A 70,289-nucleotide genomic window follows, 5' to 3' on the forward strand; every position below is an offset into this window, starting at 1 on the left:
TACAAGAGGTGGGCATAAGCCTGCTTCCCCTGGGATTCAGGCCTAATTTAGTGCTTTGCAAGCTTTAATGTGCAAATGAATCACCTGGAAATCTACTTAAAAAGCCAATGCTAATTTAGTAGCTTTGTGCTGTCTGCATTTCTAACAAGCTCCGAGGGGCTGCTACAGGTTAGGATCACAATTTGAGTAGCAAGGGTCTAAAACACAAAAGTCATAGGCCCCCAGCACAAACCAATTCATAAATGTGTCAATGAAGTGATTCACTTGATGTGAGCACTAATTCTATGTTTGTGTTCAGAAGACCCGGCCAGAAGTTGGGGTACTTGGGGCTCCAGAGCAGAGAAGCCTTGTGGGTGCAGATCTGTCTCTGGGGATCTGAGTGAGTCTCTGGAGGGACAAGATCTCGGAAGATGATATTGAAGTTACTTCCGTACGTGGAAGGAGGAGTTGACACAGCATAGGGGGGTAGGGATTTATACTGCTGGAGAAAGGGGCAGTACGGTCTGGTGGAAGCAACCTGGTTTTGCATGTCAAGGGACCTGATGGTCACTTACTGGCTTTATTGTTGTTAGGTGCCCTCAAGTTGGTTCCAACTCATAGCAACTGTACGTGCAAAAGAACGAAACACTGCTCACCTGTGCGATCATCATAATCGTTGTTATACATGAGCTCATTGTTGCAGCCACTGCATGGATCCATCTCCTTGAGGTTCTTCCTCTTTTCCATTGACCCTCTACCAAGCATGATGTCCTTCTCCAGGGACTGGTCCGTCCTGGTAACATGTCCAAAGTATATGAGACGCAGTCTTGGCATTCTTGCTTGTAAGGAGCATTCTGGCTGTACTTTTTCCAAGACAGATTTGTTTATTCTTTTGGCAGTCCATGGTATACTCAATAATCTTCACCAACACCACAACTTAGAGGCGATTGAAAACACCATGGCTTTGGTCGGGCACACCTTAGTCCTCAAAGTGACATTTTTGCTTTTTAACACTTTAAAGAGGTCTTTTGCAACAAATTTGTCCAGTGCAGTATATCGTTTGACTCCTACTTCCATGGGCATTGATTGTGTATCCAACTAAAATGAAATCCTTGACAACTTCAATCTTTTCTCCATTTATCATGATGTTGCTTACTGGTCCAGTTGCGAGGATTTTTGTTTTCTTTATGTCGAGATGTAATCCATACTGAAGGCTGTGGCCTTTGATCTTCATCAGTAGGTACTTCAAGTCCTCTTCATTTTCAGCAGGGCAAGGTTGTGTCATCTGTGTATCATAGGTTGTTAATGAGTCTTTCTTCAAATCCTGATGCCATGTTCTTCTTCATATAGTCCAGCTTCTTGGATTATTTGCTTAGCATACAGATTAAATAGATATAGTGAAAGGATACAACCCTGATGAACACTTTTCCTGACTTTAAACCATGCAGTATCCCCTGTTCTGTTCAAACAACTGCCTCTTGATCCATGTGCAGATTCCTCAGGAGCACATTTAAGTGTTCTGGAATTCCCATTCTTTGAAATGTTATCTGTAATTAGTTATGATCCATACAGTCGAATGCCTTTGCATAGTCAATAAAACACAGGTAAACATCTTTTTGGTGTTCTTTGCTTTCAGCCAGGATCCATCTGATATCAGCAATGATATCCCTCTTTCCACATCTGCTTCTGAATCCGGCTTGAATTTCTGGCAGTTCCCTGTTGATGTACTACTGTAACTGCTATTGAATGATCTTCAGCAAAATTTCACTTGTGTGTGATTTTAACGATAAAACCAAAAAAAAAAAAAAAAAACCCATTGTTGTTGAGTCGATTCTGACTCATAGCAACCCTGATCGATAATTTCCACATTCTGTTAGATCACCCTTCTTTGGAACAGGCATAAATACGGATCTCTTCCAGTCGGTTGGCCAGGTAGCTGTCTTCCAAATTTCTTGGCATAGAAGAGTGAGCACTTCCAGTGCTCCATCCGTTTGTTGAAACACCTCAGTTGGTAGTCCGTCAGTTACTGGAGTCTAATATTTGCCAGTGCCTTTTTTTAGTGCAGCTTGGACTTCTTGCTTCAGTATCTTTGGTCCATAATCATATGCTACCTCCTGAAATGGTTGAAATGTCGACTGATTCTTTTTGGTACAGTGACTCCGTATTCCTTCAATCTTCTTTTGATGCTTCTTGAGTCGTTCAGTATTTTCTCCATAGAGTCTTTCAGTATTGCAACTGAAGGCTTGAATTTTTCTTCAGTTCTTTCAGCTTGAGAAATGCCGAGCGTGTTCTTCCCTTTGGTTTTCTAACTCCAGGTTCTTTTCACATGTCATTATAATACTTTGTCTTCTCGAGCTGCCCTTTGAGATCTTTTGTTCAACTCTATGACTTCATCATTTCTTCCTTTTGCTTTAGCTACTCGACGTTCAAGAGCAATTTTCAGAGTCACTTCTAACATCCATTTTGGTCTTTTCTTTCTTTCCAATCTTTTTAATGACCTCTTGCTCTTCATGGATCATGGATGATGTTCTTGATGTCATTCCACAACTCGTCTGGTCTTCAGTCATTAGTGTTCAATGCATCAAATCTGTTTCTTGAGATGGTCTCTAAATTCAGGTAGCGTATACTCAAGGTCTTACTTTGGCTTTTGTGGACTTTTTCTAATTTTCTTCAGCTTCAACTTGAACTTGCATATGAGCAATTGATGGTCTGTTCTGAAGTTGGCCCCTGGCCTTGTTCTGACTGATAATATTGAGTTTCCTCATCATCTCTTTCCGCAGATATAGCCGATTTGATTCTTGCGTATTTCATTTGGCGAAGTCCATGTGTATACTCACTGGTTATGTTGTTGAAAAAAAGGTATTTGCTATGAAGAAGCTCTTAGTCTTGAAAAATAGTATCATGTGATCTCTGGCATCATTTCTGTCACCAGGGCCATATTTTCCAACTACTGATCCTTCTTCTTTGTTTCCAGCTTTTGCAGTCCAATCACCAGTAATTATCAATGCATCTTGATTGCATGTTTGATCAATTTCAGACTGCATAAGTTGGTAAAAATCTTCAGTTTCTTCATCTTTGGCCTTAGTGGTTGGTGCATAAATTTGAATAATAGTCCTATTAACTGGTTATCCTTATAGGCATATGGATATTATCCTATCACTGACAGTGTTGTACTTCAGGCTAGATCTCGAAATGTGCTTTTTGACAATGGATGCAATGCCATTCCCCTTCAAGTTGTCATTCCTGGCATAATAGATCATATGATTGTCAGATTCAAAATGGCCAATACCAGTCCACTTCAGTTCCCTAATGCCTAGGATATTGATGTTTATGTGTTCTATTTCATTTTTGACTCCTTGCAATTTTCCTAGAGTCGTACTTTGTACATTCCACATTCCTAGTGTTAATGAATGTATGCAGCTGTTTCTTCTCATTTTCAGTTGTGCCACATCAGCAAACGAAGGTCCCGAAAGCTTTCCTCCATCCACATCATTAAGGTCGACTCTACATTGAGGAGGCAGCTCTTCCCCGGTCATATTTTGAGTGCCTTCCAACCCGAAGGGCTCATCTTCTGGCACTATATCAGACAATGTTCCACTGTTACTTATAAGGTTTTCACTAGCTAATGCTTTTCGGAAGTAGACCACTAGGTCCTTCTTCCTAGTCTGCCTTAGTCTAGAAGCTCAGCTGAAACCTGTCTACCTTGGGTGACCCTGCTGGCATTTGAAATACCGGTGGCAGAGCTTCCAGCATCACAGCAACACGCAAGCCCCCACAGCATGACAAACTGAAAGACAGGATGGCATACTGGCTTTAGGGCTTCAGGTAAATGACTTAACTAGAATCTCTAAGCTTGATTTTCTTGGTCTGTAGAAATGAGAATACAATATCTACTTTATGGGGTACTTGTGAAGTGTAAAGGAGATAATTTATGTGAAAATCTCACCTGTTCATTAGGTTCAAAGTCAAAGTCCGCTTCCCTTGAAGTCCGAGAGTATGTGCAGTTGGGGTTTTGGCTTGGGCTCCAGCACTCATCACTATGTGACCTGGCCACATCACCACTTCTTGGCCCACAGTTACTCCCGTTGTAAAATGGTGGCGAAGAGGATCATTAGATTAGACTGTGGTTTTCAAAACTGCACCTCCATTGCCCCCCTCATCCACGCCACCCAAAATAAAAGAGCAGTCCCATTTTTATGCATTCTGTGTGAAGTCAGAGCAGCTAAGAGCATGAGCTGTGGAGTCGGAGATAATGAGGGTCTGAGTATTGGATCTACCACCAGGGCACTGTGTAACATTAGGAAAGCTACTTAACTGTCTGAGTCTCAGTTTGTGTCTGTAAAATGGGGCTGTGATAAGGAGCGAATGAATTAATGTTATTAAAGTGCTTTAAGCAGAGCCTGGAACATAGTATTTGCTTGATAAAATTTGTTATCATTATATTAAATTTTGAGTAATATTTAATTTGGAAAAAAAAAGATTGCTTCAAAGCGAGCTTCTCAGGCACCAGCATTATGCCCTGTATGATGGTAATACCACGGAATGTGAGGGTGGCCAGCATGGGTTTGGGAGCCAGATTACCTAGGTTTGACTCCCAGCTCCACCACTTACCACCTGTGTGACCTATAGCAAGTTACTCATCCTTTCTGTACCTCAGTATTCTCATCTATAAAAAGGAATGTTGATAAATCAGTCAATATACGTAATAGATTTATATATACTATATTGTGTATATTGACTCATTTATCAACATTCCCTTTTACAGATGAGAAGACTGAGGCATAGAAGGGAGGAGTCAATATATGTAGTATATTTACATATACTGTATTGTATATACTGACTGATTTATGCTTAGAACTGTGCTTATATATATATTTACACACATGACTGATAAATGCTTAGAATAGTGTGTAGCACGCGTTGTGACGAGGTGCTGTCAAGTCAATTCTGACTCATTGCAGCCCCATGTGACACGGTAGAACTACCCCACAGGGTTTTCTAGGCTGTAATCTTTACCAGAGCAGATCACCTAGTCTTTCTCCCGCTGAGCTACTGGGTGGATTTGAACCACCAACCTTTCAATTACCAGCTGAGTGCTTAATCACTATTGCCATCAGGGCTCCTGCTTGGCACATAGTAGGTACTGTTAGCTACTCTATGTTAGCCCTTAGCTGGTAATATAATTAGTTTTTTTTTTTAAATGCTTGTTTTAGAGGGAGAGGAGTCTTCACTAACTAGATTTAAAAAAAAAGAATTATTTTAGGTGAAGGGAAGGACAGCACACAATACAGGGGAAGTCAGCACCACTGGACTAAAGCAAAAGCTGAGAAGTTTCTTGAATGCAACCAAACACTTCAAGGGACAGTGTAGCAGGGGCGGGGGCCTGGGGACCATGGTGTCAGAGGACATCTAGGTCAATTGGCATAACAAAGTTTATTAAGAAAATGTTCTGCATCCCACTTTGGTAAGTGGTGTCCGGGGTCTTAAGAGCTAGCAAGTGGCCATCTAAGATGCATCAGTTGGTCCCAAACCACCTGGAGCAAATGAAAATGAAGAACACCAAAGACACAAGGAAAATATGAGCCCAAGAGACAGAAAGGGCCACATAAACTAGAGACTCCCATCAGCTTGAGACCAGAAGAATTAGATGGTGCCCAGCTACCACCAATGACTCGTCTGAGAGGGAACACAACAGAGAGTCCCTGATGGAGCAGGAGAAAAGTGGGGTATAGCACTCAGATTCTAGTAAAAAGACCAGATTTAATGGTCTAAGACTGGAGGGACCCCAGAAGACATGGCCCCCGGAATTTCTGTTAGCCCAAAACTAAAACTGTTCCCGAAGCCAACTCTTCAGACAAAGATTAGACTAGACTACAAGGCATAAAATGATATTGGTGCGGAGTGTGCTTCTTAGCTGAAGTAGATACATGAGACTATGTGGGCAGCTCCTGTCTAGAGACAAGATGAGAAGGCAGAGGGGAACAGGAGGTGGTTGAATGGACAGGAGAAATACAGGGTGGAGAGGAGGAGTGTGCTATCACATTATAGAGAGAGCAACTAGGGTCACATAACAATGTGTGTGTAAGTTTTTGTATGAGAAACTAACAAGAATTGTAAATTTTTACTTAAAGCACAATTAAAAAAAAATGCTTGTTTTATAGCTCTTGTGTATGTATACTATCCTTGACAATAAAAAGGTTGTTTTTAAAAGAGAGAATTCCTCTGCTTATAAAAAATAAGTGAAAATCATTGGATTCAGTCTCTAAGGCTGCGCTATTCCAATAGATGTGGCTACTGAAATTTAAATTGATTAAAATTAAATATTCGGCTCCTCAGTTATACTAGGCACATTTGAAGTGCACAATAACCTCATGTGGCCCGTGGCGACTGTACTGGACAGTGCAGACATGGACCATTTCCATTATCCCAGGAAGTCCTATTGGACAGTGCTGCTCCAAGGCAATGGCCTTCAACTTGAGCACATTAGTCGTCACTGAAGTATTTGAGAAATACTCATGCCAGAACCCCACTCCCTTGAGTTTGCATTTAATTGGTCAACAGTGGGAGCCATTAAAGAGTTTGGGCAGGAGGGAAGCGTGAGTAGAGCTGAGCTTTTAGAAGCTTCCTCCGGCAGCAGCAGGGAGGTGGATCCAGGAACCTGGAATTGCCAGGCCCAGGGAGAGGGTCTAGCAGTGGTCCCAGCTTAGGGGAATGTTTGTGCATGCCTCCGTGTGGAAGAGACGACAAAGTTCCTGGGGAGCTGGAGTCCTGGGTTTTCTTCTCAGCTTTTTCCAAGAATTGTGGAAGGGGTCAAAGCACCTCAAGATCTGACAAGTTCCAGTTTACCACTAAGAAAATTCAGTTTAATTTCTTGCGTAGGTAATGTGTGCACACAGTGCAAAATTTAGGAGACAGAGAAGATAATTTAGTGAAAATTTCTCCATGTCACCCCTGCCCCTCAGCCATCCCAATTTTCCTCCTAGAGGCAAAAAATTACAATTTTTTAAAAATTAATTCTTTTAGTTTTTTAAAATTGTATTCTAGATGAAAGTTTACAGTGCGAGCTAGCTTCTCATTAAACAATTAATATACATATTATTTTGTGACATTGGTTGCCAACCCCATGACATATCAACACTCTCCCCTTCTTGACTTTGGGTTCCCCATTATCAGCTTTCCTGTTCCCTTCTGCCTTCTAGTCCTTGCCCCTGGGCAGGTGTCCCCCTTTAGTCTCGTTTTGTTTTATGGGCCTGTGTAATTTTTGGCTGAAGGGTGAACCTCAGGAGTAACTTTAGTACTGAGCTAAAACAGTATCCCAGGGCCATACTCTTGGGGATTCTCCAGTCTCTGTTAGGCCAGTAAGTCTGGTCTTTTTTTTTGTGAGTTAGAATTTTGTTCTACATTTTTCTCCAGTTTTGTCCGGGACCCTCTACTGTGATCCCTGTCAGAGCAGACAGTGGTAGTACAATTTCTTATATTTTCTTCCAGTAATATGCTCTCTCTATAATTTTGAAGCAAATGCAGAGCTATTTATTTTACACAAATTGTAGCATACTATAAACACTGCTCTGCACTTTGCTTTTTTTAATATATAATTTATTTTATTTTTGTTATTGAGAATATACACGGCAGAACATACACCAATTCAACAGTTTCTACATGCTCAATTCAGTAACATTGATTACATTCTTCGAGTTGTGCAACCATTCTCACCCTCCTTTTCCGAGTTGTTCCTCCCCCATTAACATAAACTCACTGCCTCCTAAGGTTCCTGTCTAATCTTTTGAGTTGCTGTTGTCAGTTTGATCCCATAGAGATAGATCTTAAAAGAGCACAATGTTCAAGGCAGACACTTTTTTACTAGGTAAGCTAAACTTTTGTTTGGCTTTAGGAAGACAAGAGATACTTTTGGTTTAAGGTTTAAAGATTATCTCAGGGCAATGGTTTCAGAAAGTCTGGGTTCCATTAGAATGTGAAATTCTGATCTGCATTTTCCCTTTTTTGATCAGGATTTTTTGAGAGAATCTTTAATCAAAATGTTCAGTAATGGTAGCCAGGCATGCAATTTGCTTTCTCCCCTTAAGAATATATCTTGGAATTCCTTCCCTATTCGGTACATGAAAGTCTGCCCCATTCATTGTAATGGTTGCATAATAGTTCACTATATCTCTGTGTCATCAATTATTTATCCAGTCTCCAGTTGACAGGCAGTTAGGTTGTTTCTTTCCTTTTGCTAACACAAGCAGTGCTGCATTGAGTAACACCGTACACATGTCATCTTATTCAGGGGTGAGGATCTATCACCATTTTCCCCTCCAGTTTGCAAAATGACAACGGCACAAGGGCATTCACAGCGACACTGTTTGCAGAAGTTTGCTGATAAGCAATGCTGCAAGTAACAGACAGGGGTGCCAAGGTTGGATAAAAAACCCCACTGTTCTGTATTGCCACAAACCCCAGGCTCTTTCTGCTTTCCCCTTGGTCCCTGGGGCTTAAAGTAAGGAAGCCCAGAGCCAGCGTCAGGCAGACAGAAGTGCCATGACTATGATCATGTCAGGCCACACTCTTCAGCCCTCTCCCACTGAGAATATTGCCTCTGAGACACCAGGGACAGAGGCCTGGGGAGGAGAGGGCCTGAACTGATAAGACTGAGTCCTAGTGGGCTCTCTGCCTGTCCCTCTTAGGAGAGATAGCCCTCTCTCCCCCATGGCAGGCATCAGGTCTGGCCCTGCTGGAGGAGGCTGATTGTGGCTTTTGCAGATGGCAGCGTGAGTACCCAAAGGTCATTTCTGCTACATGTTGTCTGTGGGCTCAGAGCTTCATTCATTCACCTGGTCATTTATTCCTTCATTCATTTACCCCCCTCCTAGGTGCTGTGCCAGGCTCTGGGTGATTGTTGGGGGATAGGAGTGGGCCCAAAGATGAGTAAGACAGGTGATCAGCCAGGACTTTAAAGACACTTATCCACAAGTGCTCTGGTATCCAGCCCCGGGTCCTGCCAGTCCACACCCTGATCCTGCTCCTACTCCAGGATTCCAGTTTGGAAGCTTCTATTTTTCTCATCTCAAATTCCACCCTTCCCTACTCTCTCCCCTTTATTTTTTTTCTCCCAACATAGACCATGATTACTTTCCTCTTCTGCACAACATTTTGTTTCCTCGAAGTCGTTAACTTTTTTTTTTTTAATTAGTTTTCTAGGTTCTTATTCACTAATTCAGCCAGAAATTCTCTACCAACTATTTCAATGTTTTTTCAAAATATTTAGACACATCAGATGATTTATCCATTTCAAGTTCTTGGTGACATCTCAGGAGCCATGGTGGTATAGTGGTTAAGCACTTGGCTGCTAACCAAAAGGTTGGTGGTTTGATCCCATGAGCCGGTTTGAACCCATGAGCTGCTCCGTAGGAGAAAGATATGGCAGTCTGCTTCCGTAAAGATTACAGCCTTGGAAACCCTGTGGGGCAGTTCTACTCTATCCTATAGGGTCACTATCAGTTGGAATTCATGCAAAAGCAGTGTTTTGTTTTTTTTTTTTTTTGGTGCCATCTCTCCCAACACCATCTAAATTTGGTCCGGATCCAGTCTAACCCAGTCTGACTGGTGGCCCTCTACTTCCAAGCACAGCTGACCTCCTGGAATCTCCCTTCTCCATCATCCTGTGGATTCCCTTCCCCTCTCTCCTAGGTTGGAGTCTGTGTTTTCTATGTCCTAGGTGTCCCTCTTTCATGGTTTAATCCCTTTTTTTGTTGGCATACATCCTCTGATAGCTTTCTGAGAAAGAGTGCTTAGAACATAAAAATTTTCTGACATTAGATGTTTGAAAGTGTCTTTATTTTACTCTCACGATTGATGGTTTGGTTTGGCTTCTAGGTTAGAACTAATTTTCCTTCAGATATTGAAACCCTTGCCTCAATTGTCATTTGGCTTCCAGTGTGCTGTTAAGCCTGAGGTCACTTTGTCTTAATTCGTTTTGAGTGATCTTTTCTTCTCTTTGAACTCTTGTGGGATCTTCTCTTTGTTTTCAGTATTATGAAATGTTGCAATGGTGAGGGACAATTTTATCTATTATGCTGGGCCCTCTATGGATCTTTTCGATCTGAAAAACTCTTGTCCTTCTGTTCTGGAAAGGTGTCTATAATTATTCTTTTGACGATTTCCTCCTTCTGTTTTTTTCTGGAACTCTTATTATTCAGATATTGGACTTTCTGGGCTGGTTCTAATTTTCTTAACTTTTCTAATACTTCTAATGAGAATTTTGTTTATGTTCTTGTATTTTTCTTTCCCAAGAGCTCAGTTTTGTTCTCTGCATGTTATATTTTTATGACAGTCTGTTCTTGTTCATGTATACAATATTTTCTTTTGTTTTTCTGGGGAAATTATCGATGAGTATTTTTCTCTCTGAACTGTCTCTATTTTCATATGTTTATTGGTTGGCTTTGTCTCTATCACTCATGTGAGAGCCTTTCACTGGTGCCTGCTCATGTTTAATAGTTAAAGGCTATAAAGGCATCTTGTACCCCTAGACCCGTGGCTGGCTTTGACAACAGAGAATTTCATGTCAGGATTATCTGGTTGGAAACTTTGTTGGGGGAATCCCTGATGTCAGTCCCTATAGGTCTTCCCTCTTGGGCTGAACGTATTTTCCAGCGGAGATTTAATAGTCTCCTGCCTGGAAGCTAAAGGTCCAGTGGCCCATGTTGTGGGGAAAATAGGGCCGGAGGATCTCAGTGTTCCAAGTGCAGAAATTGCCTTAATTCTCCTGGTTTCTGTACAGTATGCCTCCCCTCAACTGCGCCTGTTTTTCCCCACAGTAGAAACTCTGATTTATTCCCTCTTGAGAAAAACCCTTCTTTATTTCTTCGGGGGTTGGGGAGAGGCAGACTCACACTAGCATGAAGTGGGGGAGGGTGTACAGAGATATGTCTCTTAAACAGCTTTTATCCAGTCCGCATTTCTGTTTCCCTCCTTTCTCATTCACTTCCAGAAGAACTTGGTGCCGTCTCTCCAGAGCTTTTCAAGGCTTCTACGGATAGATCAGATTGATTCTCACCATTCCCCGAGGCCAGCTTGCTTCTCAGCTCTCTTGGGTCAGCCAAGTCAGTTGCCTTTAGTCTATCTGCTTTCCAGCTTTCAAAACTTTGTTGCTTTTGTGTCTTCTTGATCACTCCATCCTTGTTGATTTAAGTCTTCTCCAAAAAAAAAAAATTTTTTTTAAACATTTTATTGTTGTTTAGGTGAAAGTTTACAGAGCAAATTAGTTTCCCATTCAACAATTTATACACAGCTCAATTCGTAATATCGGTTCAAAAATTCTTTTAAATGCCTATGCAAAAAAAAAAAATCCCTTTATTGAAGTTGTAGTAGGGTTTCAGGAGGGAGGGAGAGTAGCTATGACTATAAATTCAATATCTTTTACTGGAAAACATTTTTTAGTATTATTGTTAGGTGATACATGCACTGGTTACAGATTTCTAAAGGTAGAAAAGGGTACACAGTCCCAAAACAAGTCCCCTGCCTACCCTTGTCCTGCAGTTTCTATTAATTTCTTATATGAAGACCATCTTTTTTTGTATTTTATTTATTTTGTTGAGAATATACACAGCAAAACATATACCAATTAAAAAAAAATTCACCAGTTTTTGCATGTACAATTCAGTGATATTAATTGCACTCTTTGAGTTGTGCAACCATTCTCACCCTCCTTTTCTGCATTGTTCCTCCCCCATTAACATAAACTCACTGCCCCCTAATGTTCCTATCTAATCTTTCGAGTTGCTGTTGTCAGTTTGATCCCATAGAGGTAGATCTTAAAAGAGCACAATGCTCAAGGCAGACATTCTTTACTAGGCAAGCTAAACTATTGTTTGGTTTTAAGAAGACTTCAGGGGTATTTTTGGTTTAAGGTTTAAAGATTATCTCAGGGCAGTAGTTTTAGGGGTTCATCCAGCCTCTATGGCTCTGGAAAGTCTAGAGCCCATGAGAATTTTAAATTCTGTTCTCCATTTCCCCCCTTTTGATCAGGATTCTTCTATAGAACCTTTGATTAAAACATTCAGTAATGATAGCCGTACACCATCCAGCTCTTCTGGTCTCATGGCAAAGGAGGCAGTTGTTTATGCAGGCAATTAGCCACATATTCCATTTCCTCCTCCTATTCCTGACTCACCTTCTTCCTCTGTTGCTCCAGGTGAATAGAGATCAATTGTTGTCCTTTGAATGGCTGCTCGCAAGCTTTTAGGACCCCAGGTACTACAACAACAAACTAGGAGGTAGAACAGAAGCACTAAACAGTTATTTGGCCAATTAACTGTGATGGTCCATGAAACCATGACCCTAAACCTCCAAACCAAGGAACCAAATCCCACGAGGTATTTGGTTGTACATAAGCAGCCTCAGCAGCTACTTTTTGTTGTTGTAAATATGTCTATCACACAACTTTTGCCAGTTCAACTTTTCACAAATGTACAGTTTATTGACGTAAGATAATCTACTTTGTAACCCTACCCTTAATTGATGTGATTTTTCCATCACTATAAACAGAAACTCAGTTCTCCATAAGCAATAACCCCATTTTTCCCCCTCTTTCCTGGCCCTGGTAATCACTAATAACTTTGGTCTCTATATATTTCCCTTTTCTTTTTATGTAAGTGAGGTCATGTAATATTTGTCCTTTTGTGATTGACTTATTTCACTCAGCATAATGTCTTCAAGTTCCATCATATCGTTCCATCCATATGTATCAGGATTTCATTTCTCTTACCGGCTGAATAGTATTCCATTGTATGTATGTACCACATGAGGACAACCTTTTCTGACGGCAGAGGATGTATCTGCCTTAGTCATCTAATGCTGCCATAACAGAAATACCACAAGTGGATGGCTTTAACCTAGAGAAATTTATTTTCTCACAGTCTAGTAGGTTACAAGTCCAAATTCAGGGCGTCAGCTTCAGGGGAAAGCTTCCCCTCTCTGTTGGTTCTGGAAGAAGGTCCTTGTCCTCAATCTTCTCCTGGTCAAGGAGCTTCTCAAGTGCAGGGACCCTGGGTCCAAAGGACTGCCCTGTTCTGGTGCTGCTTTCTTGCTTCCCTTTGCCTTTTTCTCTTAAGAGATAAAGGTGATGCAGGCCACACCCCAGGGTAACTCTCTTTACATTAGTTCTGGGATGTGACCTGGTAATGGTGTTACAATCCTATCCTAACCCTTTTAACATAAGATTACAATCCCAAAATGGAGGACAACCACAGAATACTGGGAATCATGGCCTAACCAAGTTGATACATATATTTTTGGGGGGGACATAATTCAATCCATGACGATAACTAATAAGGTGAATCATTAATTTTTACAATGAGAGGACTCAGCTTAGAAAATATTTGTTAAACAAAGACCGGTCCCTGCCCATAAGGGGGTTCTCTCCTCTGCTGGGCAGCAAGATATGTTTACCAGTAACAAAGACAGGCACTTCCCATTCTCACTGGTTTCTAAAATACTTTCACTATGTGTTAATTTCAGGGGTTTCTCACAGAAGTAGGACAGAACTTCTTAATGTTCTATCCATTTTTCAAAGGAGGCACGTTGAGACTCAGAGAAGTGATTGCCCAAAGTCACCAGACTAGGTTGGTGTCATGGATTGAATTATGTCTCCCAAAAATGTGTGTCACTTGGCTAGTCCATGATTCCCAGTATTGTGTGACTGTCCACCATTTTGTCATCTGATATGATTTTCCTTTGTGTTGTAAATCCTACCTCTATGATGTTGATGTGATAGGATTAGCAGCAGTTATGTTAATAAGCAGGACTCAATCTACAATATTAGATTGTGTCTTGAGCCAATCTCTTTTGAGATATAAAAGACAGAAGCAAGCAGAGACATGGAGATCTCATACCATCAAGAAAGAAGCACCATAACACATCCTTTGGATCCGGGCTCCCTGTGCAAAGAAGCTCCTCTACCAGAGAAGGTTGATGACAAGGACCTTCCCCCAGAGCCAACAGAGAGAGAAAGCCTTCCCCTTGAGCTGGCACCCTGAATTCGGACTTCTAGCCTCCTAGACTGTGAGAGAATACATTTCTCTTTGTGAAAGTCATCTACTTTGGTATTTCTGTTATAGCAGCACTAGATGACTAAGACAGTTGGGGACTCTAGATTAGAAAGCAAGTTTTAGAAGTCAAGCATACCACCTGCGAGGTAGGACTTGAAGGTCTGGTTTCTCAGAGTGGTTCTCAGTTCTCTTGCTTTGCAATCAACTGAGGTGTTTTTTAAAAACTGACTCCCCACCTCCACACTGCACCTATTGAAGAGTAATCTCTTAGGCTGGAAATTTAGGAATTAGCATTTTTTAACAATCATTCCCAGTAATGTTTATGCACATTAAAGTTTGAGAACTGGTACGCAGAAAAACTGCTCCGGGCATCTATCCAGTACCCAACCCAGTGCATCTATAACAGGGAGCAAATACATTTGAGGAGGCTTCATGGAGAAGGTGCATTATGAGCTTGGCTATGAAGGCAGGGTGGGATTAGACACAGAAGAGGGTGGCGAGGAGAGGGGGCACAGCAGGCTTGTCTGGGGGAGGAGTTGAGCTTAGGCCTTTCCCTGTCCCTCTTCATTGTTGTCATCCTTATCATCCTTTCCATCTTCCTTTTAGCCTCCTCTCAAAACTTCAACGGTCTTTTCATGGATTGAGCTTAGTAGAATTTTCTGCTCTACGGGAGCAGGGAAGTGGGATCCACACAGATGTGAATTATTAGCATGTAAAGAACACAGACAAGGTTGAAAAGTAGACTGCACCCAGTCACAGGCAGGGAGGGGCAAAGATGGATAAACAAGAAAGGACACAAAATTACAGGCGAATAGGGAAGGACAGGTGCACAGCACATCATCACAGGCAGAGGTAAATGAGCTGGAAAAGGACGTAAATTACAAACCTGGATGGAGGCAGATGTAATGAGGTCACACACAATCAAAGGCATAGCAAACACCTCGCACAGACGTAGGAGGATGAAAAGGACACATGCAGGTGGATGGATAGGTGGAAAGGCAGATAAGGATGGACTCAGGTGATTGCTCAGAACTGTGATGGGGTCTGAGCAGAACCTATTCCTTGACCACACTGAGTTGGGAAGGGATTAATCTAAAGTACCAGGCCCTGGCTTCTACGTTCCTGCTCATCTTTCGTCTCACTTGTTGCTGCAGAACGAGACCAGGCCCCTGGCTGGCAGGTCGAAATGTATTCCTGGATGTGCTTCCTGGTCATGGCCAGCGAGGTCGCCTCCGCCCCCTTATGTCACATTTATTTCAGCTCTCAAAGGTTTATTATTAGGCCTGCAGCCTCGATTCTTCCTGGCTTGCAGCCCAATTTCGCACAGATTCCTGGGGCACTGGCTTTTTTGGGGGGTATTTTATTCTAATCTCAACCAACTCGGGAGCTTCATTAGTTCACTCCAAGATCACTTCCCCTTTAAGTCATTTTCTTCAGTCCGTCACCTTCCCAGATTCCCTCTCATTCCCGACATCACTTGCAGTTTCTAAGAGCACCACATCTCCCATAAGTCTTAGCGCCCAAGCTGCTACTCTAGGGAACTTCAAGTACCGAAATGCTCTCCTCCCAGTCTCCGTGACTACCGCGGTGCCCTATGGGGCTTGTAGTCTCCTAGGAATTGTCAGGTGACCCAAAAAACTACTTATCCCAGGAGCCCTCGCGTCAGAGGCGGGTTTCCCCCCGCCCGTCTTTTTGCGCCCACCTTAATCCTTTCTCGGACTCCACCTCCCGCTGTGCTTTGCGTTGAGCTCCCTGCGGTGGAGAATGGGGCTGTGGCCAAAGTGTTCTCTGGGAGTTGTAGTTCCTGTGTTAGTGAGGCGAGGAGGAGGCGGAGTGACTCGGCGGCCATTAGCTGTGTGTAGTTGCCCGGGACTAGGAGCTTAAGTGAAGAGGGAGCCCTAATTCGTTGGAAATCGACCGTAGCCATGGTCTCCTACCGGGGCTAGTCTAGAGTACGGAGCAGGCGGGCTCTTCGGTTTCCCGCCCCGCCGAGTGGCGGGGCCCAGTAGGCCTCCGGGCATCCCCGGTCTCAAGTAGGCCTCATCTGCCGGCAAGGGCGCCCCAAAGGCGGGAGGCGCCATGTCGCTGGTTGCTTACGCCAGCAGCGATGAGAGTGAGCCGGATGAGGCTGAGCCGGAGCCGGAGGAGGAGGAGGCGGCGGCCCCTACATCTGGGCCCACCTTAGGGGGCTTGTTCGCTTCTCTCCCCGCACCCAAGGGTCCGGCCTTGCTGCCCCCGCCTCCCCAGATGCTGGCCCCAGCCTTTCCCCCGCAGCTGTTGCTGCCCCCACCCACAGGAGACCCCCGGCTTCAGCCTCCTCCCCCTTTGCCCTTCGGCCTGGGAGGCTTTCCCCCACCTCCAGGCGTGAGCCCGGCTGAGGCGGCGGGAGTTGGGGAGGGGCTGGGATTGGGGCTGCCCTCGCCCCGAGGCCCTGGCCTCAGTCTGCCCCCCACTATTGGCGGCGCCGGACCCCCCGTGGGGCTTCCCAAGCCAAAGAAGAGGACAGAGCCCGTGAAGATTGCGGCGCCGGAGCTGCACAAGGGGGATGTGAGTATTCCGGGAGGGCACCCCCAAACTGTCCATCGGGTTTGGACATGGGCTCAGCTGTAGGAGAGACTTGAGGAGATTATGGGACTCCCTATCTTTCGTGCGGGTAATTGAACCGAAGTTTGTCAACTTTGGGGATTTAGGGTACTTGTCCATTCGGGTTTCCAGAAGCTGAGCTGCCTGCAGAAGGGCCACACATCCTCATCACCGGGCACTGACAGGCCCAGGCCCAAGGGCACTTCTGCTTTCGGCATCTTCACCTCAGGCCGGCCTTCTTCCCTCTAACCATAATGAGAACAGGGTGAAATCTTACACCCGAAAAAGTGACAGAAGACAGGACTCCTGAGCCTTTGCTGAACATTCAGGACCAACCTTTTCTGTTACGTCTGAGCTAAAATCCTTTTATAGCAAAATAGAGATAAATAATGACATTATTTAGAAGCATCAAAGTCTGAAGAGAAAGAATTAGGAATCCTGGATTCTATTCTTGAGGGAGGTTAGGGAAGAAACTGAATGTTCTTTGGGTGCAGATCATTCGGCAGACATTGGCCCTTTACTTCAGTTATTACGGAACAGGGGGAGATAGCATACTAATTTTACAGATGAGCAACAGGGTTCCAGCAGGCAAGGTCTCACCTGGCGAAGGACATAGAGCAACGATTAAGATCTGGCTCTGGTTGAACTCCAGACCTATGCCTCAGTTTCACCATTTCGGTATCATCAAGCCTAGCTGAATTAGTCAGCTTGGGTACTATTTCTAGAGAAAGTAGCCAAGCTTATGATGTTGTTTCCTATACTCTGAAGGCAGAAAAATACCACTAGGCCTCACTAGGGCTAAAGGGGACATTAAGTCGAGGGGCAGGTAGCGTTTTAGAGTTACCCAGGAGTTCTTTCCTTTCCCTCTCCTCTGTGAAATTAGTTGATCATTCGCTGGCTCACCTTTGATAACCCTCTGGGAGGAGCTTATTCTCCCTCTTGCATTTCTTCAGATTGCCAACTCTGCCTATGGACCATATCTGTTTTTTGTACTTGCTGTTCCCTCAGCTTCTTCCCCCAGACATCCTAATGTTCTCCCTCACCTCATTTAATTCTTGGCTTAAAATCTTTGCTCTCACTGAGCATTCTCTAGTCTACCTATTTAAATTGCAATCTCCTGTCACCCACTGCTCTTCATTGTCCATCTTCGTTTTATTTTTATCCATAGGCCTTAGCAGCATCTAACATGCTGTTCATCTCCCTTCTTCCACTAGTATGCAGGGTACATGAAGGCAGGGACTGTTGTTTATTTTATTTGATGCTATATTTGTAGTGGTTAAGACATGGCTGGCACATAATAAGTACCCGATAAATATTTTCTGACTGAATGAATTTGAATAGATAAGGATTCTTCATGGAAGGAGGTTCCAGGTTTGCCCTCACTATCTTATTCCAGACTTTTTTTCATGTAATTTCTCTCTTTCTCACCTGAGCCTGTCATTTCTAAGTCTAGGATCCAAAAAAAAAAAAAAAAAGAAAGAAAGAAAGAAAAAACTTGCTATTGCTTCATCAAAACTTAGCTTGGTCTTAGTTTAAGCTGGGGCAAAGAAAGATCCCTGAGTGAGACAAAGGAAAATAGGCTGATTTCCTTGACATTCTCTTTTTTCTCCCCAGACCTTATTCAGCCTAATTGTGATGTGTGGGTGAGGAGGGGGGAAGATGACACTTTAAGCCAGTCTGACTCCCTCCACAGTGAAAGGTGGCAAGGCTCATTTTTAGTCTTGGTATTAGAAAAAATTGCTGGTAAAGGTTGTAGAATCTTCCATGTAGGCTGGCTGAAGTAGTGGAAAACTGAGAACTCCTACCTCTATCTCACCTTTTTAAGTACAACTCACTAAATTTCTGAGGTGAATGGTGACGTAAAAAAACCCAATCCATTGCCGTTGAGTCGATTCTGACTTGTAGCAACCCTGTAGGACAGAGTAGAACTGCCCATAGGGTTTCCAAGGAACAGCTGGTAGATTCAAACTGCTGGCCTTTAGGTTAGCAGCCAAGCTGTTAACCACTGCACCACCAGGGCTCCAAACAGTGATGCGGATAATATAAATAAAGCAAAATCCTAGCTCTCAGCTGGCTCAGTTTCCCAGTTTTGTTCTCTTCAAGTTGGTATCTTTGTTTTCTGAGTACACAATTTCTGGGGAAAGGTAGTGTGAACATGTTCAGGATGGTTAGGTGAGGGTGATTTTGGTCTTTAAAGTTATGTCCCCTCCGGTTTTAAACCACTCTGCTTCCAAGCTCCATGTCTTCCACTAAATAGGCTGTCAGTACATGTTTGAAGGAATGAATTAGGTTTCCTTAAATAATTTCCCATTGAAATTTGGTGCTGAAGTAGAAGATAATGAACTCCGACCTTTTTTTTTTTTAAATAATTCAGTATTGAGCTTCTCTGTGTCAGGAGCTGAGAGTACAGTAGTGAACATGATAGGTAGGCCTTGGTCAAAAGGAGCTTATGGTCTCTTGCGGGGGACAGACAAGGAAACACTTCAGGCAAAGTCAGAGAGGAACCATGATAGAGCTGGTGCCATGGGAGCACACTGAGCGGACACTAATCCAGCCTTGGGAGGTGGGGGAGGCTTCCACCCAAACCAAACCAAACCCATTGCTGTTGAGTTGATTCCAACTCACAGTGGCCCTATAGGACAAAGTAGAACTGTCCCACAGGGTTTCCAAGGAGTGGCGGTAGATTCGAACTGCTGATCTTTTGGTTAGCAGCTGAATGGTTAACCAGTGCCCCACCAGGGCTCCAGAGCGGCTTCTAGGAGGGGGATATGTCTAAGCAGAGAGAAGATAGATGAGTAGGAGGTAGTCTGAGAAAGGGAGGTGGCATGGGGAGGAGCTTATCAGGCAGAGAGAACAGCATGTACCAGTGCCTGGAGGTGAGAGAGAGTGAAAATGCTTTTGAGGACCCTCAAGTGAGTAAGTGAGAGTAGCTGGAGTATATGGGGGGCAGAGATGAGAGATGGGGCTAGAGAGAGGCCAAAGCTAGATGATAACAGGCCTTGGGTGGCAAGCTAAGGCCTTTGTTCCTAGTTGTAGGGTAGGGAAGAGCTCTTAAAGGTTAAGCAAGAACTCTCTGATCATAGATTATTGGAAGACTTGAAGGGAGCAAGCCTGGCAGAGTCACTAGGTGAGAGATGATGTCAGCCTGGATGAGGGAGTAGCAGGGAAATGGAGAAAACTGGAGGTTCAAGGTATATTTAGAGGTAGAAGTGATAAGACTAGGAGACTGGATGCTGTGGATGAAGGAGAGGATTCAAGGATGACCCCTGTCTTTTGGCTCAGGCAGCTGGGAGGGTTATTGTTATTGTTGTGTGCTGTTGAGTTGATTCCAATGTATAGTGACCCTATATGACAGAGTAGAACTGCCCCATAGGGTTTCCTAGGGTGTAATCTTTACAAGAAGGAGCCTGGTGACAATGTGGCTAAGTGTTCAGTTAACTGAAAGGTTGGTGGTTTGAACCCACCAGCTGCTCCGAGGGAGACAGATGTGGCAGTCTGCTTTCCTAAAGATTACAGCCTTGGAAACTCTCTAGGGTGGTTCCACTCTGTCCATAGGGTCTCTGAGTGGGAATTGACTCGACAGAAATCTTTATGGGAGCAGATCATCAGGTCTTTTCTCCCACAGAGCCGCTGGTGTGTTTGGACCACTGAGCTTTTGGTTAGCAACCTTTTAGGTTAATGCTGAGCGCTTAACCATTGCACCACCAGGGCTCCTTGTTGGGAGGGTAGTGGTGCCATTTACTTAGGAAATACATGAAGCAGAGCAGATTGGGGATGAGTTAGGTTTAATTGGTTGCAATTAGAAGCCAAGTCAAGCTAGCTTGAATGGTAGTGTGTCATAAACAGTCAGGAGTACCTCAGGAGGGTCTGGAATCACCAGCTGGAGATCCGCTGGGGACCCATATGGCTTCTTTTTGCACATTTGACTCATCTTTCTCTGCAGACCAGTGTCCTCAGCTGTTTAACGGTTGTTGCAGGTAGAAGATAACTACCCACAGCTTCTTGGATTTTATTTCCTTCCTTCTAGTCCCCAGGTGGTGTCATGGTTAACGTGCTGGGCTAACTGAGAGGTTGGAGGTTTGAGTCCACCCAGAGGCACCTCAGAATAAAGTCCTGGCCGTCTACTTCAAAAAAACCAGCCACTGAAACCCGATGGAGCAGTTCTGCCCCGATGCACTGGGGTTGCCATGAGTGGACAACAGCTGGGTTAGAGATCACCCCAGACTGAACTGCAACCCTAGCCCCAGGTCCAGTTTTCCAGGCCTCAGGAGTGTAACTGGGGCAGGTCATCCAATCAGCCGCCCTGAGGGAGGACAGGACAGTACCAGTTTCTCTTTCCAGGTTGTCTTAGTCATCTAGTGCTGCTGTAACAGAAATACTGCAAGTGGATGGCTTTAACAAAGAGAAGTTTATTTCCGCACAGTAGAGTAGGCTAAAAGTCCAAATTCAGTGCATCAGTTCCAGGGAAAGACATTCTCTATCGGCCTTCTCATCAACGTTCTCCCGGGCTAGGAGCTTCTGCACACAGGGACCCTGAGTCCAAAGGACAAGCTCTGCTCCCAGTGCTGCTTTCTTGGTGGTAGGAGGTCCCCAACTCTCTGCTTGCTTCTCTTTCCTTTTATCTTTTGAGAGAGAAAAGGTGGTGCAGGCACCAGCCCAGGGAAACTCCCTTTACATTGGGTCAGGGAGGTGACCTGAGTAAGGGTGGTGTTACACTCCCACCCTAATCCTCTTTAGCATAAAATTACAATCACAAAATGGAGGACAATCACACAATACTGGGAATCCTGGCCTAACCAAGTTGACAAATACTTTGGGGGGGGACACAGTTCAATCCATGACACAGGTGCATTTCAAAACCAAATTCAGTCAGCTTTTGATTTATGTGAAGAATTAGAAATGATCCATAAAATGGATAGTCATCCCCTCCGTTTATTCTTTTTGCCCTGTTACTCCAGCCCAAGTTACCTCCAAACATCAGTTGATTTCATGGGCTCGGGATACAGGCTTCTGAAATTAGGATATGAAAAACCAGAATTAGAAGAGTATGTTTACTGTGAGAGTTTTCTGTCATATGATGTGTATTCCAAAGCAAATAGAAATTTTGGAGTTACCTGGATTAGGATTATCACTATTTTCAGATTGTTTATGCAGATAGTAGAAAATTTGAAGCTGTTACATTGAAATTTCACTGGTTGTGATGGTTTCTATTAACCGAGTAGGAGCCGACTGCAGTGGACTTAGTGGATTTAGCCTGAGGATGAAAGGGAAGGGGGAGAGCACTAATGCTTGTGGGATACCTACCTAATGTCTGACACCGTGCTGGGTACTTATAGCCCTGGAAGCCAAGTATTATCCCCAGTTGATTTTCCTAAAATCACAGCTTTAGAAGTTTTAGAGGTTGTATCTGAACACAGATGTGGTTTGTCCTATTAGAGTGCCTACTGAAAAGATAGAAGGAAGAGCCATGGGCAACCAGAATAAGCGAGCAATACAATGAGGAGTGCAAAAATGGGAGAGAAAATGATACCCTAACTGAAGGAGAGATGTAAGAAGATATTTGAGACCAAAAAGGAAAAAAAAAGTTGATGAATTAGTTAATTGGGATAATAGCAGAGAGGAGTGTGGTAGTGATTAGAGCTTAGAGCGCTGCGGGGGGTGGGGGGGTAGTCTGTTCTTGGGCCTTTATTTCCTCCTTGGCTCCTGGCCCTGGCAACTACATTGTGATTGCTTTTTGGAAAGGGAGACTCTCAGAGCCAGAGCCTGGGAAGATAAGAGGAAGGCTGCCATGGGGAATGAGACGCTGATAGATGAGCAGATCCCACTGGACTTGGCTTAATGGAAAATGTCTGTTTCCGTTCTTGCTCAGCAGTCTTGGGGTGTGTGTGTCTTGTCAGTCTTGGCAGCTGGAGCAGAGGAGACAGTGGTGGCCGCTGAGGCTCGGCTTCTTATGAGGCTGAGAAGAAATATATTTTCCAGCCCAACATACTGTCTCGCAGCCCCGTGTGCTATGGGGTTTCCACGTCACCTGTCTCTCTGGGTCTCATGGCACAGACCCACTCAGATCGCCATTTACTGGTCTCTAGGACTTTCCAGGAGTTGACTCTACACCCTCCTTTTAATATGCTTCCGCACCTCTCACCATCAAGAAAGTTCTCCCAACTGTCTAGATGAAATCCTGTGTGCTGGTGACTAAGCCTGTTGCCTCTAGCATGGTCCTTTTTTTTTTTTTATGAACATATACACAACAAAACATACATCCATTGAACAATTTCTGCAGGTACTTTATTGGCATTGGTTACATGGTTCACATTGTGTCACCATTGTCACTGTCTCTACCCCTGTTGTTTTCACCACCATTAACTTAGATTCTCTCTCAAAGTTCTCATCTGTGTTTTAGAGCTACTGTTGTCAGTTTGATCTCATATAGATAATTTAGAAGAGAGCAGTGCTAAAGGCAAACATTCTTCATGAATTGAGCTAAAATGTTTAGTTTAAAGATGAGTTCCTGGGATAGTTTTGGTTCAAGGTTTAAAGATGATTGCTAGACAGTAGATTCAGAGGTTCCCCCAGTCTCAGTGGACCCAGTAAATTTGGTTTCTGTAAAATTTGAAGTTCTGTTCCATGTTTTTCCTCCTTTTGACCAGGATCCATCTACTGGGTCCTTGATCAAACCAGGGTTGGTAGCCAGGCACTATCCATTTCTTCTGGTCTCATGGCAACGGAGGTAGTAGATCATGTATCTAGCCCAGTTCTTGACAGAAGCAGCATTGATTTTCCTTTTTAAATGCTCCAAGACAGTTGTACCTCCCCCAACCCCGCGGGGGCGGGAGACCACTGGTAAAGGATAACTTGGGAGATACATCACACATCTTTTAGCATTTGGATTATCTCTCTCTGCTTGCTGGTATTCTGAACTGAAATTTATTTTTTTTGTGTGTTAAGCGTTAGGTTAATTCTTTGCTGCGCTTTCCATCTGTTTCCTTTTAGTTTTCAGTCAGGTCCTCATATGGCTGAAAGTGCTTTGAGTGGCATCTAACCCTTTCCATAGTGAACCAGTGAATTCCGTGTTTCTAACCTCTTCTGGGATGGAGTTGGCTGAAGGTAGTGCAAGAGGCAAGGGGTAGGTCCTTGTTCTATTTCCCCACCCTCCCAATCCCCCTTGACTTCCTCTGTGACCTTGGATGGATTATTGGTTGCCTTGGAGCCTTGTTTATCAGTTTTAGAAGAGAGAGATTTATTTCTACCTCTCCCTCAAAGATGAGTAGCCTTGGTTTAACAAGGTCTTAGGGGCTTAGCACATTTTTTTTTCTGTGGTAACAAAGCACTTTAAACAGCCCCAATGTCCACCAACAGGAGCAAGGAGGATAAATGGGTGTTACGTCCACACAGAGGAATACTATACAACAGTGAAAATAAATAGTAACTATGGGCATTAGCATGGATGAATCCTACATAACAATGAGAAGGAGAAAACTTATAAAATATATGATATAGTTGTATTTATATACAGGGCTTCGTGAGCACATTTTTGAGGTTCTTATTTTAGTTTCCTATTTCAGGGGGTTGTCATATCTAGCAGAGTCCCTGCGTGGCTCAAATGATTAAGTGCTGGATTACTAACTGAAAGTTGGCAGTTCAAATCCACCCAGAGGCACTTCAGGAAAAAGGCCTGGCAATCTGTTTCCAAAAGATCACAGCCATGAAAACCCTGTAGAGGGCAATTCTATTCTGAAACACATGGGGTTGCGGTGAGTCAAAATGGACTTGACAACAACTGGTTTGGGTGTTTTGGTGTGGTTGTATCTAGCATGCTATCAAAAGTTGATTCTGACTCATAGCGACCCAGTAGGACAGAGTAGAATTGCCCCATAGGGTTTCCAAGGAGTGGCTGGTGGATTCAAACTGCTGGCCTTTTGGTTAGTAGCCATAGCTCTTAACAACTGTGTCACCATGGTAGTGGTTACAAGCTACAGCTGCTAACCAGAAGATGGCAGTTCGAATCCACCAGCTGCTCTTTGGAAACCCTATGGGGCAGTTCTGTTCTGACCTATAGGGTCACTATGAGTAGGAACCGACTCGACGGCAGTGGGTTTTTGGTGAGCACGCTGTCATGAAGTGATTTATAATGGGATTCAGTAGAGGACTGGTATGATGGGAAAAGAGAAAAGGATGACTGTGAGTAGCCATAGCAGTCCTCTAAATTGAGAAATAATAGGGTGTTCTGGAGTCTCCCTACAGGTTTTTCCATGCTTTTAAACTTAGGTTGTCAGTATAATGGAAACAATCTGTGACATTTAAAGAGAAATTAGGTTTTTTTTCCACAGCTGATGTGGCTTTCAATTCTATTAGCCACAGGACAGCTTGCGTACGTTTTCACAGTAGCCACTTTTTGTTTGTCACCAAACCAAAAACCAAACCCACTGCCGTCGAGTCATTCCGACTCATAGTGACCCTAGAGGACAGAGTAAAACTGCTCCATAGAGTTTCCAAGGAGTGCCTGGCGGATTTGAACTGCTGACTTCTTGGTTAGCAGCCATAGCACTTAACCACTACGCCAACAGGGTTTCCTTTTTTGTCACAGAATCTGAAAAATAAGAATATGCTTGTACAGTTTCATAAGTGTAATTGTCTTAAAGTTGGATCAAATTTATTTTCAGATTATTTTCATTGAACCTGTTGCCTAAGATGTTAAAGTTTAAACGTGCCTGGGGATTTCATGAACACCTTGTATACTCCATAGTGATGGGTTCTGCGTGGGCTGTTAGAAAGGACTTTAGTTTTCATGGTCAAAAGACAAGGGAGGTGGTCAGGAGCCCCTGAGAGGTGATGGGAGTTTGGAACAGGTAGAAAACGTGTGGCTGTTTGGGGCTAGAGAGCTTTTCTTTGGTTGAGTCGATGTCTTGGCAAGCCAGAGGACCATAATCCTTGAATTGTGTTTAGAGTTTTAGTTTATATACAGTTTCGTGCATAGTAACTTGGCTTCAAACAAGGACTGTTGTAACATATGCATGGATAAGCATTGTTTCCCCCTGAGGCTTGGGGAAGTTGGATGGCTTGTTAGGGATCCAGTTTGTGTTGAGCTGAGCCTCCTGCTCTCTTGGCTGTGTTACGTGGGACCAACGGTGGTATCCTCAGTGTGGGCCTCAGCACCATGTCACTGCAAAAGCGCAGGAGCCAGGACAGGTTCCGGTCCAGTTTCTGCTGTGTACTAGCCATGTGACCATAGTGTAGTCTCTCTGAGCCTTACCCTCCTTACTCGTACAATTCAGGTAGCAATGTCTGCCTTGAAATGTTGTTGTAAGGATTAAATGAAAAGTTGTGAGTAAATTGCCTAATACATAGTAGGTACTCAGTAGGCGGTTGTCTTTTCCTTTGGTGCCCTTGCCCTTATCCTCCACGTTTAGTTATCAAGACAGATTTCCCTTATGGGTTTTAAAAAATACATTTGGCAGTGGTTATCAAATAATGTATACTGAGTACTGTGAGGACAGATTGAACCATAAGATGTGGCCTTTGCTGTCAGAGTAAAGGTGAGAATGCATACGTGAAAATATGCTGTTTACACTGCAGGCACAAATGAACCAGAGCGAATATGGTGCCGTGCAAAACAGATGTGTGATATAGGGACACAGAGTGAAAAAAGAGTAAGGTGAGACTCATCAGGAAGATGTCTCAGGAGTTTTGAGTCAGAAGTACAGAATATAGGTTGATAAGCAGAGCAAGAGGTGGCAGCAAGACAGGAACAGGGAGGGAGGAGTGACATGAAAAAAAAAAAAAAGACATGAAGGAAGGCACAAATGCAGGAACGGCAGATTCTTGTGGGCATGCTTAAACCACACTTGATGCCCTTATCATATACTGCGTTATATTCCAGTGACTATTTGAGTACTTGTTATTATTTTTTACTGGACTGTAAGTTCCTCATGGCCAAGGACTTTTTTTATGTCATGACACACACAGGAAATATTTGAAGTGCACTGGGGTAAGTGGTCCACGGTGCGCCTCTAGAGACCAGTGGCCCAGGACTCTAGCTGCCCCAAGTCCTGCCTGGTGCTCTGTGGGCTGAGTGGGTCAGTATCGTCATACCTGTAACCAACCACTGGACACAGGTTGGGAAATACTGTGTGTGGTATCTAGCACAGTGTCTTGCACATAGTAGGTTCTCAGTAATTATGACTGAAATATCTTTTAACAGACAAATCCAGAAAGGAACTTGTGAGATGTAAGGGTTCGTTGAAAAAGGCAGGCAGAGGACTTGAGTTCACGTAGAATCTTGGAGATGAACGGGATCTTAGAGTCCTGCTTATAGGTGCCCAAAATGAGGCCTTGGAACAAATGGAAAGCTTTAAGGTTCTTGGTTTGGGGAGTAACTCCTTTTTTTTTTTTTTTTTTAAATAAAATGTTAAAGTTTGCCGTTCACATGCCTTGCATTTTCCCTGTAGTTGAAGAAGACACTGAGAAACTGGTACTGCACTAGAAGTGTAGTTATTTTCCAGTGAGAGAACCTGTGTTGGAGACAGTCCTGATGAGTCAGAGGGCCAGTACAGATGACCTCCTGTCTTGCTGCCAGTCCTCATAGTTCATCATTTGCCTGCCTTCTTTCTGGACATGAGCAACTCTCTCTGGCAGACAATAGATCATACTTGGAGAAGGAATGGATTTACTCCAATGGCTTTGACCTGTAATGCCTCATAGAAGAGTAGTTAACATACCACTTAATCCCGCTGGAATTCCCCAGCCCTGTGGTTATGTAGTCTGTATAAAGTGGTTTTAGAAGTGATGCTGAGATTGGGTGAGATTGTGGGCCAAATCCCATTCATCTTCTGGTGGACAGATTTATAGGAAGAAGATTGGGTAAAGCTGTTTCTTCTACCAAGGACCAAATGGGAGGAAATAGTCTTAATTAAAGAAAACAGGTGACCAAGGGAGGTGGAGGCATACCCTGTTCTCTGTGGATGAGGGCAGGAAGGAAGCTCCGCTGTTGGGCTGGGCTGGGTGGTGCACCTCTGCAGAGAGGTGGGGCACGGACAAGACGGCCTCTGTTGTCCACCCTTTACATGTGCTTCATTTAATGTGAACGCTTCCTCCACTGTCCTAAACAGCGAGATCTTATTTCATTTCTTTTTCTCTTAGTCAGATTCTGAGGAAGATGAACCCACGAAGAAGAAAACTGTCCTTCAGGTAAGCTTTGTGACATAAAATAAGCCATTTCTTGTCATCCCATATTGTTTCCTGTAGAAGGACTTCCAAACCAGGCTTATAGCACATGCAAGTACTTGAGGACTGATGATTTAGGTTTGGTTGTTTTCTTCTATAACTTAAGACCTCGTGCTTCTCCACCCTCTCCCCATTGTGCCCTGACTTTTAGCATGGTGGGTGCTGCTGCCTCTCCTAGAGGCCAGGCAGTGGCAGGAAAATGAGTTATAACTCAATTCAATTCATTACGCCTCAGGTAAAAGGATTACTCAGGGAGGGCGCAGTGAATGGATTGATCAAAATGTTGTTAGGGATCATCTGTATTTTTAGATTATCCATCTTCTCCCTGCCTTGTTTTTACCCTAGAAAATAAGGACTGAAACATACTTACTGTGCATCAGGCAGCGTTCTAAGTGCTTTACCAGCATTCAGTCCTCTTAACAGCGCCTAAGATGTAGTGTCATATTATCATCCCCGTTTTATATACGAGGAAACTGAGGAACAGAGAGGTGAAGGACCGTGTCCCAGGTCAGACAGTTAGTGGGGGCAGAACTGAGATTCAGACCCAGGCAGTCGGACTATAGAGTCCAAGCTCTTAATCATTGCCCGTGGCTGCTTCTCCACAATTCAGGACCGGAAGTCCTCAGATAAGTGGTGCTCAGAGACAGTCTCTCTGTTGCTTGCTACCGTTTCCCCTCATCCCAGTGCCTTTATTCTGGCTCCTAGGAGTTTCTTCCCGTTCTCCTTCACACAGCGATCTGTACTCTCTGACCTCATGTTGAGCATATGTCTCAGGGAAAAGCGGAAGTGGTGCTGCATCTTTGTGGTGGTTGTCTTGTGATTCAGGCATGCTGTGCTCAAGCCTGCCTTCCCCTGACTCTGTAGGGCATCGCTTCCACCGCTCGAAATCCTTTCTTTACAGTTTTATTAAGAGTTTTTCTGTATATGGCACTGACCACCTAGGACGTGGTTCTCACTGAATTAGAGCTGTGCCCGCTAGGTGGTCTCAGCAGTGTGTGACTGTGGAAGTTAGAAATATAACTGGTCAGAGTGAAGTCTTGTCCATATTTATAGTGGGTAATGAAGGAGGACTCGCAGAAGAAGCTGGCATGCTAAGACTGAAGGAGGCCAGTCTTGCTCCTTCCTGGAGGAAGTGGGCTTGCAACAAAAATACTGGAGGGTCACAGGCTCAGAAGGCACCCCAGGTGTAAAAAGCAGTCTGTCTTCCAGATGGGAGGGAGAGAGAGTAGGTAGAGGAGCTTGGGGCTGTTAAGGCAGAGTGGAGACCCAGCACTGCAGAGGGATCTAGCCATGACCCCAGATTGTTGTCTGAGAAGTAGAACACTTCAGAGGAAGCCTGAGACTGTGCTCTACTGACACCTCAGCCTGGTTCCTATGAGTCTGAGCCTCTGGAGACTGCTAGGCTGGAAAGACCCCAGTCTGTGAACACAGATGGCAGGGAGAGGTCTCTCTTGGGATGAGTGGTCTCCTCCTGCCTGGCCCTCTTGACTGCACTCTTTCTGGGCAGTTCTTGGCTGAGAAGGCTGGAGTACTTGGTACTCCAGGACAGTCTCCTTTTTCAAACCGGCAGCTCCCATAGCCCCACAGTTAGGCAGAGCTGGCCCTTTCCGATCCAGAAAGTACAGTCAGAGATTCTTATAAGTAATAGGAACTATGGATGGGTTGGGTCAATTAGTTTACAAACTGATGAGTTAAATGCTTGACTCTGGCATAAACAAACTGAATATGCCATATCTGGAAGGCTTTTTTTGGGTGGGAAGGGACTTTTGGCAGAGCTTATGAATGTCTACTTTGGATAGCACCTGGTTCTTGACTCTGGGTAGCAATGCAGAGGAAAAAGAGAGCCCCCATGTAAAGAGGGAAGAGAGGCTGAGTGATTAGCTGGAGAGAGTTTGGGCTTTTGGGGAGGAGGGATGTTAGGTTAAGAATGTCTGATCTCCTCTAACTTCACAAGGGGGAAAGAGAATCCAGATCAACAGCGCAAGGCTGATCCTATGGGGCGGAGGTCAGACAAGCCTCCTCTCTCCACCGTCTTTGCCAATTCTGACACCAACCATCCCTCCAGCGGCACTCTCTGCTTCCCTGCTGGGTTCAATAATTCATTGCAATGGCCACACAGAGCTCACAGACGATACTCACAGTTATGGGGTTTATCAGGGAAGTAGCAGGTTCAGGAATGCTCAGGATACAGTTCTTCCATCAGGACAGCTTCTTTTCTGCTGTGCTGGCAGGCACCTCTCTCTGGCCCTTAGACTCTGCCCTGCATCTGCAAGTGTTACAAAGCTCTTCTAGCTCTGCTGATAAGTGCCCCGAGGCACCCCTGCTCCGCCAGTGAGCCTTGGCCCAAAGGTGCTCAGCTTTCTCGTGCCATAGACCGGGAAGTCCAGTGCACTCTCTCCTTCCAGTCTCTCCTGCCAGTGCTTCTCTGCCTCCACTTCTCGCCGTCTTCAGTGTTACAGCTGTCTCTTACTCCTTCTCTACTGGTTCCCGGAGTTTCTCAGCGTAGGGATCCTGGGTCCAATAGATGCACTCTGCTCTTGGCCCTTCTTCCTTGGTGGTGGTGGGATCCTCTCTCTGCTCTGGAATTGGCTCTCTTTTAAGCCTAGCAGGATGGCAAAACTGACCAGTCTCCTTGGTGGACCACAATTACCTTATTTACATAGTCCCACCTAATCACTTGGGTGGGTGTTTCAAGACTAAGGTGAGAAAGGCCACACAAAAGTGATCCATTGCACCACAACATTGTAATTGCCAGAAACGTGGAAGGGGGGGAGCATTGTCGCAGAGGGCAGTGGAGCTGGGTTGGGATGGAGTTGAGAACAAGAGGGATGGCATCTCACGTTGGGAGAAGTGGCCAGCAGAAGGGCCTGAAGTAGATCAAGCCTACCTAGATTGCATGACCTGAGTGAATAGAGGTAAGATGGAAATAAGGGCTGGTCAGATTTTAGGCTGGAGTCCATATCAGTAGTTCTAGTTCTTGACATTGACGATACATAACATAAAATCTCACTTGTCATCTTTTTTCTCTCTACCCCAAACCCGGGCTTACCAGGGATCCGGCGAGGGGACTGGTTTGTCTGCCTTGCTTCCCCAGCCTAAAAACCTGACTGTGAAAGAGACTAACAGGTTGCTCCTGCCCCACGCCTTCTCCCGGAAACCCTCGGATGGCTCCTCTGACACTAAACCCTCCAGACTGGCCCCTAAGACCAAGCCCTCCTCTCTTGCCCCTGTCGTGGGCACCACAACCACCACTCCGTCACCCTCTGCCATCAAGGCTGCTGCCAAGAGTGCTGCCCTGCAGGTGACAAAGCAGATCACGCAGGAGGAGGACGACAGTGATGAAGAAGTCGCCCCTGAGAACTTCTTCTCCCTCCCTGACAAGGCTGAGCCACCTGGAGCTGAGCCATACCCTTACCCCATCCCCACTGTCCCCGAAGAGCTGCCTCCAGGGACGGAGCCAGAGCCGGCCTTCCAGGACGATGCAGCCAATGCTCCCCTTGAATTCAAGATGGCGGCAGGCTCAAGTGGGGCCCCTTGGATGCCTAAGCCTGGGGATGACTACAGCTACAATCAGTTTTCCACATATGGCGATGCCAATGCTGCTGGTGCTTATTATCAGGTGGGTAGGAGGCATGGAGGGCTGGCCGGCGATGTTGGAACATGGGGGCCAGGGGGAGCTTTGAGCCAGTGACACAGCCTCTGTGGTGTCACTTTGGCTGAATTAGCGAACCTTCTAGCGTATTGATTTTCCTGTATCGAGTTGGAATCGACTTGATGGCAGCGGGTTTGGTTTGGGTCAGGTTATTAGGCCTTAAAACATTTTAATTTTATTCTGAACCAGTTGCCCAAGTCTTGAAGTCTGTCGGACTTGAAGAACCTCATATTGATTCCTTTGTTCCGAAAACAAAATCTATTGTGAGAGCTTAGGGAGAAGGTGGAAGAGGAGCGTGCTCTCAGTGAACGAAGAGGATAAGTGATCTATGGCACAGACTTCTAGAGAGCAGTTAGCCTACGAAGAGTTTCTGCAGGTGGGGAGTATTGAGAAAACCAAAAGGAAGGGGGAGGGGGGCTGAGGAGGAAAGGGGAATAAGGAAAATGGTGCGAGGCCTCGACCTAGTCATGAGAGGTTGGAAGGACTGAGGCAAGTCCCTGGAGAGGAGAAGGCCAGGGACAGTCGTTGGGGCAATGACAGAGAATGTGTTCTGAGGGCAGTTGGGTTTGCATCCCAAGCTGAGTCTGGGCACATTGTTAACGGCCTAAGTCTTGGGTCCCTCAGCTGTAAAATGAGAATGATAATAGTGATCTCGTAGGGTTGATATGAGAACTGTGTTAGCTTAGCATGGTGCCTGAACATAGCAGTGCTCCGTGAATGATTATTACAACTATTTTTATTCATATGTTATTGGAAGAGATCCTTAGATTTGTTCTGTGTGGCCTCAGAGAGTGAGAATATAGGGTGCCAGGCTGTAAATTGGTTTACTGCCAACCTGGAATGGTCGCACAACTTAAGGCCTCGTTAGCCCCTGTGACTCTGAATAAAAACCAAATCAAACCATTGGCGTCAAGTCAATTCCGACTCATCGTGACCCCATAGGACAGAGTAGAACTGCCCCACAGGGTTTATAAGGAGCGGCTGATGAATTCGAACTGCGGACCTTTTGGTTAGTAGCCAAGATCTTAACCACTGTGCCATCAGGATTTCCCAACTCTGTGGATGGTCACTGTTAATCTTACTTCAGTCTGGGTGTTAGGGGGAGGATAGTCTTTGAGGGGACCATGTTCTAACCAGAGAGCTTGGCTGCTAACGGGAAGGTTGGCAGTTTGAATCCACCAGCCACTCCTTGGAAACCCTTTGGGGCAGTTCTACTCTGTCCTGTAGGGTTGCTGTGAGTCAGAATCAACTTGACGGCAACAGGTAGGGTTGGGTTGGGTTGGGTTTGGTTCTAACCAAGACTTCAGCAACAGTTGTGTTTCCTAAAGCATTCCTGCAGGACTGCCCCATAGGGTTTCCTGCAGGAAGGATTTCCTGTTCGCCTGCCTTTTGGTCTGGTTCAAACCCCTGCTGAGAATTGCCTTTCTAACAAGTTCCCAGGAAGTTATACATAAGAATCACCTGGGCATCTTGTTAAACTGTAGATTCGGATTCAGTATATCTGGGGGTGGAAATGAAAATTCTCAGCAGGGAACTTGTTGGAAATTTAAATTCTCAGCAGGGGCTCAAACCAGAACAAATGGGTTTGAAGCCCTGTTTTCCTGTTAAACCTTGTATCTCATAGGCTGATCAGGGATAGTCTATCTCTTCTTAAGGCTGTTGTTAGAAGGAATGAGGTAGACAGTAGATGATGAAAGTGTTTTGACCTAGTTGGAGGAAGAAAAGTTGCTATTTATAGCTAAGAGAATACTGGTTTACATCAAGCAAATGAGTTACAAATTGGAATTCTGTATGTAGCTATAAATACCATTGAGGCAGTGTATGCAGATTAAATCATTTTAAGTGCACTAGTTGTTGTTAGGTGCTGTGGAGTCAATTATCGACCCATATGACAGAGTAGAACTGCACCTATAGAGTTTCCTTGGCTGTAAATCTTTATGGAAGTAGATCGCCAGGTCTTTTCTTCCGCAGAGCAGCTGGTAGGTTCGAACAGCTGACCTTTGAGTTAGCATCTGAGCACTTAACCACTGCCCCACCAAACCGGTTGCCATTGAGTCGATTCTGACTCACAGCGACCCTATAGGACAGAGTACAACTGCTCTATAGAGTTTCTAAGGAGCGCCTGGTGTATTTGAACTGCTGACCTGGTTAGCAGCCATAGCTCTTAACCACTATGCCACCAGGGTTCCCACTGCCCCACCAGGGCTCCTTAAATGCACTAGAGGCCCGTGCAATTTAAGTGTATTTTATTGTCACACTTTCATAGAAAATTCATACTCTAATCATGAATTTTTGTATGTTATTTTTATTTAGCAATTATTAAACTATTTTTTCCATTTAGCTCACTATAAAATGAATGTTTTTAGAGGGGCATTTCTTGAGAGTTTTGGGCAAAGGTGGTAGAAGTGGTCAGGAAAAAGTGTAGGCAAGGAGGAAACTATTTTTCAGCCCTGTGGCTGCCTAGGCTGTCCCCACCAGGGGCCTTGCCCTTGCCTTTACTTCCTCTCCCTCTAGGGTCATCAGCGGCACCTGGGCAGCTCCCCACTAAGGGGAATCATCAGACCCTGAACTAAAAACCTGACAGCACACACCTGGTCTGTTCCCAGCTTTGTGAATTCCATACCACCCTTAGAGTGGTTTATTTTATTTACAGATACCCCGCAACCCTTTTAAACAGTCTCCCTGTGGCCAGAGACCCTAAATAGGCTGAGGAGCAGGAATGGATGCCCTCACACCTTCTCATCCTGCTCACATTCGGCTTATTGGACTCTGACGAGGAGGAGGAGCAGGGCAAAGGCGTAGGGAGGGGTTGGTGGGTACACTTGGGAAGCAGGAGAGAAGGTGTGTATTTTTTGTCACCTTTCCCTAAAAAAATATCCCTCTGGCTGCCTGGTACAGGTGAGGAAACTGCAGGGGCTGTTCCTGAGTTACAAGGTCAGTCCTTAGGACCGCTGCCTTGAAGTGGCCCATGTCGAGGGCTGTAATGTGGGCAGGTCCACTGCCTCCTTGATGAGGGTTTTCTCTGGCTCTGGACAGACCCAGTCCCCTCTCCACTGTGCCCTCAGTGTGGTGTGTTCTTTCCTCCTTGCTGCAGGATTATTACAGTGGTGGCTACTATCCCGCACAGGATCCGGCCCTGGTCCCCCCCCAGGAAATTGCCCCAGATGCCTCCTTCATCGATGACGAAGCAGTAAGTTAACAAAGCGCCAGTGGCCTTCTTTGACCCACAGACCCCAGGTTTCAAATCTGAAGCTAAAGGAAATAAAAAAAAAAAAGTCATATCTGCTAGGATTAAATTTGGCAACATATAACTGAGAAACTCCAAAGAATAGTGGTTTATATGAGGGAAGTTTATCGGAGGTAGGCAGCCCAGGGGTGGTATGACGACTCTACAAAATTGTCAGGGATCTAGCCCCCTTCTGACTGTGGCCTTTACCATCATCAGGTTGTGGCCTTTACCCTCATGGTCTTTGGTGGCTGCTAAAGCGACAGCAATCAACCTGCACTCCAGGCAGCAGAGTGCAGAAAGACCGGGGTGGGGACCCTTCCCCTCGTCTTTTAGGAAACTTCTTCAGAGTTCCAAAGAACACTTCCACTTCTATCTCATTGACCAGAATTTGGTCATGTGGCTGTATCTAGTTGCAAGGGAGCCTAGGACATGTAGTCTTTCAGTTGAGTGGTAACGTGCCTAGCTAAAAATATGGGCTCATTCATACTAAAGAAAAAGGGGAGAATGGATTTTGGGAGGCAGTCAGCAGCAATTGCCACATCATATAACCCCTGGGTTTCACACTATTGTGTCCCCTTGCTGCCGGGTTTCTCCCCAACCTTCGGACAAGGCAAGATTAAAGCTCCATGTCCTTGACTGTCAGGCGCATATCCAGGATGTAAAGCGTTGTTCCATCTATAGGGAGGTCACAGCCTGTTAGGAGGGAGTTGGACAACTAGGAGGTGCTATCTCTTTGCATGGAAGGTCTTATAAAAATAATCCTTTCGTACACACCTTTTCATAGAAGGTGTCCATTTTTTGGTGAACTTCCTTCTGTGGTTAATGTGTTCATCCAGTCCTGTGTGTCAGCACCCCTGTTGATCTGCTCAGTAGTTGGGCCTTTTTGGCTCAAAGCCCAGGAGGCGGCTGAGTACTCATTCAGTGGCAAAAGGCACAGTTTCTTGAGGGCAGGGTGACCCTAGAAGGCCTCCCGAACGTTCACACCGGGCCCTGGGTCTCACCAGGCTTTGAAATGCCTATTCTTCTGTTACCCTTGATTCACACTCCCTCCAGGCACTTCTCTGGGCAGTCTGTGGTGTGCTCTGCATTGTTTTTTGAGGAGGAGAGAGCAGCAGTCTCCTAGAAAATTTGCCATATCTTTTTTTTTTTTTTGAGGCTCCTTTTCCACCCAGCTCCATGTTCTCCCTCTATAGTGGCCACTGTGATGTGGGGTCCGGTGATTGGTAATATTGACCTAATGAAAAGGACCCAAAACCCCACTGCTGTCGGGTTGATTCTGACTCAGTGCGACCCCATGGGGTTTCCAAGGCCATAAATCTATGGAAGCAGACCGCCATACCTTTCTCCCCTGGAGCTGATAGTGGTTTTGAACCACTGACCTTTTGGTTAAGCAGTCGAGCGCCGTAACCACTGCACCACCAGGGCTTCTCAGAAGTGAGAAGGACAGAAGTGTTAAAAGAACTGATTTTCAAAGGAGAAATCCTGCATTTTTTTTACCCTGAATTCTTTTTTTTTTTTTTAATTTTTATTTTAAGTGAAAGTTTACAGATCAAGTCAGCTTCTCATACAAAAATTTATGTACACCTTGCTTTATACTCCTGGTTGCTTTTCCTGTAATGCGACAGCACACTCCCAGACTCCACTCCCTATTTTTGTGTCCATGCGGCCAGCTTCTTACCCCCTCTGCCTTCTCATCTCCCCTCCAGACAGGAGATGGCAACATAGTCACATGTGTCTACTTGATCCAAAAAGCCCACTCCTTACCAGTATCATTTTCTATCCCGTAGTCCAGTCCAATCCCTGTCTGAAGAGTTGGCTTTGGGAATGGTTCCTGTCTTGGGCTAACAGGTCTGGGGACCATGACTTCCGGGGTCCTTCTAGTCTCAGTCAGACCATTAAGTCTGGTCTTTTTACAAGAATTTGAGGTCTGCATCCTGCTGCTCTCTTGCTCCCTCAGGGATTCTCTGTTGTGTTCCCTGTCAGGAAAGTCATCAGTTGGTAGCTGGGCACCATCTAGTTCTTCTGGTCTCAGGCTGATGTAGTCTCTGGTTTATGTACCCTTTTCTGTCTCTTGGGCCCATAATTACCTTGTGTCTTTGTGGTGTTCTTCCTTTTTTCTTTGCTCCAGGCGGGTAGAGACAAATTGATGCATCTTAGATGGCTGCTTGCCAGCCTTTAAGATCCCAGATGCCACTCTCCAAAGTGGGATGCAGAATGTTTTCTTAATAGATTTTATTATGCCAGTTGACTTAGATGTCCCCTGAAACCATGGTCTCCAGACCCCTGCCCCTGCTACGCTGGCCTTTGAAGCATTCAGTTTATTCAGGAAACTTTGCTTTTGGTTTAGTCCAGTTGTGCTGACCTCTCCTGTATTGTGTGTTGTCTTTTCCTTCACCTAAAATAGTTCTTGTCTACTGTCTGATTAGTGAACATCCCTCCCCCAGCCTCCCTCCCCCGTCTCGTAACCATCAGGAATATTTTCTTCTCTCTTCAAACTGTTTCCTGAGTTCTTATAATAGTAGTCTCATACAAAATTTGTCCTTTTGCAACTAATTTCACTCAGCATAATGCCTTCCAGAGTCCACCATGTTAACCCTGAATTCTTAATGTGAAAATTACATGCAGTTCTTTTCGGCAGATACAATTTATACATAATTTAAGTGCAAATTTATACCACTGCACCTCTTGCTTCCCTTGCCCAGAGTCCAGCAGGCCTCCTGAGAAGAGGGGGCATTCATGTGGCATCAGGTGAGCTAGGGGACTTGGTAGAGGGCAGGGTGAAAGGAAGTGTACTGCACGAGGGGAGCTGAGGATGCAGAGGGACTGGTGAGTCACAGAGTCATGCCATAAACTGCAGATCCTTGGGGACATCTGACCCCCCACCCAGATCTCCCGCTCCTGTATTTTTTTTCTTTCCCAGTTTAAGCGACTGCAGGGCAAGAGGAACCGAGGGAGGGAGGAAATCAACTTTGTGGAGATCAAAGGTGATGACCAGCTCAGTGGGGCCCAGCAGTGGATGACCAAGTCTTTGACAGAAGAGAAAACCATGAAGTCATTCAGCAAAGTAAGGGGGAAAGATCTAATGGGCGGCCAATTTAGGAGGCCTCCAGAGGACAGTCACATTCCCATCCTGCCCTTACACCCCGCGGTTACTGTCCTGACACCTTTAGCAGACACCTGTCGCCCACAGTACACTGTTGGGTCCATGCACAGAGCCTCACAGCCACAGTCAGAACTTTGCTCTCTGTCAAAGTTGCTGAGTGGTTGCTGAGACTGAATGTTGGAGCAGTTTCCTACCCTGCAGTCGGGAGGAGCTGATATGTCGTGGCTCCTTCCCTGACTGGGTGGAAACCACAGCTGCTCTGCCCTCTGCTTGCTGTTACTCTGGGACCTGGCTCAGCACATTGCGGAGGTGCGGGCACAGCAGAGCCTCAGAAGTCATGGGGTCCCTGGGTTCTGAGCACGCAGCCCCTCCTCTCGCCCTCCTCCATTATTTATCGTAGCCAGCACTGGTCTTTGGAGATGCTTTTATTCCTTGTGTCTTCCTCACCGCACTCTTACCTTCCCTGTGCTAGTTTTCTTCAGTCAGTTTGACGAATATCTCTTCACCCAGTAGCTGAGTACAGCAAATGTGGACATTTGTGAGCCTGCCATGGCGGGGAAACGTGGGGAAGCCCTGGATTTGAGCCCAGCACCAGCAGGGCCGAGGTCAAGGATTTGATTCCCTTCTCCTCTCCCCATTTGCCTTGCTTTGTTCTGTGGCCACAGATGGCCATCCCAGCCCCAGCCGTTTGTTTTAACTGAACGCTGGTGGTCATATGGGACAGAGCAAAGGATTGTGGTTAGATCAGCATAGATCCATCACTGTTTACTGGAAAAACCACTTAGGAGAGCAAGCTCTACTAACTGTGGGTTGGGCAGCATCTTCACATAGTAATAGCTACTGTTGCTAGTGCTCACGTGGGCCAGGGATGGAGCTGGATGTTCTATGTGTGTCATCTTTAACTGACACATTAAATTACATTAAATAACAGCAAGGGAGTGGAATTCGCTATTTTCCCGACTCCAAGTTTTCTTTCCACCATCTCAATGTATCAAGCTAGATTTTTGAAAAGAAGGAAAAAAGAGTTGCTGTCCTCGAGGAGTTTATAGCGTAGCTGGGAGAGAGAGATGTAAGGAGGCTTGAGTGTAAGTGATTACAACGCAGATTGATCACAGAAGTGCTGAGGAGAGTCCTGAGAGGAGTGTGGGGAGCTGGGTGGGGCTGGTTAGCAAGCTTCTACTCTGACACAACACTGGCGAGGACAGGAAAACCGCAGAAGGAAAGGCCAGGCTGACACAGACTTTACCAGTAAATCAGAGCATCAAAGTTGGGTTAGGGGTTCCGTGCAGTTAGGGGTGGAGGCTGGAAGATTGGAGAGAGGTAGAATGATCATGAAAATTTGAATTCCAGGGAAGCTGCTGGCACTTCCTAGAATTGGGGGGTGGGGGGTTTCAGCCAAAGACAATTAATAGGAGAGAGCTTGGTAAGCAGTAGGTGGGAGACAGGTTGGTTAGACATCTGGCCCGGCTAGGGAGAGAGGGATGAAGAGGGTTTAAGAGGGAGATGGCAGAGGGGCTGTGAGGGGTCTGGAGGGAGGGAGGAAGCCCGCCTGTGCCCTGGCACTTAAGCTCTTCTCAGCTGATGGCCGGCAGTAAGATTGGTATCAAGTGTCCACTGTGCCTGGTGCTGAGGGGAGGGGGTTACCCAAAGAAATAGAAGACACAGTGCCGACCTCAAAGTATTTCCAGTCTAATGGGGATATTAGCAGGCTATTTCAGGCAAGTATTTTGAGCTTGGGTTTTTTGTATAATGGCTTTAATAAAAACTGCTTTGTAAGTATATAGACATAAAAACAGCTCCACACTGATCTTCCTCCCCCAGGATTTGGGATGTGTGGTTAGTTTCTCAGTCCCCCACCTTGCAGATCCCTGCTGCTGGCTGGGCACAGGAGAGAGGAGAGACGGTTGCATTTCTGCCTGCAGGTTAATGACTCTTTTCTTCTCTTGCAGAAGAAAGGTGAGCAGCCAACGGGCCAGCAGCGGCGGAAACACCAGATCACGTATCTGATTCACCAGGTGAGAAGGCCGAGGGCCCCTGGCTGCCAGGCAGGATCCCTGTAAACCTGGAGCTGTGAAGGCTGAGGTCTGGGCTAGAAGGCCAGGAACCAGCTGCCAGCGGGTGTCCCGCCCCCCGCCCCCCATTCTCTGTGTGGCCACTAGAGGGGGATGTGTACTTTAGGATTATCCTGGTCCGCTTCAGTCTCCCTTCAGACAAGGCTCAGGTCTTGGTGCTTAGAATAAACTTGGCAAGTGAGGATATTTATTTGGATAAGCATAATTTAAGAGGAGAAGAAAATGGTTTATCATAGGGTTTTTTTTTTTTAACTTAGTGAGTTTATCTAGTAATTAAAAAAACAAGTTTACCAAGTTTTAGCAAAACATCCATCCGTTGAGGAGGCTGCTTTTGTATTCTCCACATATGTGGCAGAGAACAGCAACACATAATTCAAAATTAGAGATCATCGAAAAAGGTCTTCTGGAATTAGAAAATATGTCTCGGTATTTATTTGATATGACTCAGCAGTTTTCGGGTATTCATCTAATCATGGGACGCACATCTGCGACCAGCCGTACTAAATGCCCGTACTAAATGCCGTGAAAGATACAGACACAGGATGGGGCCCTTTCCGGGGAGTGTGTGCTCTGGTCAGCAGTCTCAGCAGCAAACCTCGCTTTCGTTGTCCTTGTCATATCGTTCCCTTCCTTCTCAGGCCTGTGTACCCTCACCTTATAATTGGTAGGAAAAGAATTTAAGAGTAGGGTTTTTTTAAAAGCCACACTCTTAATTCTCTGCCCCCCACTTTTTCCAGGGGAAGCGAGCAGGCGTCAGATAACTTCTGTGGGAGTGGGGTTTGGGAACCCTTGTGTAGGGTGGTGGTTGACATTGCCAGAATGCAGTATAGAGCCAGGAGTTGTCAGGGTCAGAAAATGGCAGTCATTATTCTAGTACCTCAGTAAGATTTTCATAGCTTCAGTTGTTATTTTAAGGTGGTGTGAATGTCTAGGCTACAACAGACATTATATTCAACACCACAGCAAAAATGTAACTCTGGACTAATTTATCGTTGGTGCATGTCCAGTTTTGACCTGTCCGAGTCTTTGAGGCTGTTTTCTCCCACTCTGCTAGTCAGGTGTCTGAGGCAGCTAATCTCTCGTCTTCTTTTCAGATACCAATATCTAGTTCTCATTTGTCCATCTCCCACTTGAGCATTTTGGTTTTAATTCTAGCAGAGAAAGGACTGGATTCTTGAGTCTTTGGCTTGTTAGCTCCCCAAAGAGATAATTTTCTTTACTCTTTTTGGTACCATCTCTTCTACTCAGATGAGAGAAGATTAGGTCTTTCAGGCAATTTGCTTGCTATGATGGGAGAAAGATTTTAAATTGGGAAGTTCGCAGAGGCAAGAGGGAAGTAAGTGTCTCTCAGAATCCCCATTTTGACCACCTTCCCCTTCTTCCTTGCCACAGGCTAAGGAGCGGGAGCTGGAACTGAAGAACACCTGGTCAGAGAACAAGCTCAGCCGCCGGCAGACCCAAGCCAAATACGGATTCTAGGGCTCTGGAATGGATTGCTCCCAGGATCTCCTGCCAGCCCAGCTGGCCCGGCCCCCAGCTTTGCCTCTGGGACCCCAGCTGCTCTCAGCCCTGGATCTCTTTCCCTGAGGACCCAGCCCTCGCCTCTGCGAGAATGAACATATTTGATAGATTTTTTTCTTAACAAAAGTTAGAATACTTAGCTCCTTTCTGTCTAGGAGCTAGCACAGACTCACGAGTGAGGCCTCAGAAGGGGCCTTGAGTTATTGGACGGAAGTTCTGCTCCCTGTTGGGTGTGATGACATGTTGAACCCCCTCTCTACTTTTTTTTTTTTTTTTTTAAACCAGGGATGTCTGTTGAAATAAAACATGCAGCCTGACAGACGTTGCCTGCCCTCACCCCTTTCCTGCTTTTTAGTGTGGTCTCCTTTCTCTGTTCTGAAACCTTTTTATTTGTTATCCTGTCCCCGGATCTCAGTTTTTATCTTGTGTAAAGAACCCTCCAGACCATCTTGAGCTACCTCGATGATTGCTTTCCATTTAAACTGGGGTTTGTGGCCATTCAAGATCCTAGAAATTACATGCAAAATTTTATGTAGAGAGAGGTGATTTTATCAGGGGCCTGTGATCCTAAATATGGCAAGTATTGCTGATCTCAGGCGTCTTTGAAGGCTGGGGGAGTCAAGGAGAGTTGTTAGACATAATAGATTAAGTCCAGCGGGAGGTACAGTGGTGAAATGCCTGTCCCTAAAGATGATTCAGATTCACACTGGCAATCATCGCCCTGGACTGGTTTGGAAGCTTTGCTTAGAACTTGGGAGCTAGACAGATCTCCTTGGGGGCTTCTGGATTCCTAGCTTTTTGCTGGGAGGAAGGGGTGGGGTGGGTAGGTGGCTGGAGAAGGGAGGTGGTGGGGTCTATGGACTCCATTGGCTATAGGGCACTGTGATGCCCAGAAGTGACAAGGTAGATGGCATGAGTTCTTCTCAGGGCAGGGTTCAAGTAGGGATGCATGGGACACCGAACGGCACGCTCATTGTACTGCAAACCCACTACTGAAATAGGTCGCTAAAGGTACCAGAGCTCTAGTAGCCTTAACTGCAGTGGCTCTCTGGGGGAGGAGCATTGAAACAGGAATATGCTCCGACATGAAGCAAGGCCTTGGGTGCCAGGCAAAGGAGTGTTGGCTGGACGTAGATGCTTGACTCTAGGCAGTAGCTGCAGGTTTCAGAACAGGAAACACTGGGAGGAATTCCCGTTTGACACTCCTGGCAACAGAGAGGGAAGTCTATGTCCAGATGGACACTTTGAAGAGGTGTGTGGAGGGGACTTGGGAATGGGAAAGGAGACACAAGCGAGGAATCTCACCATGCTTCTGGTCCTGTGTGCTGGGGTAAGCTGAGGAGTCTGTTTCTCATTAAGTACAGAGGAGGGTTTCATCACTTACAGGAAAACCATCCGCTTATCTGAAATCTGACCTACTTCGGGTTGGAGCCAGACAGGGCTCCTGCATCCCACAGGGACACTGGGGCTGCAGCTGTCCAAATTGGTACATCCAGCCAGTCCTCAGCAAGGAGCATCACTGCCACCACGACTCACCACCGCACACATGCACGGGGCTCAGGACTGACACCTGCCTCAGGTGGTGAGGTAGGCTCACCAGTGCCAAAGAGTTTTGAGATCCCAATGAGTCAAACAAAGGCTTTCTTCCCTGTATCCACTATGTTATTGATACAGCCCTTCCCCGAGTTGCCACACCCCAGGGAGTGAACAATTCAACCTTCTCACTTGAGGGGCGGCATCATGAAGTAGCCGATGTACTCTGGGCTGGGAGACAGGAGCTGGGGTGTAGACAGTCCCAGTGTCTTCTGGGAATGGGTGGAGTCAGGCCAAACATCTCCTAAGGTTCCTCCTGCCTCCCGCTTCCTTTGGTTCTTTGTAAGTAATCTTCGGCCAGTTTTTAGTCCTACCGAAGATGACGTTTTATTTGGTAATTGGAATTTCCTGGTCAAGAGACATGCTGACAGGCTGGAAAATGGACAGACATCATTTGGAGAAGGAGCCCTGGTGGCTCAGTGGTTAGCCAGAAGGGGGGCCATTCGAACCCACTAGCCACTCCTCGGAAACCCTATGAGGCAGTTCTACAATGTCCTATAGGGTCATTATGAGTCAGAATTGACTTGATGGCAATGAGTTTGGTTTTGTTGTTGTTGTTGTAGTTTGTTTCCTGGAGGTAGCAGCCTCAAGTTCTGAGAGAGGGAAGAGAAGACAGATGAGGGAGTGGTAAGAAGGAATAAGGAAAGATACTTGGCTAAAATTGGCACAGCGACAACAGCCAAGGGGCAGAGGAGGAAGGGGCAAAACTTTGGTAGAAGTGGATCCAGATAGCACTGGAAGATGCTGGAGGGACTGGGGCAAAGCTCAGGTGTGAAGAGTTGCACTGATCAGGACCAAGAGCTGAGGAAGCTGCCGTCCACACGGGTCAGAAACTCCGGAGGTGGTGAAGCTGACTTAATTAGGGTGTTTTCAGTTCCTGCCCCAAAGCCTCTGGGCCTTGGGGAGGGGCCCCAGGTAGGTCTTTACACTAGCTGGGGTGTTGACCTTACTATCTAAGAAGACACAGTATATTGAGGAAATGGTTAAAGTGCTATGGGGCCTAGGGAAGTGGTAAGGATGCTGGGACACTGCTGCCTGCTCCTGTGTGTCCTTTATATCCAACCCCCCTCAAGCTTTCAAAAGGAGCCCTGGTAGTGCAATGGTTAAGTGCTCAGCTGCTAACCAAAAAGTCTGTGATTCAAACCCACCAGCCACTCTAGGGGAGAAAGATGTGGCAGTTTCCTTCTGTAAAGATTACAGCCTTGGAAACCCTAAGGGGGCATTAGTACTCCGTCCTGTAGCGTCGCTATGAATCGGAATTGACTCGATGGCAATGGGGTTTTGGCCTTCGCTGTCTTTCAGGTGGGGACAGAAGATCTTAGGCTGGTAGAGGAGGTAGCTCAGGGCGGGGCCTCAGTGATGGCTGGCCCCCAACTCTGAGTGGGTTCTTGGGGGGTGATGTGCTGTGGAATCGGGAAACCTCCCTACCTCCAAGCCAGAGTTAGGGATCATCTTACTGAGGCAGTCTAATGTATTAGCTGAGCAGGAAAAAGGCAACAGCCATCAGACTGGCCATGCTGCTGAAGAGGCTGGAACTGGAGGAAAAAGCTGGCCCTGCCATGGGAGCAGTGCTCTGTGCTCATAGCAAGGCCTTCTCCATGCTCTGGTAGGGGGAGAGGCTGTCTCTTTACAGATCTGAGAGTGGGCTGAGCCCAAGAAAGCCATGCCTGGAGGCCACAGGAGGAGGGATGAAACAACCATGTGAAAATTGAGTCAGCTGAAAATGCTCTCCAGCTCCTGGCATGGTCGGCTTTGGCCGGGGAAGAACAACCCACCCACTCAGCATAATCACCCACATCATGAAGTTTCAGCAGGCCCCAGGCCTCAGCTTGAGAGTGAAGTCGGCAGGATGGTGCAGGGTGCCCAGAGTTGTGAGGGAAGGGGGGCTCTGCCACCTCTGGTCTCCTGGGCTGGGCCTGCAACTGGAGCTTACAAGAGGACTGGGACATTTTACCTGGGAGGGACCCTGTGGTAGGAGGAGCCCTGGATTGGGAGGATAAGATTTGGGCCCTGGGCCTGCCTCTGCCTCCAAATCTGTCACCTCCCTTCTCAAGACCTCAGCTTCCTCTTTGGTTAAACCAAAACACCAGTCAGAAGGGGTCTCTGAAGTCCCTTCTAGCCCCAGCAGCCATGTTTTTCAAAGCTCTTCACCTGCATGATCTCATCTGCTCCAAATGGCAGCTGTGTGTCCAAATAATGAGGCATCACCTCCATTTCATAAAGAATGTGGGGAACAGTGACACAGAAAAAGGGTTCCCTCCTGTCATGGATTGAATTGTGTCCCCCAAAAGTGTGTGTCAACTTGGCTAGTCCATGATTCCCAATATTGTGTGACTGTCCATTTTTGTCATCTGATGTGATTTTCCTGCGTTGTAAATCCTACTTCTATGATGTTAGCGAGGCAGGATTAAAGATAGTTATGTTAATGAGGCAGGACTCAATCTACAAGATTAGGTTGGACCTTAAGTCAATCTCTTTTGATATATAAAAGAGATAAGCGAGCAGAGACATGGGGACCTCAAACCACCAAGAAACAAGAGCCAGGAGAATAGCACGTCCTTTTTGGACCCAGGGTCCCTGTGCTGAGAACCTCCTAGACCTGGGGAGATGGATGACAAGGACCTTTCCCAGAGCCAGCAGAGAGAGAAAGCCTTCCTCCAGAGCTGGTGCCCTGAATTCAGACTTCTAGCCTCCTAGACTGAGAGAATAAATTTCACTTTGCGAAAGTCTTCCACTTGTGGTATTTCTGTTACGGCCGCACTGGATGGCTAAGACACCTGCCAAAGGTTGCCCAGCTAGTTAGCCCAGCGCCACAACAGGGACTTGGGGCCCTTCTGATGATGTACCAGCATCTGGATTCTCCCACCAGCCCTTTGGTGTGTCCGCCCCCGGCTGTGTTGAGGCTCGGAGGGAGAAGGCCGCTCTGCCTCTCTCTAGCTGCTTTTGCTCCTCCACAAACACCAAGTGGGCCGCTGTAGTTATTTGTGACCCTCTTCCCCCTCCCCCACCCCGTCTGTCATACTCCGAAGTCTCAGTAAACCCCCTCTATTTTCTGACTTCTGTCTATCTCTTGGTGCACAGTAAGCCTCTCTCTTCCTTTTCTGCACCCCATCCTCCCCATCCTTAGCCTCAGTCAGGACCCCGTTCCTTCCCCTGTTCCTCTGTGAGGCTTCGCCTGTCTCTGCCCTGACCCCTTCATGGCCAGCCTTCTCTTCCAGTGCAAAGCTCTGCACGCTGGGGCTCTAGCCACCTAGAAGAATCTATCTTGTGTCTTATTTTTCTCTCAAACTGGGGGCTCTCTAAGGCACTCAATCATGGGTGAGTCCCTGAGTCTACTCTGAGACCTTTCTTGCCCTTTGAGCCTCCTCCTCGGTTTGGGTGACCCACCTGCCCCCCTCCCCGCCACTGTTTCCTCTGGCTCAGAAGGGAGTTAGACCAACAGAAGGAAGTGGAACCCCAACTCTGTTGATTCAGCAAACATATTTCTCTTTAAGCTGATTAGCACTGGAGTGGAAAGGAGGGGAATTTGCTAGTCACTGAAGCTGGCGCCTGGGCCAGGCTGGGGGTGGGGTGGGGTGTGTGGCAGCGCCCAGGCTTAGGGAACACAGCTTGAGAGAAGGGTCTGGAGGATTCTTGTGCCTTGGGCAGGTACAGGGCTCCCTCAGCAGGAGGAAGGACCCTGACAGGCACTGACTAAACTCTTGTAGGAATGATAGCACATAGCACCCAGGCCTGGGCAGCTGGGGAGCCGGGGGTGGGGGGCACTCTGCTCTGAGCTCTGGGGACTACCCAGGGGCAGACTCAGCCCGGCCTTAGACAGCCCCCAGTTTGAGACAAAAATAAGACACAGGACAGATTCTTCCAGGTGGCTGGAGCCCCAGTGTATGGAGCTTTGTACTGGAAGAGGAGGCTGGCCCTGAAGGGGTCAGGGCAGAGACGGGGGAAGCCTTACAGAGGGACAGGGGAAGGAATGAGGTCCTGAATGAGGCCAAGGGCCTAAGCTCAAGAGGCTGGGAAAATAAGAGAGAGTCCTGGAGTCACTGCAGGGGAATCTCTACCCGCCAAGGGGCTCCCACCCACAGCTAATAACGTGCTCTCCCCTTCCCCAGTCCTGTGCTGACAGAGGAGGTCAAGGAGCCACCCTTCAACTGCTTCCCTCCCTGTTCCTCCTTCTCTACGGTGTCCCTCTGCCCTGCCACCTGCCCAGCCCATCCCAGCTAGGGAAGGAATACTGTGCACAGTGATGTCTGTGTCCCTTGCCTTGGTGTCTCCCAGCCCCCAGTCCACAGACCTGTGACACGCCGCCCCCCCCCCATTCAAGTACCTCTCAGCCCCAGGTCCTTCTCTCCCCACTGCAATGGCAGTTCAACTCCTTGCCTTTCACAACAGGAGAGAGACAGGGAGAGAGAGCCAGACACAAACAGAAGCCTGGAGGACTTGCACCCCTGAGGCGGGAGGTGGTTGGTGATGATTTATTAGGCAGGGAAGGATCAACAAACAAGTTCTAACATCTGTTCTCACCAAACCATTCCTCAGACAACAGCAGCATTGGACCAGGGCCCAGCCTCAAAGGCTCAGAGGGCCAAGGAAATGAGACTCCAGGAGGAGAAACCAGGGCAGCAGGAGCCAGCAGGGCCCTCCTAGCCCACTTCCTCACCATCGTAGAGGATTGCCAAGCACTGGGCCATCGGATTCCTGGAGACTCTCAAGAGGGAACCAGTGGGTGTGTCCCGAAGAGGAAGTGGACCTCACATTTGCTCCTCCGGCCTCCAGACTTCTTTGGGGGACCCAGACCTGCCAGGAGAAAGAGCTAAGCCTGGGATCCAAAGGAGGGCACCCAGTGTCCAGGCCCCCATGTGGCAAAACTCTGAAAAGCAGTCAGGTTTCCTATCTGAGGAAATCTCTGATGTTTCCTATGAAGAGTTAGTGATGTGGGGTAAGGAACTGAGCACTAAACAGGGAAATTAATTTGCCTGGGTTCTAGTCCTTGACCTTGGCCAAGTCACTCTCCCTCTCTGGGCTTTATTTTCTTATACGCACAGTGAGGGACTTGACCCTAAGGGCAAACGTGCTGCAGCTCCTCCTCCCTCCCTCATTCACAGCAGACATCACTAATCAATCATGGTGCTCTTTTCTGCTGAGTTCAGATATGACCTTCACATCCTTTCCAGTGCAGCACTCTAGGCAGCCAGGACCAATGGATTGGAGTTGGCATGCAAGGTGACACCTCTTTGCCATCCTTGCAACAGATGATTCCTGAGGTCCTTTCCAGCTTTGATCACCTGCAGTTTGTTCCATCCACATTTCCTGACAAGGGGGCCCTGGTAGTGTGAAGGTCTCTGGCTCTGATATTCCAAGTTATCCTCCCCTAGCTCAGACTCACCAGCTACTGAGGAGGTCCCAGGGGGAGCCATGCCTGTCCTCGGTCCTGGAGCACCTGTCTAGAAAGGTTGTGGGGGAGGGTATGTCCCCAGGGGGGTGGGGGCTGGTGAGGCAGGGGAGGGCCTTGTCCAGCCACAGAGTTCTCAGAATGCAGCTGTGGACCACCTGGATTCTGCAGAGATAAGGACAAGCCCTAGGTCACACCTTCCACCCCCTGCCTTTAGGCCCACCTGCAGCCTTAAGGGCCAAGACTTCTATTCTGAACAGATCTTGGCCTTTATGCAGACAGGGGAGTCTAGACTCCTCTCAGTCATTCACTCAACAAACATTTCCTGAGCACCTGCTCTGTGCCAGGCACTGTACTGGGTGCTTCAGATGAGTCGCGTCCCAGCCCCTGCCCTCAGGGAGCTCACACCCTACTGCAGGGTGGGGAGATGGAGGGAGATGGGGCCCCAGGTGGTAAGTGACACGGCAGGTGAGTATAAAGCCCAGTGATGGCCTCTGTGGTCAGGTCAGGGAAGTCTTTCCAGAAGAGGAGAAGTGCAAGCTGGTTTTCAAGGGTGATTAGAAGGTTGCCAGGCAGTGGGGGGCGGGGGGTGGGGGTGAGTTTGCAGGAAATTACTATAGGCAAAAGGCCTGATGTGTGCAAACCCTAGAAGGCTTGAAACCACTTGGTGTGTTTGGAACCATGCGTATAGTTCTGGGAGGAGGGGAGCAGCTGGCGGTGAGGCTGGAGAGGGTGAGACCCAACCCTACCACCATGTATGGAGGGCCTCATGGGCCAGGCAGCTGTTTTAGAAAGACAACTCTGCCTTCCTTGGGATACAGTAGATCAGAGGTCACCGGCTGGTAGTTAGGAGACCAATTAAGAAGCTCTTGGGAAAGTCCTGGTAAGAGATGATTGGGACCGGAACTGGGGAAAGGAGAAACATATTTAGGATGAGACCCAGGAGAATTAATGGCTTATGGGGGGATGAAGAGGGAGGAGATGTAGAGGGAGGCCTGAGGATTCTGGTTTGGAGAGTTGGGTGGCTGAAGAGTTATCAGTCAGGACAGGAAACAAGGGAGGAGCAGTTCTGGGGAGAAAGGGTGAGAGCAATGTTGGCTGTGTTGAGTTTGAGAGGCTGCGGGACACCAGTGAGCTGACCAGAAGCCTGGAGAGAAGTCTGGATGAGACATGGACTGGCAACACCAGCTCAAGGAAGGCAGTAGTTGGCAGGGTATGGGTGGTTGTGAGCAGTCATAAGGAGTTGAGGAGGAAGCCTGGGTGCCAGTAGGGAGGGAGGGTGGGCAAGGAGCTGAGGAGGGGAACCAGGAGAGCAGGATGGGGGTGGCAGAGGGAATGGAAGGGGGTGGGAAGGACAGTGGGTATCATACACAACATATCACCGAACAGATCAGTGGAGTCGGGGGGAAGGTTGAAGAGGGGTGTGCAAGGGGGAGGGGAGTGTGCTGAAGGAGTCTGGGAGTGCACATGTTCCCTCCTCTAAGCTCACTGAGATAACACAAGGACCCCAAGGACTCTTCTTCTTCAGGAGTTAGGGCCATGAAGGCAGAGGGGAGCCAGAGCAGGATCAGACTGGGGAGGTCACGGTGAATGGAACCGAGATTCATGGTACACAATGGGGTGGGCCTCAGGCAGGGCTGAAGAGGATCTGATGGACAAGACGGACACAGACCAGGATGCAGGCTGTGGTGGGGAAGATGGTGGGGCCTTCCTGGGGCCTCTACTTTCTCTGTGAAGTAGGAGAGGATGATATGTGGAGAAGCAGAGGGAGTGTTGGGGTGGGGGCTTGGCAAAGGTGGGGCAGGTCTGTGACCTGGGGGAAGGAAAGGGAGCAGTCTCTGGGCCTGGAAAAAAGTTGAGGATAATGCTGGTCATCTGGACCAACAAGTCCTTCCCATCTTCCCTCAGGTGTCTGACCATCACTCCGATCCAGGCTTCAATGGGAACACCATCTCTATCCTGCCCAACCTAGTTTTCAGGGACTCCTTCCTGTGGTCTAACCTTTCCCCGCACCCCCATTTACCTGGTTTCCTGAGACAGGCCTGGATCGGCATTTCTGTAGGATCCGGTGCCCCACAACGGACTGTGGTCCCTCACGCCTTGAGGGCACCTCCACCTCAGCATAAATGTTGCTGGGGGCTTCCCCGGGGCTGCCCCAACCCATGGCGTAGAAGGCTATGGGCTCATCAGGCTCATGGTAAATCGGATTGGAGGGCTTGCGTGGTGGGGCCAGGCGGGGTCGCGGAGCGGGGCTTGCATAGACTTCAGGGGACTGCTGAGGTCTGGCTGGGATGGGAGGCTTCGGCCTGGGTGGCTGGGAGGGCTAGGAGAGAAGGCGAGGCCAGGGAGGAAAAATGGGTCAGAGCAACTGAGTCTGGGCCAAAGCTGGAGCCTAAACCCCGGCTTGAGTCTCCTCACCCTTTAGGCCCTGCCCCCCTCTCGTAGCCTCACCCTCCTTTTTGTTCCCACCCTCTCTCTCTCAGGCCCCACATCCTCCCTTAGCCACTCCATCTCAATACCTCCTTTGACTCCCCAGCCCCCTCTTTCTGCAGTGGGTCTGGGGCCTGTCCCTGTTTGACGACTGCAGTATAGTGGGGGGTTGGGTCCTGGATTTTGCTTCCAGAGTCTGTTCCTTCAGTCCTCAAGGAAAGTCCTGCGGGCTCAGGAGTCTGCTGGGAAAGAAGAAGGCCTGAGGGACTTGGTGTGGGGGGTTATAGGGGCAGGTGATCCAGTAGGACAAAATGGAGGTCCAAGTGGACCAATGGTTCAAGTGGAGGATGAGAGTGGGGGAGGCACAGAACTTTGGCTTGGGCTGGGGGGCTAGGTTCCCTGCGTTAGGAAGGGAAAATGGAGAGGGCAAGGAGGCAGGGGCAAAGGGGGGTGGAGGTGGTAGCTCTGGCCACAGGTCATATCTAGCATTAAATTTAATTTCATCTGGAACACAGGGCTAGACCAGTCTCCATTTGCGTCTGTGGTTGTAAAAATGCAACAAGGCTCTAGAAGTCTTTAGCATGGAGATGGATCTCCGTGACAGCTGTGCCTGTGTTTATTCTGCAGATGCCTGAGTCTGAGTGGAGTTGTCCCCTTCTCTGTTTTTGTGGGCACAGGTACGCGTGCGGCTGTATATTTACCCCATAAATCCAAGCCTGTGTGGACTCTCATGCAGCCAAGCGTCTACCCTGAGATCCCGGGAGAAGCAGAATTTATGGAGATATAAGCCAGACTTTTTAAGGGCAGAGTAATAGCCTCGGGAGAGCCTTAGTTTACTTCCCTAGTAGGTATGCTTTTAGCCCAGCACTTAGCCCTAGGTTCATGAATGTTCTCCACATGCCCACTACTCTGGTAAACTGAGGTCATAGGGCTTAAGTTAAGGTCACAGAGCTTTCCTCGTGCTCCTGCAATACACCACGTGCAAGTCTCCATCTGGAGGTCTACAGGCACTGCAGGCTTCCTGGGTTCAAAGCAGAGTTCTTTTTTCCTGTCCAAACCCTCCCTCCTCTTTCAGCATTCCCTTTATGATTAAATTAGCATCTCCACCCTGGTGCTAAGACAGCACTTTGGGAGTCAACCTTGACACCGTCGCCTCTCCCCCTCCCTCCCCACATCTAATCAAGCACAAGCCTCACTCCTTCCGCTGCCTGAACACCTCTCACATCTGCCCACTCCTCCCCATGCCCACAGCCACCGCTCTGGTCAGGCCTCCTACTGCTCCCCTGCATCCTCTCTTGCCCCTCTAGCCCATTCCCCACTCAGTGGGTGCAATGATCATACAGAAGCTCCCCTAGCAATCCTTCAGTGTCTTCCTGCAGCCCCCAGGATAAAGTCCAACCTCCTGAGAGGATGAGTTACAAGATCCTGGATGGCTGGAGCCATAGAGCCTCCTGCTTCCCACCATTCTCCCTTTAGCTCTCTGAGCTCTGGCTAGCCTCCCTTCACCCCCAGGCTTTCCTATACTTAGTTTCTGCTGCTTGGGAATCTTTAGTCCCCGCCTATTCCTCATAAAATTCCACAAAAGAATTGCCCATAGGCACTGTCCTCACTTCTTGATGGGGACCCCAATCAAGCTCCATGAAACTGTTCTTGTCAAGATTACCAATGACCTCCTCTTTGCTAAATCTAATGGTCAATTCCACACCTATTGCCACCCCCTCTTCCTTGACTCACTTTCTTCACTTGGCTTCTGGAACTTCATACTCTCCCGGTTTTACTCCTTTCTCTGGGCTGTTCCTTCTTAATTTCCTTTGTGAGTTCCTCCTCATTTCCTCAAACCTGAAATTCTGGAGACTTGGTCTTCATTTCTTTTCTATCTATACTCACTCCCTGGGTGATTTCACCCTTCCTGGGGGCTTTAGAGTTCATCATCATGATGTTAGCTTCCAGATGTTTCTTGCCAACGCAGACCTCTGTCTCAAAGTCCAGGCTTGTACATTCCAACTCCCCACTTGACATCTCCATTTGGAAGTTGAATGGACATCTCAGACTGTGCAAACTGAACCCCTCATCTCCCCTCCCCGCAGACTTGCTCCTCCTACAGCCTTCCTCATCTGGTGAATAACAACTCCATCCTTTCATACACCTCACCCATTCCTGAAAAAATGTGTCAGCTTCACCATCAAAACAGATCCAGCATTCCACCCCTCCTCAAAGCTCCACCTCTATCACTCTGGTCCAAGCCATCATCATTTCACCTGAAATATTATAGTAGCCTCCATCTGGTCATACTTGTCCCTCCCAAACTTGTCAGGCCATGTCTTTCCTCAGCTCATACTCTCCAGTGCCATTTCATCTCATTTGGAATAAAATCCTAAATCCTTACAGGAGCCTACAGAATCTCCTCCTCTTGCCTCTCTGATCTCACCTCCTACCTCTCTATCCTTCAGTCACCCAGCTGGTTTTCTTACTGCTCTCACTATTCGTCAAACACATCAAGCATCCTCTTACCTCAGGGCCTTTGTTTCTGCTGTTCCCTCTGCCTGGACTGCTTTCCCCTGTTGTCTGTGGCTTCCTCCCTTACTTCATTCAGGCCTCCATTCAAATGTTCCCTTACTAGAGTGGCATTCCCAGACATCCCCATGTAAAATAGCCCAGCCTTGTCACTCCCTATCACTGCTTGGTTTTTCTTCACAGGTCTTACTTATCACCACCTGACATATGTTTTATTTACTTGTCTATCTTATTTATTTGTTGTCCTTCCACTAGAATGTAAGCTCCATGAAGACAGGAATATGTGGGTCGGTTTTGTTCATTGTCATTTTCCTGTATCCAGAACAATACCTAGCACTTGGTGCCCCTCAGAACTGCATGAAACTCCTCAGGGAGACACTCCCTGACACCATGCTCCCAGGCTGAGTTCCCCAAGTGAGCCAAATGACACCCCACCCTTATTTCCCATCTCATCACACTCTCTACACTTGATTCCTATTACTGCTGGAAAGTTAGCTTCGTGAGTTTGAAACCCTCTTGTCTTGTTCCCTGCTCAATTCCTGGGGCCTGCCAGCCCCTGGTGTATGGTAGGCACTCAATTACATGTCTCTAAATTTAATTTAGAAGAACTGTGTGCCTAGCTGGTCTCTCAGGTCCCTCCTGTCTTTGTGTGGCTGGTCTGGTCTCTCAAGAACACCTCCCCCAGCACTCATCTTTCTCGAAGGGCTTGCCAAGGAGATGAATGGGCAAGGGAGGCATGGCTGGGTGGTCTGCTGGTATTGCGGTCCCCGGGCCTGGGCTCTGACTGGGTGGGGAAGGGGGGAGCTGGCCTGAGTCCCTGGGGTCTTGGGGCAGGGTCCGGGGGGCGTACCTGGCGCTCGCAGGGCTCGGTGAGCTTTTCCCCGTACGGGCTGAGTGGGCACGTTGTGTAGTGTCGCAGCAGGTCCTGCAGCCGCGCGTGGGCACTGTCCTCGCCCAGCACCACGTGGCGCCCGTCCCGGAGCTGGGCCAGCAGGAAGTGGCGGCAGCAAGCCCGGCTCCTGGGGGTGTCATTCGGGGTCAGACTCGCTTCTCTTCCCTGACCGGGACCACCGGCGCGGGGCGCGACCCCTGTGCGCACTGCGCCTGGGTCTTCCAGCCTCCGCCCCCGGGGGCTGAGAGAAGAGCCCCGCCCCTCCGTCTGCAGCACGAAGCACCGCCCCCCGGCGCGGGGCCCCGCCCCTCACCTGTAAGTCAGCACAAAGGTCACGGCGCTCTCGCTGAACCGCACCAAGAAGCATCCCTGAGGCTTGGTCTCCAGCAGTCTCTCGGCCTCCCTGTGGGTAGCGGAGAGAAGAGGCAGAACCCTGCTATGACCCTCCGGGCCTCGTCCCGTGTCCCCGGAGCTCCTGGGGGCCCATCCCCCAACCTAGTGTGCTGAAGTGGCTAGAAAAGGGCCAGGGTGGAGATGGGGAAGGAGGATGCGAGCACTGTGCTTCCCCTGCAGGGACTGGCGGTGGGCAGGGGCAGGGTCCCACTCAGGACACGGGAGGCCAGGTGGCCTACCGCGCTGCAGGTCTGCTCACCCTCATCCTGAAAGTGCAGCCTGAAAGGGCTAAGGCTGCAGCAACAGGAATGGTAGTTAGACTTCTGGATATCAGAAGTCCCAAACTGAACTGAGGAGGTGAAGCAAGAGATACAAGGGCTATGAGGCTGAGAAATAGAGGAAGAGGGAAAAGGTGGGGAGACGGGGAAGAAAGAGGAGAGAGCTGCAAGGAGCCGGAGACAAAGATGGAGTCAATGGAGAAAGAGATAGAGAGATGGAAAATATGGTGGCACAGTGGTTAAGAGCTACGGCTGCTAACCAAAAGGTCAGCAGTTCGAATCCACCAGCCGCTCCTTGGAAACCCTACGGGGCAGTTCTACTCTACCCTATAGGATCCCTATGTGTCAAAATCGACCCAAGAGCAACCCAGTTATGGAGACCTTAAAGACAGGAGGATAATGGAGCCTGAGAGGGAAAACCAAGGCACAGAGGCAGCTGGACTGGATTCTCTCTAATTATCTCCCCTGGGAGAGATGCCTAGGAATTGGGAGATGGGAGTCATAGTCTCAGTCTGCCCTGACTGGCAAGGGACCCCTGCCCCTCTCTGGGCCTGTTTCCTCCTCTCTGACTCACTTTCGGGTAATGAAGCCATGGAACCAGGCAGGGGCTGCCCCGTGCTGCAGGAGCCAATGTGCCTGGGTCTTCTGGAACCAAGCCCGGGTCTCGGCCTGCAGGGTCAGGCCTCCTTCCCCAGGCACCTCCTCAGCCTTTCCAGCACCCTCTGGATTGGAAGCAGTCCCCCGGGCCTGGACAGACACCTGCTAGGGGAAAAGTCCAAGGAGGGAGAAGCAGCCACGATTAGCAGGCTTTCCTCTAACGCCAAACCAGCCACCACCTTCTCACCCCTATACCCAGCCCCTCCTGTGCATGGGGAGGAAGCTCCCCCCACCAGACCAATGGCCTGTTTTAGGATGTATTTGCCCAGAAAGCCCTTCCCAAGATCTCACTTAAATCCTGTCTTCAGCTCTAGCTGTTTTGGTTTCCAGGGAATGTCCTTCCACTTCCTTTTGGGGCACAAGGGCCTTTCATCCAATAGCAGTGAGCTGTTAAAATGTGCTTCGATGGGGATGAAACAGGTACCAAGGGCTTCCAGACAGACTGGAGGTCGTTGCCTGGCCCGAGGGATGAAGGGAGATGGTGCAAGACACCCCAGAGGCGGGGATGAGGGAGTGCTCCCCGACAGTAGGGGGAATTGAAGCTGAGTCCAAAGGAAGATTCCCTAATGACTAAGGGGTAAGGGGAGTCTCAGGGTGGCGCAGATGTTTATTGAACTCAGCTGCTAACTGAAAGGTTACAAGTTCAAGTCCACCCAGAGGCACCTCAGAAAGAAAAGTCTGGTGATTTACTTAGGAAAAAGCAGCCATTGAAACCCTATGGAGTACAATTTCTACTCTGACGTGTGGTTGCTAGGAGTCAGCATTGACTCCATGGCAACTGGTCTGGGAGGGTGAGGAGAATTGAGATGGAGACCTGGGATGCAAAGGGCAAATGAAGGCCGTGGACATAGACTCCCAGGTGACTGCTTATTGGGCACCTGCTAGGGGGAGAGTCCAAATGTACTGTTACCTGTTAACCTGTGGACTCAGCCTGAGCTTCCCAGGGCCAGAGGAGCAGTGTGTGGGCCAGGGGGCAATTCGGCAATGAAGGGGCCTCTCCCTTTCTTCTTCACCTCCCTCGGCTCCCCTAGCCCCGTCATCCACAGCTCCAGATGGCTCCTGCTCTGTCTTCCCATTGCCCATCTGCAAGCCCTCATCTGTGGGAGGGTGGGAGCAGATGGGGAGGGCTGCATTCCCTCAAGTTCCCACTCACCGGAACCTCAATAGCCAAAGCCCTGGGGCTGAGCTGGGCCTCCTCAGCCTCCAGGGCCTGGGATCTGGGCCTCGGGAGCAGGTCCAGGTCCTGGCAGCTCCTGCGGGTCAAGTCCATGGGCAGAAAGGTGCTGAAGGTTGGGCTGGGGGCTTGGCGACTCCCTGTCAGCATAGAGAGGACTGCTGGGGTTTCTCACTCCTCTCCCCAGGCTCAGAGGACCCTGCATGCCTCTGGCAAGGGACCAGGGGAAAGATTTCTCAGCGATGAGGAGTAAGGAGTCAAGGAGATCCTGAAGGGCTGACGCAGTTAGAGGGTGCTTGTCAGGGGAAGGAAGGTCTGGGAACTAAGCTGGCCTTCCGATGGCCCAGAAGTTCCACCATAAGGGACGCAGATTTCTCCTGGCCCAGGGTCCTCCATCTCGCATTCCCCTTTCTCCTCCCAGCTCCCTCCTCTCTAAGAAGCACTCAGCAAACCCCCATCACCTTTGTCCTCAGGGATGAGTGAACATGGAGCCCCAGAGGGAGGAGGAATCATGGGTGCCCTGATAGTCAGCCTTGCCATCTTTGGCTTGGGGTGGGAGCCCTCACCCCTGAAATGGGAGCTCGAGCCCAGGAGAGACAGCAGGGGTGATGAGGGAAGTCCTAATGTCTCCTGCCCCCCACATTCTTACACTTTCCACTTACCTTGGGGACATATCTGAGCCAAGGGGAACTCCATGGGGGCAGCCTTAGAAGGAGCCCCCGGAACAGGGTGTATGTCTGTGTTCTGGAAAGGTGTGCACACTCAGCAACTCATCTTTCCCCTCACCCTGGCCCCAAGGGGCAGGAAGTGTCGCCTCACCCACAGCCTTAGCCCCAGCAGAGGACCCACGTCATGGAAAGCCATAAGACAGTTGTCCCTCCCCCCGGAAGCCAGGCAGTTGAAGGTGGTGGTGGTGGCACGTATTGGTGTCACTCTGTGTTTGGGTGTTGGGAAGTTCTTACTACTATCTGACCTTGATCTCTCCTGATTCTTTCTCTACTCCCTCACCCCAGGCTGGGACCTCCCTATCTCTGTCCCTCTGGGCTTCTGCTTTCTTACTGGTAAATCCCCTAGTGGTATGTTCTGAGCAGTGGGAATGGGGATGTCAACCTCAGAAGGATCAGATCTATGAGGTGCCTGGGGCTCCTCAAGTTTCACAGTCAGGATTGTGCTCTGAGTGCACATGAGGAGGGGCAGGACAGGGCTGTGATAGGAAGGTAATGGGCCAGACTTCTGGAAGAACTTTTTGAGATCTTACAAAAACTGCAGGGGTGGAGGGTAGGGAGATGGGGACCTGGCTTCCATCCTTGAGCAGATAATGGAGCTGGGTGAGGGCAAAACCAGGCAACTCTGGAGAAAAGGAAGGAGAATTCCCTCTAAGTTGGAAAAAATAAATAAATAACCCATTGCCATGGAGTCGATTCTGACTCACAATGACCCTATAGGACAGGAACTGCCCAATAGGGTTTCCAAGGCCATAATCTTTACGGAAGCAGACTGCCACATCTTTCTCCCGCAGAGAGGCTGGTGGGTTCAAAGTGCTGACCTTTCAGTTGACAGCTAAGTGCTTAACCACTGCACAACCAGGGCTTACTGCCAACTAAGCAGGTTGTAATTAATACAACACTGTTAGTCGTCGTTGTTAATAACATCAACAACTCTGATGTCTTAAAGTTGCAGTGTGCTTTATACGCACTCCACACACCAGAGGACCCATCCTATTTCCCTCTCACTTGATCCTCACACACTAAGAAGAAGAAAGGAAACATGATCTCCATTTTCCAGAAGGGTAAACTGAGGCTAAGAGAAGTTTGGTGCCTTGGCCAGGGTCTTTCAGTGTCTCAGGAGTTGGTGGCAGAGCTGGGACTAGAAACTAGAGCTCCTTTCACTACTGTCACCATGATTTAGGCCAACAGTCCATGACTATGTGCCAGGCACTGTTTGTGGGGCCAAGAACTCAGAGAGAAAAAGAACCTTGTTCCTGCCCTCGGGATGTCAAGTGGAGGAGACAGACTTTCCGGCAAATACTTTTTAAAGATGGTGGTGGGGTAATGGTATGGGCTGGTGCTATGGGAGCTGTAGTGTGGTAGCAATAGTGTTGGCCCTCGTCTGACTTCAGAGGGGAATCAGCATCAGTCCAAAGCCGACTCCTATGAGATGGAGGTCAGACATACCTCCACTCTCCAAACTTTTTACCAATTCTGACACCAGCCGCCTACCCCATGGCACTCTCTACTTCTCTGCCGGGTGCTATAATTTGTTACATACAACAGCCACACAGAACTCATAGACCATACTCACGGTTGTGTGGTTTATTAGGGAAGTAACATGTGATCGAGATCAGCAGGCTACAAGTTGGGATCAAGATTAGGAAGCATGTAGGCAAAATCTCCCTTCTTCAGTGCAGGACAGCTCCCTTAGCTCCCCTTGGCCGCGGAAGCAAGTAGGCACTTCCCTCCGCAGTGCAAGTCCTCTCCCAGCTCTGCAGGCCTCTTCTCAGGGCCCTCAGGATAAGCCTCCCCTTGCCCCCTGCCCTGCTCTGAAAGTGCTCCAGCTCTTGCAGCCCTGAAGGCAGCTGCCCGGAGTCACCCCACTCCACCAGCAAGCCCGCTGCCCGAAGGCGCTCAGCTCCCTAGCTCCATGGGCCAGGAAGCCCACCATGCCATCTTGTAGCAGCCTCCTGGTTCTGGTGCCGCCACTCCAGTGTTACAGCTCTGTCTGTTCCCTGGGTCTAGGAGGTTGTCAGTGCAGGGACCCCGGGTCCAAAGGACACATTCTGCTCCAGGCTCTTCTTCTTGATGGTGGTGAGACACCCCTCAACCTCTGTGAGATGGCCGCTTATATAGGCAAGTGGTTCAATCCTATTGGGCATATTTTATGTACCCTATTTGCATAACTGACCAATCCCCTCACTGGACTAAACTGGCCAATCACCCCTGCAAGTGGCTGCATCTATTTGCATAAAAAGTGGCATTTTCTTCTGTCAGAGACTGGCTTCTTCCCAGGGGGAAAGTAATAGGCTTCTCCAAAGGACTAGGGCAGCTGTAACAACTCCTCATGGCCTTGGGGAAATATCTCCCAAGCTGTTTTCTTTTTCTCTTTTTCACAGGAAGAAACTCATTTCATCATAGAAGCCGACCCTGAAGACCCCTAATTCAGCCTGGTGTGTGTGCGTGGAGGGGCTGGGATGTGGGAAGAGGAGCCTGAGCTGAGTTGTGGAGGATGAGTAGGGTGGGGAAAGCCTTCTTAGATAAGGGACAGCATGTGCAAATGCACGGAAGGATGAAATGGCAGAGTGTGGGGGGCAGCTGCAGGGGACAGTGTGAGTAGAGAACAAGAGGGGATATTTTTTTTTTGAGAAACTGCCAGCAGTAGGTTATGCAGCTGGAGGGGTCAGGGCCAATCACATGTCACCAGGAAGGCGTTTGGACTCTGGACTCTCCACCTGGGCTCTGTCTTATGGGGGCAGCTGCTTGCTCCCCATCTCTGTGCAGGAGGACGCTTTTCCCACCAGTCTCTGCTGGTCCTGCCATGCCCACACCCCAAGGCCTTACCTCCCCCAAAGCTGCCTGCTCCCCTTCCCTTCCTTAAAAACACTTGCCTTAGCCTTGGTCCCATCCAAGGAGTTGGAAATGAGACTGTGAGGACTGACAGGTGCCTGAAAGGTCTTCATCCCTAAACTCCTCATTTTATTGAATTGAAGACTGAGGCCCGGAAAGTCACTTGTCCCAGGTCCATGGTTAAGTTAGAGGTGGAGTTGGACCACCTGACCATCAATATTGTAACCAATTTATTGAGTAGTCTCAAAATCTCAAAACAAAAACCAAAAAACCAAACCAGTTGCTGTCAAGTCGATTCTGACTCATAGTGATCCTACAGGGCAGAGTAGAACTGCCCCATAGTGTTTCCAAAGGGCACCTGGTGGATTTGAACTGCCGACCTTTTGGTTAGCAGCATAGCTCTTGACCACTGAGGATTTCCAGTCTCAACACAGTGGGATTCAAATCTCACATGGCTTTATTTTTCTGCAGTCACTACCTTCAATGAGGCTTGCCCTCTTTCTTACCCGGTAACAACATCTCGAGCAGATACTATAATTTTCACTCACTTTCAGGCAGTAAGAGTTCAGATCGATCCACTTTAAAATTTCAACATCCTATCGTGTCTCTGACTTAAATGACTTTTCCTTCCTCTCTTCTCCTACTCTGTTCCCCTGGCAGGTAGCTGAGGGGGTTGGAGTGGGGAAGGGGTGTGATCTGCTCCCCTTGATCCCCCCAACCCTCTGGGGCTGGGGGCAGGACTGAGAGGGGAGACTGAGTATTGCTGTATTGGTTATCTATTGCCGTGTAACAGATTGCCACAAATTTAGTGGTTTAAAACACACATATATTATTTCACAGTTTTTGTGGGCGAAGAGCCCAGACATGAATCTCACAAAGCTGAAATCAGTGACAACCTGGATGTGTTCTCATTTGGAGGCTCAACTGGGGAAAAAATCACTTCCAAGCTCACTAAAGTTGTTGGGAGAATGTATTTCCTTCTGGTTGTAGAATTGAGGGTCCTGGCTTCTTGTGTGCTGTTGGTTGGAGGTTGCCCTCAGCTCCCAACCACCTGGGCCTCCTAACATAGCTGCTTACTTCTTCAAGGCCAGCTAGGCAGAGAGCCTCTGGCCAAACACGTGTTGTAATCTTGTGTCTTAGTTACCTAGTGCTGTTGTAACAGAAATACCACAAGTGGGTAACTTTAAAGAACAATTCTGTAGGCTAGAAGTTCGAATTCAGGGTGTAGTTCTGGTCTATTCCAGCTTCTAGCAGCTGTCAGCCATCCTTGGAGGTCCTGGCCTTGTAGACACTTCTACCTCCATCATCTGTCTCCCTCTCCCCACTGTGTCTGCCTGTCTTTGTGTTTATCCTGCTCTTTTTATAATTCAGAAGTGATTAGGTTTAGGATCTATCCTACACTGGTATAACCAATTGACTTCATTATGGAAGGTGATTACCTTAGATTAGATTATATTCACAGGTACAGGAATTAGGATTTCAACACGTATTTTGGGGGACACTATTCCATCCATAACATGATGTGGTCACAAACACATAATTCTGTACTCTTTTGCCATATTCCTTCGGATAGAAGTAAGGCACAGGTCCCGTGAAAACCTTAGAGTCTGTCTGCCACATAACACTAGTGTCTTATGGCTTATGTCACTACTCACCTATTGGTGTGGAAGAGGCCTGACCTCATTCTGTCCATGGCTGCTGGTGGCAGTCTTGTGTCCACTTAGGAAGCCAGATCCCATGACCCACCGTGTGGCTTTTGATATAAATCAGAAATGGAGAGGGGACTCAGAGAAGATAGGGTCAGCATGTGGGGTATGAAGGCCATTCATTCCTGGAACTTCAACTTGGACTCCAGTCACCCCCAGCCACAGAAAAGGGGGGCTATGATAAAGATTCCATTGCCTCTATTCAGACAATTGAGATAATGGAAAAGCTCAATATCATCAGTCAGAACAAGGCCAGGGGCTGACTCAGAACAGATCATCAATTGCTCATATGCAAGTTCAAGTTGAAGCTGAAGAAAATTAGAACAAGTCCATGAGAGCCAAAGTATGACACTGAGTATATCTCACCTGAATTTAGAGACCGTCTCAAGAACAGATTTGACACATTGAACAGTAATGACCGAAGACCAGATGAGTTGTGGAATAACATCAATGACATCATACATGAAGAAAGCAAGAGGTCATTAAGAAGACAAGAAAGAAAGACCAAAATGGATGTCAGAAGAGACTCTGAAACTTGTTCTTGAACATTGAGTAGCTAAAGCGGAAGAAGGAATAATGAAGTAAAAGAGCTGAACAGAAGATTTCAAAGGGCAGCTTGAGAAGACAAAGTAAATTATTAGAATGATATGTGCGAAGACCTGGAGCTAGAAAACCAAAAGGAAAGAACACGCTCAGCATTTCTCAAGCTGAAAGAACCGAAGAAAAAGTTCAAGCCTCGGGTTGCAATACTGAAGCATTCTTCGGAGAAAATATTAAATGACATAGGAAGCATCAAAAGAAGATGGAAGGAATACACAGAGTCACTATACCAAAAAGAATTGGTCAACGTTCAACAATTTCAGGAAGTAGCATATGATCAGGAACCACTGGTACTGAAGGAAGAGGTCCAAGTTGCACTGAAGGCACCGGCAAAAAACAAGGCTCCAGGAATTGATGGAATATCAATTGAGATGTTTCAACAAATGGATATAGCGCTGGAGGTGCTCACTCATCTATGCCAAGAAATTTGGAAGACATCTACCTGGCCAACCGATTGAAAGAGATCCATATTTATGCCTATTCCAAAGAAAGGTGATCCAACCGAATGCAGAAATTATTGAACAATGTCATTAATATCACACTCAAGTAAAATTTTGCTGAAGATCATTCAAAAGCAGCTACAGCAGTACATCTACAGGGAACTGCCAGAAATTCAAGCTGGATTCAGAATAGGACGTGGAACCAGGGATATCATCACTGATGTCAGATGGATCCTGGTTGAAAGCAGAGAATACCAGAAAGAAGTTTAAGTTTTATTGACTATGCAAAGGCATTTGACTGTGTGGATCATAACAAATTATGGATAACATTGTGAAGAATACTAATTCCAGAGCACTTAATTGTGCTCATGAGGAACCTGTACATAGATCAAGAGGCAGTCATTTGAGCAGAACAAGGGGATTCTGTGTGGTTTAAAGTCAGGAAAAGTGTTCATCAGGGTTGTGTCCTTTCACCATACTTATTCAATTTGTATAAAACCAAAACCAAACCCACTGCTGTCAAGTTGATTCCGACTCATAGCGACCCTATAGGACAGAGTAGAACTGCCCCATAGAGTTTCCAAGGAGCACCTGGTGGATTCGAACTGCTGACCTTTTGGTTAGCAGCCGTAGCACTTAATCACTATGCCACCAGGGTTTCCATTCAATTTGTATGCTAAACAAATAATCTGAGAAGCTGGACTATATGGGGAAGAAAGTGGCATCAGGATTGGAGGAAGTCCCTTTAACAACCTGTGTTATGTAGATGACACAACCTTGCTTGCTGAAAGTGAAAAGGACTTGAAGCACTTACTAAAGACTACAGCCTTCAGTATGGATTGCATCTCAGTATAAAGAACACAAAAATCCTCACAACTGGACCAATGAGCAACATCATGATAAATGGAGAAAAGATTGAAGTTGTCAAGGATTTCGTTTTACTTGGATCCACAGTCAACGTCCATGGAAGCAGCAGTTAAGAAATCAAACGATGCATTGCATTGGGCAAACCTGCTGCAAAAGATCTCTTTAAAGTGTTAAAAAGCAAAGATGTCACCTTGAGACTAAGCTGAGCCTGACCCAAGCGCGGTGCTTTCGATTGCCTCATATAGATGCGAAAGCTGGATGATGAATAAGGAAGAAGAAAAATTGACACCTTTGAATTGTGGTGTTGGTGAAGAATATTGAATATACCATGGACTGCCAAAAGAAAGAAAAAATCTGTCTTGGAAGAAGTACAACCTGAGTGCTCCTTAGAAGCAAAGACGGCGAGACTACGTTTCGCATACTTTAGATGTATTATCCGGAGGGATCAGTCCCTAGAGAAGGACATCATGCTCGGTGACAGGTCTTTGTAAAAGGGGAGGACCCTCAGTGAGATAGATTGACACAGTGGCTGCAGCTATAGGCTCAAGCATGACAATGATTGTGAGGATGGCGCAGGCCTGGGTAGCACGTCCTTCTGTTGTTCATACAGCTACTATGAGTCGGAACTGCTTTGGCAGCACCTAACAACAACACGATAAAGGTGGCAGTGGTTTGGGAGACAGGCAGCCCTTTTAGAAATAAGTGGTCAATTAAAAGAATCTAAGGAGGTGTGTATAAGTTTTGTGACCAACACAGCCCACCCCTTGTGTCTTCTCATACTACTGCTCCCATACTTCAATATGGAGCTTACATTTGTCCTGTGCAAAAAAGACATCCTTACTTATTCCCCAAGAAGGGAGGTATGGGTCCAATAAGTGGCAAAACTCTCTTCAGGAGGGTTTTTCTTGAAGACTAAGACAAGAGAATTAGTGAAAAAAATATCATGCAATCCTCATAGTTGTATCTGGTCCAGAGGCTCTAATTGATATTCACCATCTACGTGTTCCACTACTCATTTTACATACCTCTGCCTTCAGCTCGCACTTCCTCTGGTCTGGGTTGTTTTCCTGGTGGGGGGATCCAGACCCTCATTCCTGAAAGGTCTACACTCCTAGTGCCCTGCCCTCATTGGTTGTTGTAGCTACCTGTTAATAGTCATCACCAGGTATAAAAGTATTAAAAGAATCCCTTGGTACAAGACATTCTCTGCCCTGCCCTCATTGTGTAGTAGCCATCCTAGCTCCTCATGATAATCATGATTAACTATCCCAGCCAGTATATAAACTCCCTTTCTTTGCCTGTCAGTCCATTGCATGAGAAACCCAAAGTGACAGATTTCAGTTCAGTGGAATTCTTACTATGACACCTGGTGGAAGTCTCCTCCCTCTGTTAACTAGGAATTCGAACCTGGCGGATCCAAAAATCATAGTGAAGGGAAGCACAAATTCACAAATAAGTCTTTGGATGTAATAGTGACAGAAGCCATTCTAATTCCAGCCCTTGTCACCCAGATCCATGTATTCTAAGGCACATAGCATACTGTGAGCACTGGTTCAAGTATATACTCCATCTAGAGGAGAGGGGCCCCAAGAAGGGGTTGTTCTCCAGATGGTATTTTCCTGAACTTTCAACAGGCCACTTCGGCATTCCATCAAGCCAACTTATTATTGGTGATGAGGCAAGATCAATAAATCCTGAGGTCATGAACTTATTGTTGTGCCTCTTTGCTGTAAAATTAGTTCCTTGGTCTAAGGCACTGTGGTGTGCCTCTGTTGATCTATTGATCAACTGATCAGTAGAGATCTATTGATTATTCTGGTATTCTGTAAGCATCCGGGTGGTGGTGCTGGAGTTTGTACTGATTATGGTAAAGACAACTCACTGCCCCCTCAGAAGATGCAATCAACCTGATGTCAGATGGATGGCTATTTTGTTTTCCCACTAAGGAATAGTGCTGTATATAGGGCTCAGTGTCAGTCTCTTCTGCGAGCAGGTTGGTTACTCAGCAGTAACACTCAACTTTGGTGAGAGGGAGCCTCCATCTTGCCACCAAGTCCACTATGCTTATCAGCTCATTGTGACTGAGGACTGAAGGGAGAGGCTAGCTGACATCCATAGAACTAGTTATTTTGAACACCTGCTTGTTCTATGAGGCCTCTGTGATGGATGGACTTTGGTGGACATTAATATGAAGCCCAAAGATTGGCACCCTTGGAGTGTTAGGGCTGGGGCTAGGGTGAGCCAAGTGAGTTGCCTAGGGCGCAAAATTTAAGGAGGTTCTCACTCTCAGAATTGTGCAAGTACACTGTAGTCCCAGCCCTAGACCACCTTTTTTCCAGTCTTTCCACTGTACTCCTTCTAGGGCCCTGACCAACTGGCTAAGCTCTTTTCCAGTAGCCAATAGTCCCTCTATATCTGTAAAAACAGCATTGTGGGGGTGGGGGTGGGGCGTCAGACCCCCTTGTCTAACTTCACAAGGGGAAAGAGAGAGTTATTATCAGCATCGAGAGCCCAAAGCTGAGTCCTATGAGGTGCAGGTCGGATATACCTCCACCCTCCAACTCTTTTACCAATCCTGACACCAGTTGTCCCTCCCATGGCGCTCTCTACTTTCTTTGTTGGGTTCGATAATTCATTGCAATGGCCACACAGAGCTCACAGACCATACTCACAGTTATGGGATTTATTAGGGAAGTAACAGGTTACTATTCAGGATCAGAAACTACTCAGGATACAGTTGTTCGATCAGGACAGCTTCTCAGTCAAGCCTGCAGGCAGGCCTCTCTCTGGCCCTTGGCTTCTCTGCCCCTTGCTCCCTTGGCCCGGCCTCTGCCCTGCTCCGGCAAGTGTTACAAAGCTCTTTAGCTCTGCCAATAAGTGCCCGGGGGCATCCCACTCTGCCAGTAAGCTTCGGCCTGAACTCTCCCAGCTCTCTCCATGGGTTGGCAAGCCGAGCTCCACTGACAAGGGCCTAAAGGCACCCCGTTCTGCCAGGAATCCTCCTGCCTGAAGGCTCTCAGATCCATGGGTTGACATACCTACTGTAACCACTTTGCTGTGCCTTCTCACACCGGTCTTGTGGTTCTGCTGCTGCTTCTCACTGTCTGGCACCGTCTCTGGTGTTACAGCTCTCTCTCTCTCTGTCTCCTGGGTCTAGAAGGTTCTCAGTGCAGGGACCCTGGGGTCCAAAGGACATGCTCCGCTCCTGTCTCTTGTTCTTCATGGTAGAGAACACCTTTCTGCCTCTGGTATGGCTCATTTTAAGCCTAGTGGGATGGCAAAACTGACCAATCCCCTTGTTAGGGTTCTATACACCTTATTTGGATGATCTCATTTTTAGGTGCCGTGCACCTTATTTGTATTATTATCAAGTGGTCCAATTCCCTTGGTGGGCCACAAGCACCTTATTTGTATAGTCCCACTCAAACTTCTGGTGGGAGTTACAAGACCATGGCAAGAAAGGCCATCCGAAAGGGATCAATCGCACTGCAATATCCTTACTCCAGACTATTCCTCCCAGTGTACAAAGCAGATGACCAAGCGTATGCTTGCAGCTCTGCCCCCTGTGTGAGGAGTTCCTCTTACCACTGTCCTTCAGGGACACCACTGTGTAGGACTGTAATGTTGCTGTGCCAACATATCATGCTGACCCATTCCTGGGCTTGGTCTGAGTTCTTTCCTCCTCTTGAGTTATAAGGAACCCCCCATGAAGTCATAAACCTGGGTCGAAGGAGAACCAGCGGTGTAGTGGCGATAGGTGATTTGGGAGTCTGGGCCACCTGCTCATACAATTTACTCATGTGTTCTGAACCAGCTCAAGCCTGGTCCAAATGTGTTACTTCCGTCACATAATGGATTGCTGCTTTGCGTGTCTAATTTTGTTACTCAGTGGATAACAGTCAGTTTATGATGGACAGCTCAGACCGAATGGTGACTTGGTGTCCATTGGTCAGGCACTCAATCTCAACAGCACATTAGTAGCTGTTTTTCAGAGTGTAATTCTTTGTCATGGAGGGCATGATTTTCTTCAAGAACCCTAAAGTATATGCTTCAGTTCTCTGTTGGAGTTTGCCAGAGATGCTATAGAGGTCCAATCACTACAGGTATCTCTAGCACCACTGGACATTCTGGGTAACGCGGCCCAAGAGGCAGAGCTGCTTGTATCACGGCCTAGACCTGCTTTAGGGGCCTTTCTGGCTCTGGAGCCCACTCAAAACTGGCAGCCTTCTGGGTCACCCAGTAACTTGGTTGAAGCCGTGTTCACAAGTGCAGTATATATTGCTTCCATAATCTAAAATGGCCAAATAAATGTTGTACCTCTTTCTTAGTACCAGGAAGTGAGGGGGCAGTGGTGGTTCAGTGGTGGTACTCTTGCCTTCCATGTTCAGGAGACTAGGTTCAATTCCCAGGCAATGCACCACCTGTCTGTCAGTGGGGGTTTGCATGTTGCTATGATGCTGAACAGGTTTCATTGGAGCTTCCAGACTAAGGCAGACTAGGAAGTAAGCCTGGTGATCTACTTCTGACAATCAGCCAGTGACAATCCTGTGGATCACAATGGTCCAATCTGGTCATGGGGATGGAACAGGACCAGGCAGAGTTTTGTTTTGTTGTGCATGGGGTTGCTATGAGTCAGGGAAGTGCAAGGTACAGCATTTTGCCCTTTCAACAAGCTCCAAACCAGGGATTTTTTTGGTCAAGGAAATCTGAGGAGGTGCACAAAGTTTGTGTCCAATTCAGCAAGGGTAATACACACTGGAAAATACAAATATCTTTCTTTCCCTTTTCATATCTACCATCTACTTTCAGGGAACAAAACTGATCATTTTTCATTTTTACCACCCTAACCTCTCTTCCCAGACTTTAGAAATAGCACACCATTGTCTTGTACAATCAGTCATTATTTGGCAAGTAACAGCCAAGGGCTGGCCTTGTAGAAGACATTGCCTTATTTGAGGATTACCTGGCACCATTCCGTAGGTGAGAATACTGAGATCAAGGCAAGGGGTTAGCATAAATCGTGTACTGAAAACATTGTATCTGGGGCTTCTAACCTGTAGGGGTGGGGAGGGAGATTATAAATCTGGCTGTTTGCTGTAAACAAGCACTGTGCTAAACACTTTACATACATGAACTCATAGCAGGCTCATCAGGTAGGTGCTATTATTATCACCTCTACTTTATAGACAGAGACTCTAGGACGTAGGAAGGCTAAGAGATTTGCCCAAGGTCACACAATCAGGAAGTGGGGATTAGAACCAGGAATTCTGGCTCCAGATCTCGGGACTCCACCACTTGGCAATACAGCCGCCAAGGAGTTAGGGATGCAATCCCACACAAATGGGTGGGTGCTGCTTAACTGCTTTCCAACTGGATTATTTCATGTTAAAGACACCTAAGCAGAGAGGAAAAGGAGCCAGACTTTCAAAGCCTTTATTACAAGAGCATAAGAGACCTGTATGGAATTTCCCTGAGAAGACCTGTATATTTGAGCTTTTAAAAAGTCAGAATCCAGGAAGCTTTTCTAACCATAGCCACAACTATCCTTTCAATAACCCCAGCTTTGCAGCAATTTTGACCCCAAGCACGAACTTGTTGGCGCAACCCTAGTTCCTTTGGGTATAATTTTTCATCCAGCAGAATGTGCTTTGCTGACATCGTGAGCAATCATGTCACCCCTATCACATTGCCGAAAAGAGCAGTGATATCTTAGAGTTCGCATAACACCTTTCCTCTGAACAGCTCTAGGCATTTGCAGAATCAAAGGCACTGCTTTATAGTTACTCTTGCTGTATCTGTTTAGTCAACAGGTGTTCTACACCAAATGTGCTAGGGGCTAGACGTGCAAATGTAAATACAAACTCCGCTCCCTGTGCTTTGGGAGCTCACCATCTGGGTGAACAGAAAAACTGGTAGTATATTAACCTTTTAGTGCCTGCTACTTCTTCTTGGCTACTGAAAACTAGCAGGTAACAAAAGAAGTGAACTGGAAGTGGGGAAACTGAAATGGTCAACCCTTGGCCAAGACTTCAACAGCTAGGTTTTTCCCCGGATCTGTGTGTGTCTGGGAGTCCCTGGGTGGTGCAAACGGATAGTATACTCGGCTGCTAACCAAAAGGTTGGATGTTCAAGCTTACCCAGAGATGCCTTGGAAGAAAGGCCTGGCAGGTGATCTACTTCCAAAAAATCAGCCATTGAAAACTCTGTGGAGCACAGTTCTGCTCTGACACATACGGGGTCTCCATGAATTGGAATCAATTCAGCGGCAACTGGTAGTAGTGTGTGTGTCTGGTTGGGTTTCTAACTCACAGCTTTATTATAGGATTAGTATAATGAGCCAGGGCTAGTAAAGTTGTTCCTTGTTCTTATGAAGAGGGAAAAAACTCCTCCAT

The 70,289-nt window shown here is 47.4% G+C and overlaps 2 protein-coding genes across 4 annotated transcripts; one reads left to right on the plus strand and one right to left on the minus strand.

Annotated features, from left to right (window-relative positions):
- The first annotated feature begins 15,838 nt into the window (after positions 1-15,838).
- PRCC (proline rich mitotic checkpoint control factor) lies at positions 15,839-41,735 on the plus strand. 2 transcript variants are annotated; one of them, XM_049880811.1, is made up of 7 exons: positions 15,839-16,571; positions 27,744-27,791; positions 30,880-31,446; positions 34,574-34,669; positions 37,629-37,772; positions 39,761-39,826; positions 41,276-41,735. In XM_049880811.1, the coding sequence occupies exons 1-7, from the start codon at positions 16,104-16,106 to the stop codon at positions 41,360-41,362; spliced, it is 1,476 nt and encodes a 491-aa protein (XP_049736768.1). In that variant the 5' UTR covers positions 15,839-16,103; the 3' UTR covers positions 41,363-41,735. The 2 variants fall into 2 exon arrangements, with proteins under 2 accessions (XP_049736768.1, XP_049736769.1); XM_049880812.1 differs by lacking the exon at positions 37,629-37,772.
- A 5,702-nt stretch (positions 41,736-47,437) lies between these two features.
- Positions 47,438-57,506, minus strand: SH2D2A (SH2 domain containing 2A). 2 transcript variants are annotated; one of them, XM_049880813.1, is made up of 9 exons: positions 57,387-57,506; positions 56,704-56,864; positions 55,468-55,652; positions 54,536-54,625; positions 54,181-54,349; positions 50,906-51,055; positions 50,410-50,709; positions 48,381-48,551; positions 47,702-47,791 (listed from the first exon to the last, which is right to left on the minus strand). In XM_049880813.1, the coding sequence occupies exons 1-8, from the start codon at positions 57,418-57,420 to the stop codon at positions 48,384-48,386; spliced, it is 1,257 nt and encodes a 418-aa protein (XP_049736770.1). In that variant the 5' UTR covers positions 57,421-57,506; the 3' UTR covers positions 47,702-47,791; positions 48,381-48,383. The 2 variants fall into 2 exon arrangements, with proteins under 2 accessions (XP_049736772.1, XP_049736770.1); XM_049880815.1 differs by lacking the exon at positions 48,381-48,551 and having other exon boundaries at positions 47,438-47,791.
- Between the last annotated feature and the right edge of the window lie 12,783 nt (positions 57,507-70,289).

Source organism: Elephas maximus, chromosome 3, assembly GCF_024166365.1.
Source record: "Elephas maximus indicus isolate mEleMax1 chromosome 3, mEleMax1 primary haplotype, whole genome shotgun sequence".
NCBI lineage: Eukaryota > Metazoa > Chordata > Mammalia > Proboscidea > Elephantidae > Elephas > Elephas maximus.

Bases quoted from the DNA above. Each gene is read 5' to 3' on its own strand.
- PRCC (XM_049880811.1), top strand. From the start codon at position 16,104: ATGTCGCTGGTTGCTTACGCCAGCAGCGATGAGAGTGAGCCGGATGAG. The intron at 27,792-30,879 runs GTAAGCTTTGTG...CGGGCTTACCAG, and splicing joins AGAAGAAAACTGTCCTTCAG to GGATCCGGCGAGGGGACTGG. The intron at 37,773-39,760 runs GTAAGGGGGAAA...CTTCTCTTGCAG, and splicing joins CCATGAAGTCATTCAGCAAA to AAGAAAGGTGAGCAGCCAAC.
- SH2D2A (XM_049880813.1), bottom strand. From the start codon at position 57,420: ATGGAGTTCCCCTTGGCTCAGATATGTCCCCAAG. The intron at 55,653-56,703 runs GTGAGTGGGAAC...TTCCCCTAGCAG, and splicing joins CTTTGGCTATTGAGGTTCCG to GTGTCTGTCCAGGCCCGGGG. The intron at 54,626-55,467 runs GTGAGTCAGAGA...CGCTACCCACAG, and splicing joins CATGGCTTCATTACCCGAAA to GGAGGCCGAGAGACTGCTGG.